General features: G+C 45.5%; 1 protein-coding gene across 2 annotated transcripts; it reads right to left on the bottom strand.

The window, feature by feature from the left end:
- Nucleotides 1–20,399: 20,399 nt before the first annotated feature.
- On the bottom strand, nucleotides 20,400–69,121 carry USP46 (ubiquitin specific peptidase 46). Of its 2 annotated transcripts, none has more exons than XM_069458577.1 (9): nucleotides 68,939–69,121; nucleotides 46,509–46,589; nucleotides 42,901–43,114; nucleotides 41,245–41,474; nucleotides 33,504–33,580; nucleotides 29,012–29,095; nucleotides 26,760–26,957; nucleotides 23,387–23,465; nucleotides 20,400–22,188 (listed from the first exon to the last, which is right to left on the bottom strand). In XM_069458577.1, the coding sequence occupies exons 1-9, from the start codon at nucleotides 68,972–68,974 to the stop codon at nucleotides 22,087–22,089; spliced, it is 1,101 nt and encodes a 366-aa protein (XP_069314678.1). In that variant the 5' UTR covers nucleotides 68,975–69,121; the 3' UTR covers nucleotides 20,400–22,086. The 2 variants fall into 2 exon arrangements, with proteins under 2 accessions (XP_069314678.1, XP_069314679.1); XM_069458578.1 differs by lacking the exon at nucleotides 20,400–22,188 and adding an exon at nucleotides 22,521–22,546.
- Nucleotides 69,122–72,089: the final 2,968 nt, after the last annotated feature.

The following is a 72,089-nucleotide window of genomic DNA, read 5'->3' as shown; positions in this document are numbered from 1 at the left end:
TCACTGGCGCGTGGCTTAATCGGTATGGGCCGGGTGTGCACCATGGTCTAATCAGAGTGACGACAGAGGAAGGCAGCCGCGTGCCAGCTCATGGCTTGGGGCACACAGTGCTCGGAGGGAGTGCTGGACCTGGCAGCAAACTGCTCAGTGGTCCCCTGCTCCCAATCTCCCTGGCAAAGCCAGCCCTGGAAGCCAGGGCTTCTGACACTCAATACCACATGCACTAGAATATTTGCAACGAATATGCTAAAAATAGAGTTTCTCCATCCAGAAATAGACCACTGTAGTGAGAAAGGATAGCCTTTTCAATAAATAGTGTTGGAACAATTGGATATCATTATGGGAGGAAAAATAAACCTTGACCCCTACCTCATATCGCATTCAAAAGTTAATTTTGAGTTAATGTTTTTTTGTTTTTTTTTTTTTTGAGACAGAGTCTCACTCTGTTGCCCAGCTAGAGTGAGTGCCGTGGCATCAGCCTAGCTCACAACAACCTCAAACTCCTGAGCTCAAGCGATCCTTCTGTCTCAGCCTCCCGAGTAGCTGGGACTACAGGCATGCACCACCATGCCCAGCTAATTTTTTCTATATATATTTTTAGCTGTCCGTATAATTTCTTTCTATTTTTAGTAGAGATGAGGTCTCGCTCTTGCTCAGGCTGGTCTCGAACTCCTGAGCTCAAACGATCCGCCCACCTCAGCCTCCCAGAGTGCTAGGATTACAGGCGTGAGCCACCGCGCCCGGCCGAGTTAATGTTGAGTTAAAAAATACACACACACAAAAAAAAACACCAACTAGAATAGCAATTTTTTTTCTTTTTAGAGACAGGATCTTGCTCTCACACAGGCTAGAATGCAGTGCATGAACACAGCTCACTGCAGCCTTGAACTCCTGGGCTCAAGCAATCCTCCCACCTCAGCCTCCTGAGTAGCTAGGACTACAGGTGTGTGCCACCAAGCCCAGCTAATTTTTTTTATTTTTTGCAGAGATGGGGTCTCTCTATGTTGCCCAGGCTGGTCTCAAACTCCTGGCCTTAAGCAATCCTCCTGCCTCAGCCTCCCAAAACTTTTGCTGGGATTACAGATGTGAGCCACTGTGCAAAGCCAAAAAAAATTTTTTATAAATTGTGTCTCAATAAAATTAAGAACTTTTGTTCTTCACTATCAAGATAGTAAATAGACAAACCACAGAACGAGAGAAAATATTTGCCATACAGTGCAACAAAGGACTCATATCAAGAATATATTTAAGATCTAGTGTTTGATAAACCAGTAGAGTGACCATATTTACAATAATCCATTGTATATTTTGAAATAGCTAGAAGAGACTAATTCAATGTTTCTAAAGAAGAGACAAATATTTAAGGTGATGGATACCCCAATTACACTGATTTTGGTTTTTATAAATCACATATTATCACATGTACCCTAAAAATACGTACATCTATTATGTATCAGAAATAAATAATAAATGATTAATAAAAAGGGGAAAAGAAAAGAATATATAAAGGACTCCTACAAATCAATAAGAAAAAGACAATCCACCCAAAATAAAAATGGGCAACAGCAAGGCACTTCACATTACAAAGTATCCAACTGGCCTGTAAGTATGTGAAAAGTTGGCCAATTTCATTACTCACCAGGGAAATGCAAATTAAAACCACAAAAAGACACCCCCACACATCCACCAGGACAGCTAAAATTAAAAAGGCTGAGATAGGAAGCGTTGGTAAGGCTACGGAGCAACTGGAACTCTTATATGTACATTGTTCATGGGAGTTCAGCCATTCTAGAAAACTGACAATAACCACCAACGTTAAATATACACCTACACTATGACCAGCAATTGCACTCCTGGGCATACACCAAAGAGAGATGAGTGCTTGTGCCAACTAAAAGACAGATGCCAGTGTATTCTTAGCAGATTTATTTATAACAAGTCAATGCTCAAAACAATCCAGATGCCCAAAAACTGGAGAGTGGATAAATTCTGACATTTTCTTATCATGCTACATGCAAATTTATAAAGAAAAGTCTACTGATACAAGCAACATGAATGACTCCCAGACATGTGCAGCAAAAGAAGCTAGACACAAAAGTGAAACACTGTGGCATCCCATTGCTAGGAAGTCCATGGGAGGCAAAACTAAGAGATGATAATAGACATCAGAAGCGTGGTTGACTCTGGCAGGGCCAGGTGTGGACAGGGAAGGGCCATGGGAACCTTCTCAGGTGCTGTGGATGTTTACATCTCGATCTGGGCGGAGTGTATGCGTATGTAAAAATGTGTCGGGTATTACATTTATGATAGTACGTTGCACATACTTCAATGTGCACTTCAATTTTGTACCTCAATAGAAAAGTAAGTAAATTTAAAAATAAATAAATATATTAACAAATAAATTCTAAGTAAGAGATCAATGGAGGGAGGCAATGATCCTGCTCATTTTTTGTCTCACGTAGACTATATTTGAAGCCAGAAGGAAATAAAGGAGTAGAAAACAACAGCATTGACACAGCCATAAATAGTCTTTGAAACAGCCATGGCATCACACTATTTGGGTTTTTAAAAATCATTTTTCAAGAAATCCATTTGGAAATGAGAAAACACCATTCCACATTAAATGATCTGGCGGGGTGGGGGGGGGGGTGTCTTGATTTTTCTCACAATCTGCAGTTTCGCTTCAACAATGAAACACAGAGCGCAATCTCTGCTCTTAAGCCATGCTTGAAATCTCTGCTAGGCTAAGAAAAGTGAAGCAGGGAAACTGTTTTTATCTTCTCAGATCTGGAAGAGAAAGACTGAATGGATTTCTGTAAAGAAAATCTAGCACGGAATTGTTAATGCTGTTTAGCCGTGTTTCTTCTCTGGTGGGCGATGCAGATGCATCGTAATAAAATTCTTAGCACCCTTGGCCTCCTGTTTGTTAGGAAAACAAGAAGCAAGATGTTGACCTTGGGAAGACAAACCAAGAGCAGAACTCCGCTCCAGGCAAGAGGCAACGGGAGGCTGCAGTTCAGGACTAGAGGGCAGGAGGGTGTTGTATATATTGAGATAAAGTCAAGGAAGCTGCAAGTTTGGTCTGGAAGCCACTTGCAGAGAAGCAGGAAGTGCTTGAGTGGAGGGAAGCACTGGGACCGGAATGACAGCTTGCCTTCATCCCTTCTGCCCTCCTGCTGACCTCCTGCAAAATTAGCTTTGCACCCAAGGGGAAAAGCCTGCCTGCATTTCCTTACCCATAATTTACTTTTTTAAAAAATAGTGTTAGATTGTAAAATAATTAGACTTTAAAGAGAAAAAAAATGGCACAATGGAATAGAAAAAAGAACTATCCAAATATTTTTTTGAAGGCCTGGTTCTCCTGCGAATGGTTATGTGGCCTAGAGGGATCCCCCCCAGCTTTTCTGGGCCAAAGGTTCCTCATTTGCAAAATGGAGGGATGGAGTCAGATGATTTGCATCAGCCCTCCCTGCTCTAGCATTAAGTGGTGTCCCATATTCTCTATTTAAAGAGTTTGAAACACGTGTGATAAAGTTTTAAAAAGAGTTTTATCAAATATGCTTTACAAAGAAAAGCTGCGGCTCCCAGGGCTGAGCTCCCAGTAACGACATTTGACTCACCTGAGCCTCTCCTCCCAGCTGCTCTCGTTTGGGCACTTGCCTCTCTGTCTAGGGCTCTTCCAAATGCCAGTTCCTCCATTATCATCGGCCTCAACTCAGCATTCCAGCCACCCCCGTTCTATTTCCTTTTCCTGCACTGTCTCAGGAACTCCACATAGAACAGCACTGAAAGAATAACCGTTGTGTGTTCACAGAGACAGAGAGGAGTAAAGGCATTAATCACCACCCAGCTCCCTCCCTCGAGCCCTGGAACATGCGAATGTACCAGCTTCGTGGGGAGCCGAGCTCAGGCTCAGCAGCCTCGCCAGGACTTCTGGGGAGAATCATGTAGAGCCTCCCTGGCCTGAAAAACAGCTGAGGGTTCACTGTTCATTTCAACAGCAGCTAAAAACAAACAAACAAACAAACAAAAAGAGTCCCTTAGAACAGAAACTTAAATGATCATACCGTGGCCCTATGATACTGGGTATTTATAAGTGCACAAGTCTCACCTGGGGATCGTGTTAAACTGCAGATTCCTATTCAGAGGGTCTAGGGTGGGTGCCGACCTTCTGCAGCTCTGGCGAGCTCTCGGGCGCTGCTGTTCCCTGGACCACACTCTGGGTAGGAAGGGTGTAGATCCTTGGAGATTCGTTCCGGATTCTGCGTCTGTCTCATAACTGATGGGTCTGGTCTCTGGCGTGCTGGTCACCAGGACGTCCTCTGACCAACATCCCGCCTCTGTAATACCATGATGATTGACTTGAGACCACCCGTTCAGGTCCAGCAGTATTCTAACAACAGTGATTGGAGTTGGGGGTTGTCAGTTTGGCTTCGTGTCCCACCTTCACCACCACTTCCTGTGTATGACCCAGCGCAGAATACTGAGGGAGGGGTCAGGCAGCTGCGGCAGAGGAAGGACACTTGAGGGTCCCCGGGTAGTGGCCGGCAGCAGAAATATTTATGTGTTTTAGCAACTTTGGCAGACTCACCCATGTGACCTGCTAATGACCCAACCTGGTTATGGCCTCAGCCTGCCCCAGAGATACGTGGAGGCCCAGCAGGTGGTCTGGACACGGAGGGAGGGGATGGGGGTGTTCTGTACATGGGGACTCAGACTGGCAGCACGGCCAGGCCTGACAGCAAATCACAGCCCCCGCCCTAATCGCGTGTCAGCTGAGGGACCCTGGAAAGCCCACTCTGGGCCTTCTACCCAGGAGTAGTGTGACTCACTGGGCCAAAGCACTGAAGGACGTCCTGTTTCTTGAGGAGACTAGAACAGAGCCCAGGCTGTTCTGGCCATTTCCCTGCTGTCTCAGGATGTTACCTCCCCAGCACATTCTATGGTTATTTTTGAGAACTACAAGCAAGAAAGTGGGGAGAAACTCGGTCAGTGGTGGCTCATGCCTGTAATCCTAGCACTTTGGGAGGCCGAGGCGGATGGATTGAGCTCAGGAGTTCGAGAGCAGCCTGAGTAAAAGCGAGACCCCATCTCTACTAAAAATAGAAATTATCTGGACAGGTAAAAATATATATAGAAAAATTAGCCGGGCATGGTGGTGCATGCCTGTAGTCCCAGCTACGAGGGAGGCTGAGGCAGGAGGATTGCTTGAGCTCAGGAGTTTGAGGTTGCTGTGAGCTAAGCTGACACCATGGCACTCTAGCCCGGGCAACAGAACGAGACTCTGTCTCAAAAAAAATAAAAATAAAAAAAGAACTGGGTGAGTCCAAGGCCACCTGCAGAACTGCCCTATAGGAGTAATTGAGAAAGGAGGGTTGAGTGGAAAATTTTCTCTTAAAATGTAAAGTCACAGCCTAATGTCAGCGGAGCTTGACTTCCGGTGTCTCCAGTATTCTTTAGGTTCTCACTAACACTCTTCCCTAAGTCCTGCTGCCTACCATCCCATTCCCAAACCAGGCCCACATGTTTGGGTTTTTGTTACCTCTTGCAAGTACCTACATCTGGATTAATTATCAATCACTGAGTAAAGCATTTTCTCAGAGTTTAGCGCCTGAAAACAATTGTGGCATAACTGGAAATACATATTTGGTCTTTGCCCCCCAACGCCTGCCGTACCTTATTTCTGACACACAGCTCTTAAACTTGTAGACTCTCCAGAGTGACAAAAGTATTAATGAGATGACTGGTGGCCGGGGGCCCCTGGTCACCGGAAAGACCAAAAGACCGAGGCATAATTAAAGGGTTGGAACTGTCAGCAGACTCCCCAGCCTCCAGGGCCCATGGACAATGATTTAATTAATCATGCCTGTGTAATGAGACCTTCGGAAACACTCCTCAAGAGCAGGATTTGGAGAGATTTCAGGCTGGCGAACGTGTGGACGTGCTGGGAAGGTGGCCCAGCCGATGAGGCCGTGGAAGCTCTGTGCACCCCCCCTCCACGTCCTGTCCTCTGCCTCCCTTCCCCCCCACCCCCAGCTGGTAAAATAAACCAGCAGGTGTAGCAAAGTGAGCTCCTGAGCTCTCCGAGCTGTCCTAGCAAATTACCAAACCCGAGGAGGTAGCGATCTTCTAGCTGGGAGGTCAGAAGTATGGGAGGCCTGGACTTGCGGGTGACATCTGAAATAGAGGACAGTCTTGTGGGACTGAGACTTCACCTGTGGGGTCCGTACCAACTCTGGATACTTAGTGTCAGATTGGATGGAATCGAACTGAAGACCCAGCTGGTGACCAGAGAATCGATTGTGGACGTGGAAACCCCCCCCAACACATGTGGTGTCAGGAGTGCTGTCAGGACAGCTGGACGCGAAACGTTTATGACCTCAAAGTTTCTGTGAATAAGGAGTTTGGGAGCAGCTTACTTGGATGGTTCTGGATTTGAGTCTTCCCGAAAGGACGCAGTCAAGATGTCAGCCCGGGTTGCAGTCATCTGAAGGCTTGAGTGGGGCTGGAAGGGTCACCTCCGAGTGGCTCACGCAAGTGGCTGCCCAGCGGGTTCAGGGTGCTGGCAGGAGGCCTCAGTCCACCACTTGGGCCTCTCCAGGGAGCTGCTCGGGACATGAGGGCTGGCTTCCCCCCCAGCAAGAGCCCTAAGAGAGCAAAGTGAAAGCTGTCCCGTGTTCTACGTCCTAGCCTCCTAAGTCACAGCCTGTCATTTCGACAACGTCCTGTTGGTTACCTAAGTCTGCCTGACCGATTACAGGAGGGAATTACACTAGAGCGTGAGCACCAGGAAGTGAGGCCCTTTGGGGGCCCTCTTGAAGGCCGCCAGCCCCCAGTGCGCAAATATATTTTGCAACTAAGTGAATGAATTATTTAATCAACTCCGAGCTCTCTGTACTCAGTCCATTTGGATCTGACTCAAGAGCTTAGGCGTCTGGCGGTGCACAACTTTTTACCGGCTTTCGTGTTTTCACTCCGGAGCACCTCGGACAAATGATTTAGTCTACAAGCAGGAGTTGTAAAATCACCGTGAAATTAAATAATTTTAGAGCCACGGAGAATGTTCATTATTGAAACTCTCCCACAGGGCTGGCCCCAGGCAAAATGGTGAAGCTAGGGAAGCTTGCCTTTTCTAACCCACCTCTGCCGACCCCCGCACCCCTCCCTGCAGGCCCCCACTCACCTATGTGCTGTTCAGTTTAGTGCACACAGACGCGTATTTTGCAGGATTTGCTTTTATGCACCTTGAGAAAGTCCCAGTTGGAGATGATAATCGTGTATGTGTGCGTGTTTCAGTAAATTCAATAAGGCCAGTTTTTCCTCCGGCTTTAAAACGCATCACTAAACCTCTGCTGAACATCTGATGAAATTATTGGCTTACTACGAGGAGCTGAGATGTGGAAAAGTCCTGAACGCCGGAGACATTCGCTGTGGAGAGAGATTCAAGTACGGAGAGCTCGCGGAGGGGCGGCGGATTCCCGCAGCGCATTCCGAGCTCACCTGCGGAACACGTGTCCTGGAGCATGGACAGAGCTCGCTTGTCTGTTCATTTAACATGCGTTTCCCAGCGCCTCTTCTGTGCCAAGCACTCTTCCGGGTGTTAACCTGCCCTCACTTCAGTCCTTTGCTCACATGTCATCATTTCAAGGAAGCCCGGCCTGGCCATCGCGTTGAAAAGTGAGGTTTGAATCGCACCTTTCCCACATCCCTTGCTCTGCTGTACGTTGCCTTATTCCATAGCACGTGTTACCTGCACTGTACTGTACCTGTACTACAATGTACTTCTCCACTGCCTTCTGTTGCTCTCCACCCCACACCCTCCCCGTGCCAGAATTCAGCTCCAGGATGGCAGGAATCTTAATCTGTTTTGTTCCCTGATACGGTATCTGGCTCATAAAAGGAATTGGGCAGTTGGTGAATGAACTGATGAATACTGGCGGTACGAGAGTGAATAAAACAGACCAAATTCTCTATCTTCTACAATCTCCATCTCTGTCTCTCGGTCTCTTTCTGTCTCTGTTGCTCTGTCTCTCTCTCCATCCACACACATGCATTTGCCATTCACTGGGTTAAATCCAGCTATGACGCTAATACGCTGTCCTGACCTACAAATGTCATTTCCTGCAAATGCCCCAGGCAATCGGTGGCTTCTTTCCAGAGCAGCCCAAGTGGCCTTGCTGCAAAGCCTAGATTCCCCAGGGCCCTCCAGATCCCGATTTCCCACTTGTTTTTATGAAAATAAAGTTTGTCTTTCAAATGTAAATGCTTCGGAGCCCCAGTCAGGCTTCCTGAACTCTGCACAGCGGTACCTCTGGGCTTAGGGACGAAAACATATTTGTTTTTACTCTCCAATTGGTCAAACAGGGTTACAAAGCTATTACACACTTTTGTCAATAAAGTTAAGATTACCACCACCTCCCTTTCCAAACTCTGAAAAACACAAAGCTCATTACTCTCCAAAGCCACATAAAAGCAAAAACATTCCACTGACACTTTAATAAAAAACAGGACATGCCAAACAGGAAGCACACAGAGAATGACAACTGGAATTAAACAAGAGGGCTGGAGAGGACAGATTAAAGATTCTCAATGAACACAATCAACAAGAAGAATGTTTAAAGGAGGGTTTAATTAAAGTGCATGAAAATGGCAACTGGCTTCAGCAATATCTACAACCTTTCGACACAGATAATTGCATTAGTGTATGAGATACAGATTGGACAAAAGAAACCGTTTTTTCCAGCTAGAACACAAAATGGGAGCAGAAAACATTATATGTCAAGACCAACTGTGCAAAAAACCAGACAAATGAAAAGAGAATGCGAGTAGAAGGGGAAAGTTGCTGAAACCAGCAATTAAAAGCTGTCTCAGGAATTTAAAGGAATGTTTTGGTGGGAGGCCTGGAGCCCGGAGGGACACACACACAAAAACCTTTGTGGCTTTGTTTCTTTTGCCGAAGAAAGGAAGGCCAGTCGTAGTTGTTCTTGCAAAGTGGAACAGAATTGCCAAACCCAATCCTCAATGGCCTGTCTAATAAAGTAGCTACTAGTCTATTGAAAATTACGTGCTATTGAAAATTAAACTGAAATGAATTGAAATAAAGTGTAAAATTCAGCTTCCCAGTCACACCTGCCACATTCAAGTGCTCAGTGACCACACGTGACAACATTGGACGGTGCAGCCGGGAACATCTCCATCATCACAGAAAGTTCTCTGGGACAGCCCCGCCGGGGACCATGGCAGCTTCACCTGTGGTTCTCGTACCCCACAAAAGGCAGACTCAGAACGTTAGTCACAAGGACGTCGGCATCCAAGGCCCAAATTCTTACCACTCCTGATGCTTCAGCCCAAGACACACACAGAGGAGGCCCATAGAGGCCCCAGCCACAGTGATTGGTCCGAGGTACCAGCACCTGCTCTAGTGATACGCAATGAGAGCTGAAAGGTGGAGAGAGAGGAGAGGAAAGAGGGAAGAGAGATTGGATCCTGTTGACACTATTGGAGCCCTGGATGAAACTGTGCTTGGAGCTGGAGATAGAGCCCTGCACTTTTCACCTCGGTGAATCAATAATCTCCCATTTTCACTTAGGCCAGTTTGCATAACGTTTACCGTCACTTGCAAAGAAGAAGCCTGGTTGATAAACTAGCGTGTCCACCAGCACAGCGGAAGGGGGAAGGGACACGTGACTGACGTGACTTGAAGGAAAACAGGCCCAGGACCAGCAGACTGGATGGGACAGAATTGCAGGTGACAGATCCTCTTGGTCTTCCTCCAGGGACCAGGACTGCTGAGAGCCCGGGAAGAGGACTGCACTGCTTGCGTCAGGTAATACTGTGCCCGGTGTTTATAAATTTGGGGAGCACGTGTGATTTGAGTGATCACAATTAGGACAACAACAAACTGTCCACCAGGGTAGATTTCCTAGGTCTCTCAGACTCCAGAGAGGAATGTGATCCTCATAGGGGTTGACCATTTAGGTTCATCAAAGAATTCTGGGGCAAAGGAGGGAGCCCAGTTCCTGCTTTCTAAACCCCAGAAACTCTTTTTAACTGAAGTCTGACGGGCCCAAAGTAAACCCCTACAACGCTGCAGAGATTCAGAGGGCTCCTGACATACAATATTACCGCTGTTTTCGTGTCGTGCTATTATAAACCCCTTCTGGTCTTTCAGAGGCTGCCGTGGCAGTTTTGATAGCTGAGACTCCTGACCCTAAGATTCGGCCCACCTCCCAAACCAGGGTGCCCCTGTTTTCACGGAATGGGCAGGTTTCCTTTTGTGTTTTTCTTCAATTCCAAGTTTGAGCCTGGTGCCTAAAATGGACATGCTGCCCTTTGCCACTGATCACGGTGACCTTCTGAAGGGCTTAGCCAGAGAGTAATCCCTGTTCATAGGAAAGACTCCCGCTGTGAAAGCTTAACTTCAACCACATTCCACAGATCACACCTCCCCAGGAAGAACCTCCATCCTAACTAGATGATTGCACTTTTTGCTTTTCAAACAGAGCCCTAAGCCCCTGTCAATTTTATCAGGGATTCTCCATGGGATAATGAGATTTGGGAAGAGGATTGATAACCAGAGTATATGTCCCCAAAGTTTCAAAGAATTATTATTCTTTAAATCCTGTTTTTCATTTTGTTAGAAAATGAAGTTAAAGGGACAGCAAATTATTTGTTGGCTTGCTTGTTAATCAAAACAATACGGAGCAAGAATTCTGTCTCTGGTCAGCTTTTTTTTTTTTTTTTTTTTAAAGATGCTCACCACCACTAATCAGGGAAATGCAAATCAAAACCACCGTGAAAAAGCACCTCACCTGTCAGGATGGCAATTTTCAAAAAGTCAAAAGATAAGTGTTGGCCGGGATGTGGAGAAAAGGGAACCTGCTATGGTTTGAATGTGTCCCCCCAAAAGCACGTGTGAATCCCCAATGCAACAGCGTTGGGAGGTGGGGAGATTAGTTTTCTTACAGACAAAAAAGGGTAACCATGTGCTAATTAATTAGCTTGATTGTGATAATAATTTCACATGCACACGTCAAATCATCACGTTGTACACTTTAAATATAATTTTTATTTGCTGATCGTGCCTCAATAAATTTGGAAAAAAATACCATATATACACTGTAAGTTTCTACACAAGATTTTATTTTTCAAAAAGGGTGTGCTACTGAGAGATTGAAAACCTCAGCCCTGGATCATTGGGACAATGGGTGGGGAAGATGAGATTCTATACATAAGACCCTCTGGCTCCGGCTCTACCTCCTGACTGCGAAGCCCAGCTCCTTCTCTTTCCTTGCACAGGTCCTTACGGCTCAGGCCCCCACACGCTTCTCTGACGTCCTGTCTGCAGGCCCCGGAGAGATGGAGATTCAGAGAGTAAAATGGGGCTTGTACCCCTTGCTCACAGAATAGTGGCCACCACCCAGAACGGTGACACCGCTTCAGTGCTGGGGCAACCGCCACCGGTCCCTCTGTCCTTGCTGTGTCGGTAATACCAACTTGGAAAGCGATGCAAGTCTGATATCCAGTTCCTGTTTCCTCATCTCGACTTTGGAAAGTTTGGACTGTTATCCGGGAACTCCCTTTCCGCTCTGGCATTCTTTGATTTAATCCATCGATCAGTGAAATCTGCTAATGACATGTCATTAGGGAAAACACCAACAGGAAAGAATAGAGACAAATGGAATCATTGAGCCTGGCCCTATCCCTTTTGGAAAATTCTAGAAAAGGTACAGATAGAAAGGTGAAAACCTAAAAGAGAAGGCATGTGAGACAGCCGTGAGCCACAGAAGTTTTCACTTTTGCATAAATACACATAAGACCATATTCTCTGACCTACATTAGTTCTAAAGTGCCGTTGTTTTCATTATAATGTTCAGAATAAATGCAGTCACCCCCTTCTACTGCAGCTTCGGTTTCATTATACAAGTTAAGGCCATTTCAATAATAAATCTCTGCAACACAAAAATGTTTCTGCATTTACGCTGGTGGCTAGCCTATTTCAAGTTAGAGGAACAACAAAATAAGTGGAGAGTCCCTTAGAGCCGGTTGTCAATCTAAACCATATTAGCACCTCATTCATTTGTAGGATTTATAGATCTTGAATAGTGGAAGGCTCGTTAGTGTGGTGACTCTCCAATACTACCTGAAAATTCTACCCGTCAGAAACAAGGCTGGCCACAGTCAACGCTGAAGCTTAGCGGTGGGTTCGTGGAGGTTCAGTGTTCTATTCTCTCTACTTTTGTACGTGTTTAAAATTCCCTGTAATAAAAAGTTTTTCAAAATAAAATATACCTGCCTTCCCTGAAATCTATTTTAAAATAAATCCTATCAGGCAGCTTCATCTAAATCTTAATGTGACAGAAGTCACTTGCCCGCCAGCCATGCCTAAGAATGAAGCATCATTTCCCTTCAGCTCTGCTTTGCAGTTTTTCTTTAAAGAATATTCTTCTCACACGTACATCTCTCCGTCCCAGCTCCTGTTCTCAGAACGTCACTACAGACTTTCCGTCCAACACTTCGCTCTTCCATGTATGCAAATGAAGAGAAAAATCCCGTGCCTGATGTAATTCAAGTTCTATTGTGTAGCCTACAGTTTGGGGTCAGCAGACATGATTACAAACAAATGCCTCCAGCAAAAATAACGCAGGAAGGCTTCACAAGGCAAAAGTTTTCCCCAAAATTCTAAAGCAGTGAATGAGTCCCAATCCCACTGTCCCGCATCACTTTTGAGGGGCCTTGGTCTTTCCCACCCCCCAAAATTAATAGCTTGCAAGGAATTGTAACCAAAATTTGAATAGCAGAAATAAAACGGGGTATTTGTCCTTGGGTAGGGCCACGAGGTTTACAACTATGCTTTGTCACCTTGGCTGGCTCGCCGTGGGGCACTTTCCCTGTAGCTCCCCAAATAAGAAAGTGGCTCTCGGCTCTTTGATTTAAACCCTTACATCAATTTCTCAGAGATGGCATTTTGTTTCCTTCCTTTTCTTCTGTGAAAAGAAAATAAAACTACAGGACCTTCCAAATTTACTATGCCAAGGGGAAAGGTTAAGCCCTGGAAACTGAGTCACGTAATACAGCTGTTTTTCTCGTCCAGTGCGGGCCTGCTGTTTCCTGAGCTTTGTGTTGAGGTGCTGGACGTTAACCAGACGCCCCGTTCTTTATTCAAACCTAGACTAAAGGGTGCTGGAGACAGAGACCCTTGTGACTGCTACCTCTTTACAACAGCATGTCGAGCAACCCACTTAGAACAGAATCAGTAGTCTCCAATCACATCTTGCCACCTTAGCCTTTGCATGGAAAATGCTGCAATTCTGTTCAGCACCTGTTTTTATCTATATATAAATGATCTACACTTTTCCCCACGCCGAGAGCACTGACCACCAATCTTTGGTGTCCCTTTTTGAATAAACTCTTAATTGGGGCCTGAGCCTTTTGATCATTTTAGGGTCACACTTCCCTCCCAGCTTTGTAACCTTAACAAGCTAGTTAGGAATAGGAATCGCCTTGCTTCTCTTCTCTCTCGGGTTTCTCCACTCTCACACACACCCCCCAACACACACACACACCCCATGTCACGCTTTTGTTTTCATTCAACAACCCTTCCGAGGCCCGGAGCTTCAGAGATGGACAGGACAGGACAGGACGGCGTCTGCACGGAGCTCCTCTGGCCTTGGACGATCTCTTGCTCCGCCGCCCCGCTTTGCAGAAAGGTGAGGGCCTGTTTGTTTCAGCCTTGGTTTGGATTCAAGGTCACTGTTGTCAGGTTTAGGGGTTCTGTTTTATTTTTGTAACAAAACCCACTATGTATAGTAAATTAAGAGCAAGACTTGCGCAGCAGATCTTCCAAGACAGACCCGGGCGTACCGGGGCGGTTTGGGGCCCTGGCCACTAGAGGGCACCAGACCCGCACCTGTGTTCTCAATTCCCCCTATTGCCACCTGCCCTCTCCACCTCTTGCGACCCCCCTACTCTCCAGCCCCGGGATTCTAGAAAAGCTCTTCAGCATACATAACAAGATCCAGGCAGCACGTGGACCCTCTCTGCTGGCGCAAACTGGAATTCCTGAAATGGACTAAGCCCCCCCAGGAGCGCAGGACCCACGTTAGCAGTTCCAGACCCTGCCTGGAACAGGGGCTCTGGCGCCGCAGACCAGGAAGGGCTCCGCAGACAGCCGCACCTGAGCCTGAGACTGCAAGGGCAGGTGTGGAGGTACCGGGAATCTATAAACAATGAACAAAGCTTGTCAGTTTCACCAGGCCATGTTCTGTGCTTTCCAGAAGTTTCTATACATTATAAACCTGCTCTCTCTCTCCTTGTTTTATAGGTCAGGAAAAACTCAAGTCCACAGTTATCCAGGGTGACTTGTAAGAAGCCCCCCCGGGGTGTCTGGCCCAATACCATCAACCCCCTGGGCAGGGGGAGTTGCTGTCCATCAACTAGACAGCTGGACACCAATACCCACTCACGTGTGGGGGGCTCCTTTTCCCCTTCCTGTGCGAGAACAGCCGACCCCAGGAAGAGACTTCTGTCTAGCACACTCCGCTGGCGGTGCCTCCGGCCAGATCACCAGGAACACGACTGCGGTTGAGCAAACTGCGTTTAGTGCTCACGCATGGAGACCACACTCCATGGGAAACTGGGGCGTCTCAGCGCCAGAAGGAACTTAAGAGAATGAGGGCTTCACTCAGGTAATTTGGGGGAGGCTTGGAGGAACAGGGTCTGCGCTGGAGTGGGCGCTGTCAGGAAGTGGGGAATTGGCTGGGACCTTAGTAAATCCCCCGTGGGCCAGGTGGGCGCAAAGCCGCGTGACGACAGGGAGAGCAGCCACCGAGGGTTAGGTGGGAGGCGGATGTCTGGGGTTTTGTGGTTCACACAGTGACCTGGTGAAATTACGACGTGGCCTTGTTTCTTGTCTCCCTTCATCATGGTCACAGCACGACCCTGAGACTGGGGTTCTGTGAGACTGTTCATGTCGAACGAGAAAACCCCACGGCCCAGCAATGAGCACCAGGCCAGCCCCGACTTCATGCAGGGCTCGGCGGCCGCAGGCCAGCTCCTCATCCTCCCTCTCCTCCGGTTAGCTTTGTCTCTCATGCCGGGCAGGCGTTGTGGGGAGTAGACACAACAGTACAGCACTGTACCCCAGAACTTGCTTAAGCAATCAGCTATCGCTTGCTTTCCACTGTTCTAGTGACTGTGTTTTCATCCCCCGTGAGGACCTGCGGCGAGGGCTCCCTCACCCAGCACTGCTCATGAGCATCCCACCCCCACGTGATGACCAACATCTCACCTGGGCAGAAAACCTGCGACACCATCCACCCAGAAAGCAAGTCAGGGCCGAGGCCTCCGGGACCGTTGCTTTCTGCACATGCTGCGATGACGGCACCAGCTGGTGACCTGGTGACTGAAACCTGGACTTGTGCTGTAATTCCAGGTCCAGAACCTCTTCACACAACCGCTGGACTGACTGTAAAATGCTCCTGCCGGACAGCAAGGTCAGGGCGACAACAGAAAGGGCAAAGCACCTGTGGGTCGCTAGGGGCCCCTGTGGGGTTCACCCGGGTCCCATCAGACCCTGCAGGGCGCATGCAGCTTGGGGCAGGTGTTGCTGCGAGATGCAAGGCTAGAAGCTAAGCAGTACTTACGGTCTTAACCTTATCCCCCTCCTCTCACCCCCCTGAGATTCACAGACGCTCACTCATTCTTCTGTCTTCTGTACAAACTCCCATTTGGGGGCAGGTTCGATGGTGAGTTCATTCTTTACAGACCCTCAGAGATTCCTCGGCTGACGTATCACTTAAACGCCCAAGTCAGTCCATGAACAAGCAGGGGGGGTTTCCTCTCCATTCTGTAGCCGTCACCCCTGCTGCTGCCGACGCCCCGTCAGTCCGAGCTGGCACGTACAACATGCCTACGCTCTCGACTTGCTGTCTGTTCTCTGGGCTTTGGGGTAGCAAAACATAGAAAAACATGCAGAAGCAATTTCTTTTCAAAGAGCTTTCAAACGAAGTTTTCAAACAACTTATGCCACAGAGGTGATGGAGAAGAGTCTTCTTCATACAACTTTTATGTACAAAAAAAAAAAAAAAATCTAACTCCCTCTCGGTGGAAAACAGGCCACTCTCAGCGTGAAGAAGAGCTCTAGAGTGCCGAGACAGCGCTCGCTGCGGAAGACCTGAAAGCCACTCTTAAATTTCTGTGTTTGCCCTCGGTTGTCTCAGCACAGAATGTTCTCTCTGGCCAGGTGCATTCAGAGAGATTCTGAAGCACAAATACAGGTGAGCTGGACCATGGGAGGAGGACTTGACTAAATACATAGAAATGGTGGCGGTGGCTTCAACTATCGAATTATTTGCTTCCAGCCAAGTCAGATCCAAGTCTCTGTTTTCTTCTCGAGGCTTCCTACTGCGAGGAGGTAAGAACAAAATCGAATTGCAACCTATAGCACGAGCGCCCAGGCTTCCTTCCCAGGGAGAGCTTCTGCACAATTCCACGTTGCCTCACGCACAACCCGCATGATCACTCCTGGGCGAGGGAACAGGCAAAGATGCATCTGCATGACTTACAACTTGAGTATGATGCTCTTAGGTTGTTAATAAATACATACTTTATTCTGTGAGAAATAAGCACAAAATCAGGGGTCCTTTTCACAAAATCTAATGTCATTTCTGACTCTGGTGAAGCTATTTTTCCTTTGTTTGTAAACAACTAACTTGCTTTGCTCAGATCACTTTCACACACCAGGAGCCTAAAGCAGCAAACAAAGGTTGACAAGCTAATAAAACCGCTCGTCACACAGCCTAAAAATTCTCGTGCCCTGGCTTAGTTAAGTGTAGATAGGCTCTAAGTATTTGGTGATAGTGTAAACAGACTGTTTAGAAATGAGAGATATTTGATGCATAAAATCCACTCTTAGAATGTTCAATATACGGGCTCTTTGAACATGAGAATGAAAATGCAAAATGCACAAGTCCACTGCTGCAACTTAATGCATTTACACTCTCTTTCTAAAATTGCATCGTCCCTAGAAGGAGCTAGAAGGCAGGCTAAGCAACACTGAAGGCAGCCAGGGAAGAAGGTGGGGCTCCCAGGAACAAAGGGACGGGCCTGCTTTATCCAGCCGTCTATACAGCGAGACCCAGCCGAGCACCAAACCAACCGCTGGATTGCACAGAGCCCCCCAGACACGTGTTACCCCCACAACTTGAATTTTAAGTTTCTTTCTCACACAGGCTTTTTCTTCTGAGGCAAGAAATGGCAAGAGGAACCCTGACTGCTTCACCTCTCTTATGCCCCAACTCCTATCACCCTGCCTTGCACACAGCAGGCGGCAAATGTGTAATTAAAAATCCCTCCGCCCGCCCCGGCATCTTTAGGAAACTCGTCTAAGTGGGTTGTGTTTAGTGCCACCCACACAATGACAATTTTCCCTCAGGAAAACAAAATGACTTAGCAAATGTTTTTATCTTCATGCAAATACAAAGCGATGGGAATGGAAGGCTGCACTTCCTGTTCAAGGTATTTTTAAGTATCATGAAAGTTGAGGGAGGGAGATTTAGAGAAATGAGGAACCCCCCTCATTCTCCAGAAATTGTGTCACCTTGGCAGTGACAGCCCTACCCTCTAACCCTTATTTGACAGATGGAGAAAATGAGGCCTAGAGAGGGAACCACACTCTCAAGGGGGTCTTCCCCTCCCCTTGGTCCTCATGGCAAACACGGGCGGCTTTCCCAACAGCCTGTTAGGCTCAGTCAGGTTCAAGTGCATTGCCCCGGAGAAGACGCACAGGAGCCGGGAGACCCCACGCGCAGGCACATTTCCCACTCTTGGTCTGCAGGGTTTGTCCCCATAATCGGGCCCAGGCATGTATCCAGAAGACAATCTCCTGTCCATCCACAGACGCCCTGGGGTGACCGGTTGGGGAAAGCAGCCCTAACCGGGTAACCGTAGGCTCCTCGGGGACCACAGGGCCTGGACCCGCAGCTGCCCCCTTCTAGGGCAGGGAGCGGTGCGAACCCAGCCGGGGGTTCTCACGGCTGGGGGCCCCCACCGCTCAGAAACGGGCCCAGAAGCTGAAGTCCGGCTGGCAGGACACCAGGGCTGGACCACACTCCTGCTCCTTCCTAGAAACCAGATGCCGATGGGACCCCAGAGCTGAAGCTGCTTCGTCGTGGTAGGAATGGATCGTTCATTTCATAACTGGTAAAGGGGTTGGGGTAGTATTCGCAAAGTCCCAGACAAGGAATTCACTGTGATGCCTAGTTAATGACAGCTCACTTCTTGCTTTTCACTGATATTCTCAATGTGCTCTTCCCCAGATACCAGTTTCTGGATTAATTCTGTTGCTCTTTTTCACTCAAAAGACTGGTAAGTTATCTCCAGAACATTAATTTTATCAACCTGGAGAGTAACGCTGTCTTTATACATTACAGTGACCAGAAAGTTCTTTACATTTCCACTGCTACAAAATTAAGTTTGTAATGATTACCTGGACATGAGACTTGCCACTGACTCACACTTTACAGAAAGGATTTTAAGTTCAAATGTGTACCATTACCCAGATATAGTTCTCTAGGAAGAGAATTCCTATTTTTTTTAATTTATTTATTTTTTGCAAACAATTTTAGAGGCAGGGTGTTAAACTGATTGAAATTTCACAAGATTGACATTATTGCTTAAAGTGCTTGAATTGGTTACATTTTTTTTTTTTTTAAATTAAGGTACAGATTGTTTTAAATAAAAACTACAATGTTTTTTAAGCAAGAAAATAATAAGAATGCCACACAAATACAGTAACTATTTTGGTTACACAGAAATGGAAGCCAAAAATAAATTAATGTAATACTGGAAAACAGAAATTTAATTAGGCAGAAAAGTAGGAAATGATTTTCCCTGACCCCATGCCATTTACATGAGTTAATCACAACAGTGCTGATAAATGTCTTGACCATGGAATAGCAAATGAGGGCAAAACATTTAGTGCATGGTATTTTATACACATGAATATACAAAGTTGATCAAAATGCAATGCTTAAAGATAAAAATCCATCTGTAATAAAGCTACACTCCAATATCTAAAATAAGCCCTCGGCTCTAGTTAGAACACAGTTCATTATTAGGCATGCCCATGAAATTAAGGGTATCCATGAAAATAAATGCACAGGGACCACTTCTGTTGTTTTGTCTTTCCATTTCATCTTAAATGCAAAATATGCCAGGCCATAAAATCAAATCTGATTGGCTTCCTGGTCACACCAACGCCCTGCTTGTGTTGTCCCCTGCTCTCTCCAACCCAGCCCACTTCCTATCGCCTTGGAATGGAGAATGCATCAACGTAACAGGACTGGAGGTCAGCATCTTGGCAAAATTTGCTCTGATACAAATGACTTTTCAGCACACTGTACCATAATCTAGATGCTAAACTAGTAAGTAACCAATAAAGCAGATATTTCTCTCTCTTTTTTTTTTTTTAACATGTAAAACGCTGTAACATGTTTTAAAACACCCAGTGGTTAAAAGCAATATGGCAGCCTCCTTACTCCCGCCAGAAAACGCACACGGAACCCCTGGCTGCTGGAGGGAGCATCGCTGAGCCTTTGTGCTGCTGCTGACCTCAGAGCGTCCCCGTCTCCCGCACTGTTCCCTGCTTTACACCATAAATGACGGATGAAAAATTAAGAAGCCTTTGCGTGCTATCGTCTTTACATAAAGAGAAATGATTGGGGGGGGGGGAATGTAGCTGCCTAGTGTTTGTTTCATTTGTTGAGGAAGAGGGGAAAAAAATGACCAGATAGCTCTAAATTTTGCAAAAACTGATGGAGTGTCCCTGGAGAAGTCTGTTTTGGTCTTTTTCCTGCACCACACAATCATTTTAATGTCTCTGCAATATTTTCCATACTTATCTTTTTTTATTCCAAAAATCTACCCATGAAGGCTGAATTTTAGCTAACTATGAAAAGGAATGACTTAAGTCACTGGGAAAAACTTTTTACACACCCAAACAGAAGAGAAATGTACTAAACTTATGACTTAGCATTTCAATATGACTTCAACAGGCTTCCAATTGAAACTTTTTAAGAATAAATTAGTTTCAACAGTCGTTTCAAAGGTAATTTTAATAGTTTTCTTATGAATCAGTTCCAAATATATTAGAGATCAACCATCATTTTCTTAAACTTTGTAACTTGCAGTCAAATATATGGGTTATATATAATACAAACATTTCCCTCTTATCAATTACCTTCCATTGGAAAGTGCCTCTCCTTAAAATAAAGAATAAAGACTCACCTTCCAGGTACTGCATATGTTTCATGGAAGAAAAAAAGACAAAATATTTATAAATATGAATTTGCCTCGAAACAAGGCAAGGTACATTTTCATCACTTGTATAAAACAGTAACATGAAGATCACCCTGTTTGTCTTCTCCAGTGAAAAGTAAAATGTTTCACTTCAAGCATGAACAAATGAAATGTTGGCATGCTTATTTAAATTCTGAGCGATAAACAGTTGAAGATATTTCAAAGACAAGAAATCCAGTTTTCATCTAGATAAAGTGCTATCCTCTTCACTGTTGCGAAATGGCCACTAACATTTTCAATTTCAGTTCACATTATGCCAAACGTTTGCATGTTCGTTAGCAGATGCTTTCGGTAACAAAGTATCATGTTCACAGTATAACATAGTGTATGGAAGTCAAGTGATTTCCCAAAGGAAGCCAAGATCTATATGACTTGTAGTTATTTGTAGGAAAACAAAAAGCAGCCCAAGGGCAAAACAGCAAATCGACCCTTTTAATAAAAGGTACCGACACTCAAATGCTCTAATAAATACATATATAACACAAGTGAAAAAAAAGGTAAAACTATAGTGAGATGAGGTTCTTCCAAAACACTGTCTTGTCAAGCATTCTAGGAGTCTGAGCCAGAGAAACCGCTGCCATCCTGTCCACCCTCCACTCGCCCACTGACACTTCCTCCGCCCCAGTGACACCCAGCTACCTCCAGCACTCCCTCCAGGGAGCGTCTGTATTTGCCCTGGGACCGGCCAGTGCCTCGGTAAACAGAGCATGTTTAGCAATTAAGTTGTATGACGTGCGGACGGCTGTCGAGGTGCAGTACCTCTGTTGTTCCTGATGGAGACGATGTCCCTGCTGACTGGCCAGGGGGAGTTTCGCCAGCCCTGCAGCCACGGCTGCGGCTGCGGGACATCAGCAGGATTGGAAAGATACCTTGAGAAGCTCAGCAGTGCCAGAGACGGGATAAACACAACTCACAGGACCTTACAGAAGAAAAGAGTCACTAAAAGTCAACAGCACAGAGTTATTTTCCTGAAACTTGGTTTTGGTAGAAAGATAAGAAAAGTAATTTTCACTGTCCACAAAAACTTCCTCCTCTTGGCTTTGCCTGCCCTGAGCACCATAACCTTCTCAGCCCCTGGAATTCTACCGGCTAGGTTGGCACAGCGCGGTGCAGACGCCGGCCACCCACGGCCACCACGAACAGCTCCTCTTCACCCTGTTCCACGTGGAGAATGCTTTTTAGTCTTGAGGTCACTCACTTTTCAGCATTTTTGCCTGCACAAACTTAAAGCTATAGTTGCAGCCCTAAAAGGGGAACAGCTACCCAATTCTCTGTGCTTGTGACGGAAAAGAGGAAGAGAAGCTGAAAATGGGCAGCAACGCTTCCAGGGGACAAGTTAAAGGAATGCATTGTAAGGAGACCCCTGAAAGCCATTTAGAAGTTCAGCAAACACCCCAAACAGACTGTAGACATTCATAGCCAATGTCATTCTAACTCAGCCAGACGTTAACTAGTGGCACAGCCTTCACCCAATCCTAAAATCAGCAACTGTTATTCATATAAATCTTCCTACTATCTGATTGCAGTTAACTCTACCTCAGACGGAAATAAAATCAAGAGTAGCGCTGCGTGTAAAAACAACAAAGGGAGACAGTTTAACACGGCCAGACCATTGGGACTTGGAGTGATACCGTAGTGGGCCGCTGGGGAAGAGGAAGTCTGCAGAGAAACCGGGTAATAGTGCTTTGAACATTTTCCCCGCTCGAATTAGTCCCACGGTTCTTTAAGTTATTCTCTTGACTGATAGAATAAAATATATCCAGATTCTGAATTTTTTGATATATCTGATGTCAGACCATAGAATTCTTCAATAGCTTGAGCATCTATTTTCTGCAACAGAGGAGAAATAAAATAATACAATTATTTAACACGATTCCTGGGGAGAGGGAAGAAAAACTAATGGAACATACAACAAAATGCAAGGAACACTATTTATTATAAAATCAAGATTAGGAACATTTAACAGCAAGTGGATAATTCCACAGACTTGACAGAGGGACATCATTTCATAAATTGGAAATCACTGAGGACGAAGGCCACCCTTTCAGCAACTGTATGTGGGCACTCTTTGAAGAAGCCAAGACTTCTTTCTCTCTTTCAAATGGTAAGCTGGAGGGTCTTGGGAATAACCTTAATTTTTTCAAGCCACCAGAGTTCATTTCCCGTAGTGTTATTCCAATAAAACAGCCTAGTGAGTTAACAGATCATGTCTTTGAGTGTAGAAGTCACCCCGGTTAGTATTCCTTTACGGCAAAAGTCAATATATGGAATGCTTTGGCATAATGTAAAGATTTCCAGGCCGGGCGCGGTGGCTCACGCCTGTAATCCTAGCACTCTGGGAGGCCGAGGTGGGCGGATTGTTTGAGCTCAGGGGTTCGAGACCAGCCTGAGCAAGAGCGAGACCCCATCTCTACTAAAAATAGAAAGAAATGATCTGGACAGCTAAATATATATATAGAAAAAATTAGCCGGGCATGGTGGCGCATGTCTGTAGTCCCAGCTACTCGGGAGGCTGAGGCAGGAGGATCGCTTGAGCCCAGGAGTTTGAGGTTGCTGTGAGCCAGGCTGACGCCACGGCACTCACTCTAGCCTGGGCAACAGAGTGAGACTCTGTCTCGGGAAAAAAAAAAAAAAAAAAAAAGATTTCCAGATCCAACAGACTGAAAAAAAGTACTTTAAACAATAATCAATGTAAGAAAAAACTGTTATGATAATTTTATTAGAACTCCGAAGTCTTATTATTTGCCGTGTACCAGACAGGGCTTTGGGCACGGCAGGAAACAGGACTTACATGTAAACATGACTGATGGTGGCACAGAGACACAGGGACCCCTTGTCCGTGGCTGGTCAGTTAACAAGAACACAGTACTCATGAATCCATGATCACACCTCTCCCCCCTCTCTATGGAAGTTGTTTTCAAGTCAGATCATGGGGAAACAGATCTATTTTTTAAAATGTCCACACATACACATCCCCCCAAATACGACCCACGCCCCGTGCCAACTGAAGAGTCATCTGCATACCAACCTCTACAATGTCGTCATCAAACAAAAGCCAGAAGCCGTGACTTTTCACAATGGTGATGTAATGCCCGCGATTAGGACCACTGGAAAAGAACAAACAAGAGGAAGTTTCCAAGTGAACATTTACTTCTTTATAAAACTCCACCAAGCTCTTTATAAGCAGCGATTCACTAGGGAAAACACTATGTCATCAGCATAAATAAACTGGTATGATGCGTGTCTATGTGCACAGTTGCTGGCGGAGCGGCGGGTGCTGGCAGCGTGCTGGACACGGGGAGCACACGGGTGTGCGGAGAGACGTCTTCCACCGACTCGATCCAGCGGGGAAGTCGGACACTCCAACTCAGCAAATAGGAACGAATAATTCCTGTCTGCCCACTCTGTGCCAGGCCCTACCCTGGCTGCTAGGGGAAGAAGCAGTGAACAAAACAGAGTCCTCACCTGCTGGGGATTTGGGGTGCAGGGTGGGTAGGCAATAAACTAAACATGCAAATACGTAAGTGTCAAAGAGAAGCTGAGCTAGATAACGGGGGCAGTGAGGGAGGGAGGAGGCCTTATCTGACAGAGGGCAGTGAAGGGAGGCCTCTCTGATAATGTGAGGTTTGAGCAGAAGGAATCTCCCTGAAAGAAATGGGGGGGGGGGGAAGCCACGTGACCCTGGGATGGAAGTTTCAGGAACAGGGAACAGCAAGTGCAAAAGCCTGGGGAAGGCACAGTAAGGCGGCCAGAGCAGCCAGAGCTGGGGAGGCACAGAGGGGCAGACCACAGGGCCAGACCACAGGGCCAGACCACCTGGGCCGTGAGCGAGCCGGAAGGTGAGGGATTCTGAGGGGTGGTGTGATCTAAGTTTTAGAAAGACGTTAACAAAGCAAAATGCATAATAACAAGAGCTAACATAAAAAGGCATATACTATGCTATACAGAAAAAAGCAGAAAGAATAAATGGCTGTCACTATGTGGTTATATTTGAGTTGCACGATCGAGAGGATTTTAATCCTATATCTAGAGTTGTTTTTTAACACACTGTTACTGCTTAAAAGCTGAATTTCCCCCTTAGTTTACCTCCTGTAAACACAAGGTGATGCAAATGATCTCTTTCCCGGCCCCGCCCTGCGCTCCAGCCCTTCCCTCCTGTCCCCTGCACTTGCTGTGACTCTTCCAGAAATGATCCTCCCCCTCTCCAGCACCTGCGTCCTTGGCCCACTGCAACATGTGCTTAGGCCTCAGATCAAAGGGCACGTCCCCAGATAAACCTTCGCTGACCTCCTTACCTGAAGAGGATCTCCATTACTCTCTCCCATCTCCCTGTTTATTCCTCAGGGCACTAATCAAAATCTTAACTTATCTTGCAGCGGTTTGTTTTTGGCAGTGGCAGCCAGGGGCGTTCACTTGTTCATTTTCAATCCTTCCTGATAGATCCTAAGCTTCACGAGGGCAGGGCCCCTGTACTGTGTGTCTTTTCACCACTGTATCTTCAGATCCTGGCATGGGACCCAGGAAATAAGAGTTTAAAAATAACTTGCCACTTTGGCAGGCTGAGGCGGGAGGATGGCTTGAGGCCAGGAGCCTCGAGAGGAGCCTGAGCAAGAGCAGGCCCCGTCTCTACTAAAAATAGAAAAATCAGCCGAGTGTGGTGGCGCACACCTGTAGTCTCAGCTACTTGGGAGGCTGAGGCAGGGGGATCGCTTGAGCCCAGGAGCCCGAGGTTGTTGTGAGCTATGATGACGCCACTGCACTCTACTGGCCTGGGCAATAGAGTGAGACCCTGTCTCAAAATAAAACAAAAAAAACTTGCAGCAGAAGTGCAAGAAATGCACGACACTGTGTACCTGCTGCAACCGTGGCCCAGGAGTTCCAGGCATGGAAGGGAAGAAGGGCTCAGCTCCTCAACCTCAAAGCTGTTCGGTGCCACCTGGAAGCTGCCCAACCCCACACACAGGCCAGCCCTGCCCCACGCAGGGGAGCCCACCTCTAGGGGGAGGCGTCTGAAGAATGCTAGTCAGTGGTGCCTGTCTGTGACTTGGCACCAGCTCACCCTTGCTGCCAGGGCTCCTCTCGCTTTGTGCTCATATTACAGAAACTGACAATTTCAGCACCAGCCTCCCACTGGTCCCCCAGGTCCCCTACATGGGTCTCTGCCTGTGCTCCCGAGGATCAGAATCGGGCCCCCATAGAGACCCACGCTGAAAGTCCTTGCACCCTGCGCACAGCCTGTGCACCGAGCCCTTCCGTTTCCCCGTCACCAGCCTCCCGGCACACCCTGCGGTCACACCACGGCCACCACCACCCACCTCGGCAGGCACCAGGATCTGCCTGGCCCGAGACCTCCTCCAACCCTGCCCCAGCGTGTTCACGGCTTGGTTCCAGATCGCTGGAACCCTGTGTTCTTAGAGGGAATAACTGCTAGAACTCTTCTTCAGGGAGAACACAAAGCTGGCTTGCAAGTAGCCAACAAGCATGACTTACTGAGAATGGAAGAAAACATGCAGTGACTTAAAGTTAATGCACACAGGACTACCCGTGGGGTGGCTTCAGATGTGAAGTTACAGTTTCTGGTATCATCCACCCCAGTACGGAGTGAAAAATAAACCAACCCGCTCCTCTGCATGGCGATGGTATCCCTCCTTGTGGTGAATACATAATCCAATCCCAGCAGACGGAGAAGAAAAGATGCTAGCTCCACACAGGCCCCGACAAAAAACCTAGGAGGGCAGGGGCGAGCTACGCCTACTCCAGGAAAAAACATAAATCCACCCCAGTGAGCAAAGGATAACAAACAGGCCAATTTTCAATTTACTCTTCCATGCTTAGACCAAACTATGGAATAAAATACCATCTACTTAAAGGACTTTCAGCAAAACACTTTGCCTCTCCGTATCTAGAAGGCTTCTCTCCCTTATTCTCTCTTTTCTGGATATGTACCTGTTACAGAATGCTGGGGAAAGACCAAAAATAACAAAGAATATCCAAGAATATATTTTAATCACTCAAAATGCCATAAAATTATCAAGCGTGATCTATTGCGTCTAGTCTTTATTCACACATCTTAAAATGTTTTTTGAGATCCTACCATGTACGCAATTTTTATTTTAAAAAAATTAAAATCATAGTATAAGCATTTATCGCAAATTCCTCATAAGCATCATTTCTATCCAATGGATATTATCTCCCTCATGATAGAACATTTAGATTATCATTACTGGAATGCCATTTATTTTATGTATGTCTATGGGTATGTTTATATGCACTTTGAGATGATCAGTAAGCGTTTGGAAGAGATTCCCGCAAGTACTGAGTACCACGGCCCGGGCAGGGTGTGGCTGGGTCCATTTCGGCAAAGGGGCAACGCTCACACCCGCTCCCGGGCCTGCCTTTACCTGCCACAGTGGACGACCACAGCGACCAGGTCGTACATGCGGTCCAGGTTCACCGCGTCGCTGGAGGTGTTGAAGAGCCGGAGTTCCAGCGGGAAGACCACCCGGTAAGACAGCTTGGTGTACCTGTGCAGCTGCTCCATGTACTTGAACCGCTTGAGGTGCAGGGCCAAAATCATGGGCAGCTTTTTTACTCTCATCCTGAGAAACCACGAAACAGAACGTCAGCTATACCCCAGCACCTGTGAGGGGGACAGAATAAACGCACCGTCCCCTGCACGATGCAGAGCAGGACGGAACCGGACAAACTTCGAAGCAGCAAATAACCAAACGGCTTTGCAGGGGTAAATCACGCCTGCTTACGTCCAGCTGACGCACGTCACGGCCCCGGCTACCTGGAGCATGGCAGGGATAGGAAAGTGCCAGAGTGTTCTCTGGCCACAGGAGAAGTTCCAGAGTTTGTGCACCAATAAAAACAGGCTGTGCAACTGTTCTCTGTCACTGCCTTCTACCTCCCAGAGAGGAGCAATATTTAGACAATCTGCCCCAACACAATGGAGGAGGGTTGAGAGCTTTTGAGGACAGGAAGCTGGGAAGAGGACGAGGCGGGAGGGTGCAAACTGGACTTAGAGGCCCTGAGACCCGGCAAGAGGATGCTTTGGACGCACGTGCCCAGGCACCGGGATGCCACGCGTGCCGGGCTCACTCTCACCCCTGCTCTTGTGATCCTGGGCAAGTCACTCCCCTTCTCTGGCTCTCGGCCCCCTCATTTATAAAATGTAGGGGTTGGCTCAGGGCTACATCTCCCAAACTGGGCTCGTGAGAACACTGGGACGTTCACAGACGTGGGTATCTCTGTCCAAGTAAGTTTGGACAACGATGCTTTCTAGTTTGAAGATCCTCTATGTGCATTACCAGACTGGAGGTTTGAGAAATCCTGCAGCAAAGAAAACTGTTCTGTTTGATGCTGCATTTCCCAAACTTACATCAACACCAGCTGACCATTAATAACTCTCCTCAGGAAAAAGTTACAACGGTAATGGTTTTCGTAGAGAACGTGGCTGGAACGGAGGGTCTCCCGGTTACCTTCCAGCCCCCGTTCTATGAATGTACTGAGTTAGTGTAAATGCTGTTAAGTTTGTGAACACTTTTAATACATATTATTTGAGACAAACAAATTTTAAGAGAACATTAAGGAGTCTATTAAGGTAAAACCCCATTGATGAAAATAAGCAAAATAAAAAATTGGTAGGAAGAATTATGAGGAGTCCCCTATTTTACAAGGACAGATGACACTTTAATGCGTAAGACCTCCAGGACTGAAAAGAAAACATTTTAATGCCACACAGGAGCACCTGGGGCTGGCCACAGGCAGACTCGGGCTGTAAGGACGGGGAGCTGACGTTGAGTTCTCTTGCTACCTACTCGCCACCTTCACTCCTGCCTGCCACAGTGACTGACCTTGGCTGCAACAAGAAAAGTTCCTCCCATGTCTGGGCAGAGGAATTATTTCAGCCTCGGGTCTAGACCCCTGAGGATTCCAGCAGGCCGTACCGACCATATCCGCAAGCTATCTTGAACATGCCAGAACCACTGGCAAGATACATTTAACTCACGGTAAGGCCTCACAGGATTAAAATGTCAAGTTTCTTGGCTTCTGGGGACAGATAATAAGGAACAACTGGTTGTCCGAGATTGTCCAAGAGCCGTGACAAGTGATGTTGGTAAACAGATGGAGAACCCTGGGTCCTATATCAATTCTTGTCATCTATCCCAATCACTAGGTGTGATTGATTTCTTCATGACTCCCTATTACAGATTTTTTTAACCTTTGTCTCTAAATAAGACATCCCAATGTTTAATATAAACAACAATTACAAACAACAACACTGGGTGTCTACTATGTATCATGCACTGTGTGTGCTAAGTACTCTAGATAATATATCTTTAATCCTAAGAGGACAGTGATTGCATTTGATCACCACTTGTTTATCCACATTGTTTCTGGCCCACAACAGCACTCGGTAAATGTTTGCTGAATGAACAAACGAATAGCAAACAGCTGGTCAAATGGCCAACTCTCCAAGGTCAGCATTCTTCGCCCAGTTTTACCGGCGAGGCAGGTAACTGACTTGCCCAAGCTCCACGGTTACGAGCCCGTGAAGCTCAGGTTCAAGGCCAAAGCCGGTGGGCTCCACGGTCTGGAGCCTTCTCCCTACACAAGCCGCCTCCCACCGAGCTAAACCTTTACGTACCGTTTTTGGGCCTCCTGTTTGCTGCAGCACGTTTCACAATAATATTTTTGTTCACTACACAGTGTTTCTGTGTTGCTGAAGTCTCTGCAGAAAAAAGCATTTTCATCTTTAAAAATGTCCAGACGTACTTGGTTTACCGTGTTTTAAACCCGTTTACTATCTGCAGGGTAATTCTTAAGTCAAAGCAAAGAAAGAAAGAATCAGAAAAGATCCCTGAGGCCAGGCACCATCGTGACATTAGCGCATGTCTACTGGACACGCTCTTCTCAATGAATGTGAATTCACCGCGAGAGATTTTCGAACATAGCTTTATTTAATGGCACACAAACAGATAAAAATTAGGGTTTCCAACTGAGTCAGAAAAAAACCAGGACTTGACAGAGAATACCTGTAAGTTGGAAATTTAAAATTATAATAGAAAAATACTATCCATTGTAAAAGCCCACCACAACAATATAGGTCAGGTCCAAAACAGTCAATCACATAACATGTTAAGGTGACATTATAGCACAGTTAATGGAAAACAGTGCATCCCAGGTAGTCCATATTTTCAAAGAGCACAAATGTAAAGACAGTGAAATGTAAACCATACACAACTGCCCTTTTGTTGGACTAAGAAAAACCCAAATTATCGGCCCACCGCCTCCTCCCCAGCACTCCCCGCCTCCCAGAGGACAAAACTTGAGGCTGCCTCCTTCTGAGAACAGCAGCCATTGTGTTTGTTACAGGAGGATTTGCCTTGTCATGATGTTTTACTCTGCTACTTAGGGTTTTCATCTTTTAAATGCCATAGCTTTTCATTCCTTTCCGGTCATGAGATTCTGCTTAACATTTCTGTGGGACTGCTTCAAAGGCTCAGGAGGATACACAGAATGTATCACCCCACGGATCTGAAAACGTCTGACATTTCCTTATTCATAGAGTGTCCTAGTACCGGAGTGACCCGACTTCATTAAATAGAGACTGTTACTTGAACGGTGTTAATGATGCTACCACTTACCCAGATGACTCACTAAATCCCCCGGTGTTCACCGCAGCCCCCCGGGCGAGGTCCTGCAGATCCACAGACGGCACCTGCCCTCACCCGGCTCACAGTGTGACACGCCATGGACAACAGGAAATGTCCAGGGCCGCTTAAACACGGGGCGCTGCACGTGATTCCCTGCCTCCAACCGCCCCCCGCCCCCCGACTCCAAACGCTCACCAGGAAGGGGATGGGCAAATGACACCCTTCCCCATTCCCTCACGGCAACCCGACAGTGGCACAACCTCAGCTTCCTCCACATCCTGTGATCATGAAACCTTGGGGACATCAAAAATGGCTTCTTTTCACAGGCACGTTAGGAACCCAGGCCATCAACAGAACCATGCTGAAGAAAAAGAGTCTAGCCTAACCTAGAAGACAGTTCGCAAACAGAGATGGCACACTTGTCCTAGATCCTTGGACCTGCGGCATTTGGGGACAGGAGCTGAGACGGCAAACCAACAGGACACACTGAGGTAACGGGCGTGGAGGGGGTGGGAGACCCTCGGAGCCTGGTGAGCGGGAAGGCAGGCGGCCCCCGGCCCACACAACACATCACACCCCCGAGAGCCAAGCAGCTCTTCCACTCCGGTGTTGGGGACCTGCCCCGAAAGATGCTTTCTGACACCTCAGCAAGTGCCTTCATTCTTCTGAAAGGTTCCAAGCAGCCTGAACTCCCGAAAGAACCGTTCTGTCAACCTGGTGCTCACTGACAAAGATGCACGGTGCCTTGCTATGACCCTATAAAATATGTCTGAGCTGGGACACCCTGCACCCTGGGGAAGGCCCGCCCTGGCCACGCCTCCTACGCCGGCACCCCCACCGCCAGCCACTCTCCAGACCTGTTCTATTTCCTTTAAAGCCCTGACCATCGCCTGTGTGTTCCCACTGGAATGCAGCACCCAGAGAGCAGAGGCCTCGTCTGAGCTTCACCCCTCCATCCCCAGCATCTAGAATAAGCACCTACGACTTCTCAGGGAGAAGAAGAGAGGAAGAAGGGAACAGTGGGGGAAGAGGAGTCCTGTCTTCACGGCAACTCTGAACACACTTTCAATGCATCAGGCAATGCACGGTATCCATAGCAACCCTGGCCAAGTAGCGCTGTCACAGGCTGGGCTCCTTACCTTCGCTCAACCCTAACGAGGAGGCATTTTTTTTTCCATGAATGAGCTCCATAGCATGCTAAAAAGATGGAGGAAAAGGTAATTCCCTCATGGGTTTTCAGCCCAAAATGCGTAAGTTTTAAAATAAAATAGATTATCTTAGAAAAAGAAAGACCAATGGTAGGGCATCTGTAGCATTTACTAACTTAATTTTGTGAGTGTATATGAGACAGAGAGAGAGAGAGAGAGAGAGAGAGACAGACACTGCCATGTGAACGCCAAAGCATCCGTCTGTATTAAAGATTAAAATTTATTTTTAAACGTAATGACTAATGACTTCCACTTCATCCTCTCTCTTCTCAGTGGGACTCTTCTCTAGACCACATATACTTATTTTTAATCTCTCTGGGGAAAGGAGAAATAGAAAATAATAGAATCATACTGATTTAAGAGAAAGGAAGCTAAATCAAAGACTCGGTATCACTCATGACAGCTACAAAGGAAATAAAATACCTGGGAATGTAAGTAACCAAGGAGGTGAAAGATCTCTACAAAGAGAACCACGAAACACTGAGGAAAGAAACCACAGAGGACACAAACAAATGGATAAACATATCATGCTCATGGATTGGCAGAATCAACACTGTTAAAATGTCCATACTATCCAAAGTGATTTATAGATTCAATGCAATTCCCTTCAAAATACCACCGTCATACTTCACAGATCTACAAAAATAATTCTACGCTTCGTTTAGAATCAGAAAAGAGCCCAAATAGCCAAAGCAATCTTAAGCAAAAAGAACAAATCTGGAGGCATCACATTACCAGACTTCAAACTATACTGCAAGGCTACAGTAACCAAAACAGCATGATATTGGTACAAAAATAGAGACATAGACCAATAGAACAAAAATAGGGAACCCAGATATAAAACCACCTACCTACAGCTAACTGATCTTCAATGTTCACTGGGGAAAAGAAGCCCTATTCAATAAATGGTGCTGAGATAACCAGACAGCCACATGCAGAAGAATGAAACAGGACCCCTATCTCTCACCACCCTCAAAAATTAATTCAACATGGATAAAAGACTTAAATGTAAGACATGAAACCATAAGAACTCTAGAAGAAAATGCTGGAAAAACTCTTTTAGATATCAGCCTAGGCAAAGAATTTATGAATAAGACCCCAATGGTAATCACAGTAACAACAAAGATAAATGAATGGGAGGGACTTGATTAAACTAAAAAGCTTCTGCACGGCTAAGGAAACAATCAACAGAGCAAATACACAACCTACAGAATGGGAGAAAGTATTTCCATGCTATATAGTCAATAAAGGGCTAATGACCAGAATCTACAAAGAACTCAAGCAAATCTGCAAGAAAAAAACAAACAAACCCAAACTAAAAAGTGGGCAAAAGACATGAACAGAAGCTTTTCAAAAGAAGGTAGACAAATGACCAAGAAACATATGAAAAAATGCTCAACGTCGCTAATCATCAGGGAAATGCAACTTAAAACCACAGTGAGATATCACCTTACCTCTGTTAGAATGGCTTTTATTAAAAAATCCAAAAAACAATAGATGCTGGCATGGATGCAGAGAGAAAGGAATGCTTATACACTGTTGGTGGGGCTGCAAACTAGTACAACCTCTATGGAAAACAGTATGGAGATTCCTCAAAGAACTAAAAAGTAGACCTACCATTCAGTCCAGCAATCCCACTGCTAGGTATCTACCCAAGGGAAAAGAAGTCTTTGTATCAAAAAGACACCTACACTCAAATGTTTACTGTGGCACAATTCATAATTGCAAAGATGTGGAATCAACCCAAGTGCCCATCAATTCATGAATGGATTAACAAAATGTGGTTTATGTATACCATGGAGTACTACTCAGCCATGAATAAAGATGACTTAATACCTTTTGCAACAATTTGGCTGGAATTGGAGACCATTCTCCTAAGTGAAATATCTCAAGAATGGAAAAACAAACACCACATTTACTCATTATTAAGTTGGAATTAACCAGTGAACACACATGTGCACAGAGGGAAGTAAAACTCAGTGGAAATCAAGCAGGGGGGAGGGGGAAGAAGGGGAAGGGCAAGTCTAATGGGTACAATGAACACTATCTGGGTGACGGGCACACCTATAGCCAGACTCAAGCATTACAAAAGTGATCCATGTAACCAAAAACATTTGTACCTGCTTAATATTTCAAAATAAATAAAGGACAATAAAAAAAAAAAAAAGAAAGAAAGAGAAAAGAAGCTTTTCTCCTAAAGAAATACAGGACTTTCCCCCCAATTATTTACTGGCCTGTTCAAAAGCTCAAATCACATCAGAGTTCATGAGGTTACCTTAGACAATGGGTAATAGATGTATTCTGTTCCACATCAACAGAAAGGTCAAGAAAATCTTCATCTTTGCTACTAACCTGAAGCAAAAAAATGGAAAAAATATATTAGGCACAAAATACACAGTAGACATAACAGATACAACTTTGAACATTTATAGGTAATCATAAACTGCAGCAAAAATCACAACCGCAGTTAACAGTCATGTGTGGCTATAAATACTCACTGGCGCCCAGAGTTACCTAGAGAACAAGCCAATCTAGAGAAAAATCCCAAATGCTCAATTCAACCTCATCCCTATCCCAGCTCTGATTCAGAACTTCCAGTAATGAAAACGCAACCAGATTTCTCTTCCTGTCCATGCATTTCCCGTTGTTTCAAAGTATCAAATATCCATACAGCTCCCCCAGACTGAAAGAATGATAAAAAAGGAAATGGAAAAAGGACTAGAGACAGAAAACATAACCCTGAGATGATCACCCCTTCACTGAGTTATTTTCACTTCTTGCCAGTCCCTCAGAAATCACTTGCTCCCTCCTGTGACCCGTCATCGCTGGAAAGCCACGCTGACCACACATAAAGCTGTCCTCTGCGAGCGCCATGATGTCTGTGGTGACAATCAGACCTGGAGCTGGCCTGGAGCCTGTGGCCTGCTCTCAGCCTTCCACAGCTCACCCCACACTGGTCCCGGGTCTCATACTTATCGAGGCTCAGCGAGCAAGCGCTTGCATCCCACTGATTCACCCACAGCCCTGGGGTCTCCCCGTCTTGCTCTTGGAGCAGGAGGGACAAGTTGGCCCAGCAACAACCTTGATGTGCTCTGTCAACTGGCAGCAAAATGAAAATAACATTCCTTTAAAACTGTGACAACTACCCTATGACCCAAAATTCCAGAAATTAAAGAAATATCCCGAGATGTGGGCACACTCTTTTACACTTTTTGAAGCACACACGAGAATGGTCGTTGTCCAGATCCACAGCCTGTATCTCTGCCACTTGCAAAGTGGATGACTTCAGGCCGGCTGCTAAGCCTCTCTGTCCCTCGGTTTCCTCATCTGTGACGTGGGGACAGCAAGAGGACCTTATAAGGTTGTAAGGATGAACTAGGGTAACACATGTAAAGTGCTTTAAAAAGTAAGTAGTAAGTACTCAATAAATTGAGGAGGGGTAAAAAATTTAAAATGGCCTAAAATAGTCAAAAAGTTGGGAATGATTTACTATATTATGGTTATTATATTAAATGAAAAAGTAGGCTACACAACTGTACATAAACTAATTCTAATTGGGTATAAAAAAACACATCTCTACATTTACACACACACATCCCCTCCCTTACGAATCTCTACCATTCTGCTTTAGTTCTTTTTATGGCATTTATTCCTGCTATGGTAGAATGCATTGGTGGCCCCAAATCTTCGCCATTGCCTGTGCATGTGACTCTACAGAACTGCTCCTCAGGAGGTGACTGTTTCCCAACCCCTGATTCCCAGTGCAGCCATGTGACTTAGCCAGTGGGATGCTAGAAGGCAGGTTACAAGCAGAGACTGGAACAAGCATTTGGGAAACAGCTGTCTTGCATCACTGCAGGAAGGAGAAGCCCAGGCTAGCCTGCTGTTCCCAGGAAGAAGAGGGGAGACCCATCCTAAATAAGGTGCCCCAGCCAAGGCCAGTCTAGAGCGAAACCCCCAGCCACCCTGCACACACACAAGTGAGCCAACTGAACTACACACACACAGCTCAGCCAAGCCCAGCCTGCAACAGTCAACCCTTAGCCAACTCACAGCTGCATGAGTTATAACAATAAATAATAGTCTAAAGTTCAGAGTTCTGGGGTGGTTTGTAGCACAGCAATAGGTAACTGATACAACTACTTCACATTATATACTTTTTATTTGTATTTGTTTGTCTCCTTACTAAACTGAAAGTTCAAAAGACTGGCTACTATATCTCTAGTACCTAAAATAATTCCCAGCTTTAATAGGTACTTAATAACTATTTACTAAATGAGCAATAATTAAAGACTGAACAAATAAGAAGATAATCTAAATGCCAACAGCAGCATCTGAGTGGCAGAATTATGAATGATTTATTTTCTTTTTCATACATTTCTGTTTCTGATTTTTTAAATAATCCACAGGGAATATATTTTTTAATTAGGAAAACTTTTTTACTTAACCTAAATGGCCCTTCTCTGAAAGAAAATAAGAGGAGTACAACCAAATGAAATCATAAATAAATTAGATAGCCAGGATCAGATTCCACCTAAGCTCTTATACGAAGGAGGGGAAAAAAACATTTCGTTCTCCTGAATGCAAATTTTTCTCTCCCTAATGATTTCAGGGAGAGGGAGAAAAATCTAATTTATTAACTGAAGAAAGTTACTGTACCTTTCTCGATTCCAAACGCAAACTGCTTCTAGAATTAGAGTATGAGAAAGCACTGCTCAGGTGAATCAGCCCTACAGGGGACATCCCAACATGGCACCAAACCTTTCCACTTGGATTTTTCTCTCTCCTTGCCCTAGACTGACACAGTCAAAAGCAATGAGTGACCACGCTTTTCATTTCTGCGGAGGAAGGGGTGGTTGGTTGGAGGTTCTTTTTTTTTTTTTTTTTTGCATCTCTCTCTTCCAAAAAAGCTGCCAGAAAAGAAAACCATTTTCTTCCCACACACAAGGATCTCATTCTGGTCTAAGTGAAAATACAGCTTGTCTCCAAGGAAACATCTATCACTAAGAGACTCCCATACTCTCAGCAAGCACAGGATACATCTTATTCTCCTTTCTTTGCCCTCGATTCTGGGTAATTTTGGGAACCCCCAAAAACTCTAGTTTAAAAAGGCTAGAAGAGGCCCTACCTGCTCTTCTTTTTAAAGCAATTAATTACAAATCAATTAATTGAACAAATTAATATATATGACATACAAATAAATCATGAGCCTTGCTAAATTCTTAAGTGATGAAAGTCATAAGCAAGCGTGTTTCCAAATCCCCAGATTCCTTTCCTGGGCTTAGAGAAGGTGATCAGGCGGCAGCTCTGGGCTGCTCAGCCATGAACTGACAGCGTGCTGGCTTCAGGTGGTACCAAATGGTGGGCTTGGTCAGAGTGGCAGCTACGGCCGATCTGAATCCCTGGGACTCCGCATCTCCACTGAGCGCGTGATCTCACCTTCCCACATCCCCCAGCCCCACTCCTGCCTGTGACGGCCTCAGGAGCTCTACTGGGTCAATGGGAAACTCTGCAAACAAAGCAATAAGGATCTGTAAAATTGGTATTTAATAAACCAGTTCTTAAAACAAACTTTTGGTTCTAGTAACAACTATAAAAGCGACTGAGAAGCACTGAAAAACCACAGATTTGCAGAGCAAAAAACTCAACCTAAATAGATGGGGAGAAAATTAAAATAAACAACAACAAAATTAAGCTCCAGCTGGCCTAACAAATCTTATGAACCAAACAAAGGAATAACCAAGGGAGCACTCAGGCCAGAGTGGAAAATCCCCAAGCCCCAGTTCTGAAGTGCCTTTATCAAGGCTATCTGGAAAAGTCAGCCATGAATTACCCCCAAAATAGTCTCTCCAAGCCCATTGCAGAATGAAACTGTTTCTCTCTATAAATCTCTCAGTTGACATTTGCACTACAATCACAAGTAACATTTACAAAGGGTGAGACCCAGAAAAGAAAATCGTTGTTTTCTGAAACCATGAAGGCTGGCACAAAGATTGTCCACAATTGGAGGAACTGGCAGCTGAGGCAGTGACAATGGCAAGATGCCCCCAGGGGCTAATTTGCTGCAGTTTAACCCCACCAGGAGACCTGGCAATTCTGACCCAGCACCACCTGAAGGCCGTCTGTCTGTCCTAGGCACAGGACTTTCCCAAAGGGCTCCCTGTTTCTCAGCCCCTGAAGGAAACCTTCCCTTAGGTCTTCCTGCACACCCTGAGGCCTCAACGGTTTACAGTAACAGAAAAAGCCTGCAGGCTATGTGTTTTCTTAGAAAGTAGAGAGCTTTCTAACAATTAGAGCTTTCTAAAAATGGAATGCATTGCCCTGGGAGATTGAGTTCCCCGCCCCTGGACAGGGTCCACCAGTTGCTGGTGACCAACTGGCCGGGACATCACAGAACAGACGCAGCACTGGTAGAAAAAAAGATTAGATGACTCCTAGGATCCTGCTCAGTTGAACGACCTAAGAAAATGAAGGTGATATCCACATAACTCCAGAGAAAGAACACTTTTGCCTCAATCATCTAATCATTTCAGGGGGAACAAATGTAGGTTTTTCCGATTGCCCCATGTGCCAGACAGACACACCCACACTCTCATCTACTTCCGCAAACCAAGTATAAACAGCTGGCATCCCTTTATAACAAATACCATGGCATCATCCAAAATTTTCAGAGGAATCTTTGGGCACTGGCTTCCTTTTTGATAAAAAAGTGTGTGTTTAGGCTATATGTGCATTTTAAAGAATAGTTTCAAAAATACTTGTATGCCCAACACCTAGATTAAAAAGTGGAATATTATCAATAACCCTGAAACCCTCTGTGTGCTTCTTTACAATTTAATTTTCCTCTCCATCTCACCTTTAGCTCAGAGGTAACCACTACCTTCAATTTTGTGGATCAATACTTGTTTGTCTTTGTAGTTTCACGCACGTATGCAAGTGTGTTTCTAGACATTTATTTAGCTCTGCATGTTTGTGGCTTTTATGTAGATGAGGGATGTACATGTATTCTTCTAAACTTGCTGTTGTCATTAAACATTATATTTTTGAGATGCAGCCATTTCTTTGTGTGTATCATGGTTCATTCATTTTTATCATTTTGTAATATACTGCATTGTATAGGAATATACTGCATTGTATAGGAATATACTACATTATAGCATGTATTATGGGAACATACTACAAGAAATAACTGCACTAGCTCAGTTGAGACTGCCAGCCGAGCGTTAGGGGTGGCCCGAGCCAGGGTTGGAGCCGTGGGGATATTGAAGAGGGAGATGGAGATATTAGCGAGAGACACAGCAGACAGAAGTCGGCAACAGAACAGACATAAGGTGAAAATGGTGCCAAGGAGTCCATCCTTATTAAAACAAAGAGACTGCTAATCTGTAAATTACAGTATTTGCAATATAGTCCTAATTTTGACATTTAAAAGTACATAAAGTTATTCTGAAAATAAATTGAGTATCAAAAAGAATAAACTGTAATGGATTACAATATATGAAATATGCTAAAATTCATGAGTTCATCAAAAAACAATAACATAAGAGACAGAGAAGGAGAGAAAGTGTATTAAAGGCTCTAACAGTGTTGGAGAAGTGGTAAAAAAATGAACTAAGTATACATGTTGTAATCTCTAGGGTAACTGCTAAAAGAATTTGGAACTAGCAACGTGATAGATGCCACACAAATTTTTTTAAAATATTTCATTGATCCAAAAGAAGGCAAGAGAGAAAAATAAATATAAAATAGGTGGGTTAAATAAGAACAAAGAGTACAGTGGTACAAACATACTGCCATTTTCCTGTACATGTTAAACTATAATACAAGGATGTTTCCAGAATGTGGGAAATTCTACAGGACAAAGAACCTGATTTCCTCAACCAATAAATTGCAAGGGAAAAGGGTGGGTAGGGAGGGTAAATGGTAGATTAGGAAACACTGATCAAATGCAATGTGTGGACCATGTTTGGATCCTGATTTGAATTAACCTACTGCTAAAAAAAAAAAATATGACCTAATCAGAGAAATTTGAACCCTGAGTGGATAACGATTTAAAGGAATTGTTTTTAGGTGTGATAATGGTATCATACTTATTATTATTATTTTTTTTAAAAAACGACTTCTTATACCTTTTAGAGAGAAATAACAATGTAATGAAGAGATTACAAATGACACGATTTGTTATCCGGGACGGGCTTAATAATAAATCCATCTGATGAGGGTGGAGGGGGCGTGGGAGAGAACAAGATGAGCCAAATTGTTAATAATCACTGATCCCCGGAAAATACACACATGGGATTTACCATACTATCCTCCCTACTTTTGTATGCATTTGAATTTTACTGGAATATAAAGCATAAAAGAACAGAGGGAGAAAGGGAGGGAAGGAGGGTCTCTAGATAGGTTAAGTATATGCAGAAAATGTCAGGATAGGTTTTAAAATGTTCAAGTGGGTTCTCTCTGGGCTAACGTGATCACAATTTTTAGAAAGTGTTACAAATTCATCATCTCTGGGTGAGAAGATTACTGGTAATTTTTAGCCTTTTTTTGCTCAGCTATGTTTTCTAATCGTTTCCGTAATGAGCAAATCAGAATGTTGATTCAAAAATTGTTTAAAAAGATAGAAGGAAAATTGCCAAAAACCAAAAAGCCTCCCCCGTTACATAGATGTTGACGTGTGAATCCACATTTCTTAACCATTTCTGGGTCAGAGCTTGCAAGGGACCGAATGTCTGTGTCCTCCCCAAATCCACAGGCTGAAACCCTGATCCCCAATGTGACGGTATTTGGAGGCTGGAGCCTCGTGATGGGATCAGTGCCCTCATAAAAACAGACATGAGAGTTTGCGTCCTCCAATTCCACCGAGGACACAGCAAGAGGGTGCCCATCTGCAAAAGAGAAGGCCTCACCCAAAACCACACCCTGCTCACACCCTGCTCACACGCCCAGCCTCCAGAACTGTGAGAAGTAAGTTTCTGTTGTGTGAGCCACTCATTATCATACTGTGTTATGACGAACACACAGGCCTTTTGTAGACTCTGATGAAAGCGACCCTTTCCAGAAAAATGCACAATTTTTCATAAAATGTCAAGAAACTGAGACCCCTAATGAACCTATAGGCTTTCTATGTTGTTAGTAGTTATAATAAATAACAGTAATAGCTGACATGCATTGCATATTTGCTATGTGCCAACCACGGTTCTAAGTGTTTTACAAGTGTTAATTCATTTAATCCTCCCAGCATCCCTATGAGATGGACACTCTCATCATCCTCATTTTACAGAGGAGGAGAGTGAGGACAGAGAAGGTGAGTACTTTGCACCGGGTCCCAGTTACTGAATGGAAGAGCCGCTTACAAACTCAGGCAGGCTGGCTCCAGAGCTGGGCTCTTAACCAGCAAAATATGAGGCCACCCATAGAGTTTAAATATAACAAGCAAATAGGACGTCCTGAACCATGCTCTGGAGAATGTCTTCAAATTCAATTAACATTAATCACCTACCCTATGCCAGAACCATGCGAATACACAAGCTCACCAAAGCCTCAAATAGCACTGTGACTCGTCCCAAATACCCAGCTAACTGTTGTAGTATAAAAATACGAGTCAAACCTGTCTTCTGACTTCAAGTTCAACATACTACAGCTGACTCCCTCTACGTTGGCGTGATGGTCTGTTCTAAGCCACACATGACCTCCTCATGACCAAAATCTTTTCAAGATAACTTGTCAGGGTCTAATTCAATAGTTTTATTTGTGAAGCTTGAAGTTTGATCACAGTGCAAAGCAACTCAGCATTTAAGGAGATTTTCCTTCATTACTCTGCTTTAGCCCACTGAGACATCCTGGATGGATACGAGCTTGCAAAAGTTTGCCCTTGAGTTTCATACGCATAAAGACGACTGTCCACATATACAGAAGGCAACTGCTAAGTGCTACAATACCACACTACACGCACATGCAACACAGTCCGTATAAATGTGCACACGCAAGTTACACGAGAGCCCCCCAATACTCACGGTTTCACAGTTCAAGCATCGAGTCTCATTGGTGAGCGTTCCCTGAAAAATCTCATGAACCCAGGTGAGTTCTGGTTTATTATTCTCCGCAGGTTCGTTCATGTTGCCATTTTTTAATTTTCCGTTTTGTTTTTCCTGTTTCTTCTCTTCCTGCAGGATGTCCGCAATAGTGTTGAGCAAATAATTTAAAAATTCATGAGCATCCTGCTGCATGTAGTTATCAAAGAGATCTGGAAAGGAGGAGGGTGTCACTTCAGTCTCCGGTTCTCGAAAAGCAAATGAACATGCTTAGCTTTACGTGCCACGCCTCAGTTTTTATACTGAATGGATGGACAGGTATGGAATTCAAAAATATTCATTTCTACTGTGTGGCTTCAATAAGTAAGTTCCAAAAGAATTTTTGTTCATTTCCATTCTGTGCCACCCACCAAGAACTAAATTTCCCCATCTCCCTAAAGTCATCATGGTTATAAAAAGCTACCAAAATCTGTATTTGTTCTACAAAAGGACAGAAATTACCTAATAAACTCCCTGATAAAATGTCAATTTTTAATGTGATGTAACCACCCATGATCAATTATTCATTGGTAATTTATCTAGAGCAACTGGGGTCTCTTCTCAAAGACCATATTAAACCCTGGACCAGCCTGCAAGCAGCTTAAAGGAAACACATAAGGGAGGTGGGGAATATGTGTGAGCGTGTGTCTATCGGATACTGTTCTGACACCAAATACGAATGATTCCAGAAGCCGATGGCTGTTCCCTGCCGTAAGGACCAACAATCGAGAGAAGGATGCAGCTGTGAGACTTCATCATCAATCACGTCCACAACTAGACCGAGGGTGCTCTGCTTCCTTCGCTACTCAAATTATTTTTATTCTGCTATGTTCAACTATAACAGCTTCAAAAGACAGCAATCAAATTAAACAAGACTTTATAAAACAAACATCTGATTAACTGTGCAAGCCTGCAGGAGTACCGGTGGATCTAGGATAAACACTAGTTGCCGAAATCAAATATTTTTATGGTCATAAAAATTAACAACACAAAACTTCTGCAACACACACCTTTGTTTCTACCGCCACGCCCCCAGAAGAAGACAGAGAAGCCAGAAAAATTAGGACTTTTTTTAATCATACAAAGCTATCAATTTGATATCCTTCAATTATCTTAGGTAAATAAAAATCAGTGGTATTATTTTTAAAACAGCAGAGGTGCTGATTAGATAATACGCACTTACTTTAATCACTTATGACAAGTTTATAAAACAGGACTATTCTGTCCAATTATTGCACCAACCTATGTACTCCAATGACTGTCTCACTCAGAAGTCTGCCTTGGACCAGTTTTTTCTCTTACAATGATCCTATCCAGAATGCAGCAAATAAAAAGATCGTTCTAAAATGGGATGCCAGATCTGCACTGTAAAGCATATTTATTAACATAATCCAGTTCTGTTGTATGTGTACTGGGTAGGGGAGAAATAATGTGTTTTTAAAAATGATACTTGAGTAGTTGACCACACTTATATCCCTTTTCAAAAAAAAAAAAAAAAAGAAAGAAAAACCAGCTCTTCATTTTGAGGATACACAGAACCCATCAGTTTTCCTTATTTCAGAGCAGAGCCTGAGACAGGTCACGGTGCGCACCACTCACCGTTCTCTTTCCTCAGCCTTGAAATGAACTTCTTTGGCGGGATGACGCCGACCTTCTTCTTCTGCGTGGCGATGCTGTGGAAGAGGTCCGCCAGGCACGTCAGCAGGTTTTCCTTCTTTTTCTGCTGGGCCTTGTATGCCAGCACATTCTCCCGGAACGGCCGGCAGAAGTACAACGCCTGGAGCACGGAGTTGCAGTAGCAAGTGTTTCCAAACTGCCAAAGGACAACAGGGACGGCTCACGTCACCTTCCGGGGACGAGCCACCTCTGGAACAGGTGCAGAGGGGAGAAGGGCCACCCTCTACGACCTGGCCCAGATTTCCCCGCATCGGGAGTCCAGCTTGCATTAGGAAACTGGTTAATGAGAGACCAGGGACAATCTGATCAACAGGGAAACGAATAAAAATGTTGTGATTCTCGTGCTTCTCTAGCCCATAGAAGTCTCTAAAAGGACAATAAACACTCTGCCTCAATAAAGAGTCTAATGAGACCTTCTGGTGCTTATAAAAAGAGAGAAGAAATAGCGACATAACATGAAGACCCAGGAAAGCAGCTGGCTAAAAAAAGATGCCACATTTGCAACACATCAAAACTCCCGTGACAGGGAAAATAAAAATCCAGGTCAAAGAGAGATCCGGCAACTAGGAACCACTGGCTCGGCTGAAACAGCCTGAACTGATCGGGGGCTGGTTTCCGTTTTTCCCTTTCGAGCTTCCAAGCGACGCTGCCCACGGGCTCAGGCCACGGTTCCTCACCTGCCCCAGGGCAACAGAGGCAAGAAGGGGCCCCCTCATGGCCCCCTCCCAGCTTCCCACCCTCTCAACTTCCAAATTGCCCTGGATCTTACTTCTGCCAAGGTGACAACTGTCCTAGTCCAATACCACCCCAATTCCTCGTCTCCTGCAGTCGGACTGGGGCCCACCCAATAACATCTGACACCCCTCACCAAGCGTGGACACTGAGATTATGACAACAGAGGGAAAAGATGTCACTGGTTTTCAGCTGGAAGACCAGCTCTGTGGGAGAACACAGCAGAGACTACCACTTTAGGATTTCTCATACACAGCAAAATGAAAAGGAAAAGAGGCTAAGGAAATAACAGATTACAAAATGCTATGCTAGATTAAAACAGAGAACATGCACACCTTCTCAAAAAAAACTGGTGGCTGGCTTGTGTGTCGTTTACCCAAGAGCAAAACAGATGCTCACCATGCTCGACATGACATTTCTACACATGCTAAGACAGAAGCCTTCCTATTTTTATATTTTAATCTACTTTGACACCATTATGTAACAGGAGACAAACCTCTTTTTTACAGAGAAGCTGGAACTTCGATAAATCACCAATCTAAGGGAACGCAAACGAAGCTATTAATAAATACAGATCTAGCAATTCTTCCACAAACTAGGAAACGGCCTTAACGCTTTCTTTCTCCACAACCTGCACAGAATTCCCACTGAACGACTATCTTCACGGGGCTGAGCAGAGGCCTGAGCATAATGGCTGAAGAAATTGTATTAAAAATTGGGTCAGTATTGCACCACCAAGATGCCCTATATTCCAGAACTTTTAGCTTTCTTCCTTCTACTCTTTCTCTTCTGCTCGGTATCTCACCTCTACCCAGGCTCCCTCCAGTAATGCTTGGCCCTGACCCAGCAGACAACTCCCAGGAAAGAAAAGCAACTAACATTTACCAAGTGTCCACAGTGTGCCTCAGCCTCATGTCAGGGTCTTAAACAGGGGCTCTCATTTATCCTTCATTATAACTCCAAGGGTAAGAAACCATTATGATCCCCATTTCACAGATGGGGAAATGGAGACTCAGAGAGGGCAAGTAGCTTGCCCAAGATCACACAGCCAGTGAGCAGCATAGACAGAATTCAAACCTACATCTGTATTACACTGAAGCCAACGTTCTTTCCATTATATCACAGGCAGCATTTGCTTGCAGAGACTATTTCTAGCTTCCCCAGTGGAAATTACTACTTATCACACCTAGACACTGGCAGACTATGCTCAGATCAATTGTCCAGAAAACGAGGTGTTTATGAGTTAATACACTCCAGGGGAAAAGATCAGATAAGGAAGCAAGCCCATGAGGGTGGGTACACTGCCTTCCTACTTGGTTATCACCAAGTTATCAAGGAAGTAGAGCCTGCTAAGTCTAGCCTCACACAAGGGCGCTGTTGCCTAGAACAAGTAAAATGAGGCCAAGTAATGCTTTTTAAAAAAAATTTTTTTTGAGATAGGTTCTTACTCTGTCACTTGAGCTAGCGTGGTGTCATCATAGCTCACAGCAACCTCAAATTCCTGGGCTCATATGATCCTCCTGCCTCAGCCTCCCAAGTAGCTGGGACTACAGATGTGTGCCGCCACGCCCCACTAATTTTTTTAAAATTATTTTTGTAAAGATGGGGTCTCGCTATGTTTCTCAGGATGGTCTTGAACTCCTGGGCTCAAGTGATCCTCCTACTGCAGCCTCCCAAAGTGCTGGCAATACATGTATGAGCTCCAGCACCAGGAGGCCAAGCAATTCTGAGATAAACTGGTCCCCGTTTTTCCCACACAGCCTGTCCTGCTTTAGGTACCACCACAAAGTTACACGTTAAACAGTTACTGGTGATGAGCTGGGAACTCCTCAGGCTCCAGGAGTACTGACGCACACTCAGCAAAGACTGCCTGGAGAGTTCAGCAGATGACAAAGGGAGAACATGTAAAAGAAGATCTGGCTGAAAAGCCTAATAAAATCACGTTAAAGTTACGTGTGCAAAGGAAATTCCTTAAAGCAAAGGAGAGAAAAATGTGAATGTGGCCCCAAACTGCAGTAATTAACACACTGACTACCTGTGAGTTATATTTAACTCAGGCTGTTTTTGAGCCCAGGGCCAGGTGAGGCAAAACCCTGCAGTTGGTTCCTGAAAATCTTACTTGCTGATGTTCTTATTGTCACAACTGACGATTTAATTCTAAAAACGTGGATTGCGTTGCATATCACTCACACACAGAAAACAATAAAAAATAACAAATTAGGATCATTTTCTTTAACAAAGCACCGTGGCCCCAGGGAAAACATTTTTGTCTCTAGTGTGGCAGTGTGTTAAATCCTTTTTTCTGGGACAGCTCACACTTTCAAAAATAGATTAAATTGCCCCCTCCTCAACATTTGCCACTTCTACTAACTGAACAGCATGGCCAATTATTTAAAAATTGGTAGTAGAGTTGCTTCAAATATTCTAAAACTGCGGTCTCCAACTCCCCCACCCCCTGCCAGTCAGTGGCCTGTTAGGAACCTGGCTGCACCGTCACCACCTGAGCTCCGCCTCCCCCTCCCTGCAAGCAGCACCCCCGCCCCCCAAGGCCCCGCCAGTGGAAAAACTGTCTTCCATGAAACTTGGGCACCAGGCTGCACAGCAGGAAGCCAGCACAGCTTCATCAGCATTTACAGCCACTCCCCATCGCCCGCATCACAGCCTAAGTTCCGCCTACCACGCCGCCCCCTCCACCATCCCTGGAGAAACTATCTTCCGTGAAACCTGTCCCTGGTGCCAAAAAGCCTGGGGACTGCTTCCTGCTCTAAAACATTTGACAATACATTTTAAATACTTACATTGACCAATCCAAAGTAGTGTTCATTGATCGGAAACTGCTCTGGACCAATGTCTTTTTCCAGAGCAGAGGCATTGGTGCCCTAAAAGAGAAAAACAGCAGAAGTTCAGTCAAATGTAAGAGAAACAAGAAAGTAAAACGATACTTAAGAGAGTCCACTGCTGAAACAAGCATCCCCCCTGGTCGACAAGGTGTTTGGTGATGTTCATGCTGATAGAAGAGGTGTCAGAAGTAAACCAGAAGACCAGTTAATACTGTCAGCCCTATTGCTCTCCTCAGCCAATGTAGTTATCAGCCCAAACCTGTTCTACTTGCCTTCAATTATCTTCTGTTAGGAAAGGAGGCCTAAGAGAGGCAAACAAGCAAAGGAAACTTCTGAATAAAACATTGCCATTTCAGACAGCTACAGCAGCTTTTGTACTACTTGGTGGCGTAAAGAATCACATTACCACTTTCGAAGTCAATTTCTTCACTCTGATAAAGATTTGCCGCATACCCACTAAGCCACACACTATTCCCTAGGTCTAGGCCCAGATAACAGAACAGGCACGGACGCCTGCTCTTGCAGAGTTCACATTTTAGTAGATGAAGACGGCCTGAAATAAAATCATGTTGGACAGTGCATTAGAAAACGACAGTGCAATGGAGAAAAGGTAGGAAATAGGGCAGGAGAGGACAGGGAGCAGGGGTATAGGACAGGCTTGCAGGTGGCAGAGGGTGGATAACTGCAGCTGTGCATAAAGTGGTTGGGGAAAGCCTTCTTGGAAAGGCAAAATGCCCAAAGAATATTGTGAATAATGAAGAAATAAGATATAAAATCTAACAGTTCCCAAATGCATCACATAGGTAAGCCACATGAGACTCCACCATGATCATAACGACAGCTACTGGGTACTCTTACTATGTGCTATTTGTTCTTACAACAATCCTGTGAGCTAAGTACTATCATTTTCCCCATATAACAGATGAGGAACTTAAGACTCAGAAGGGTTGAAGAATCTGCCCAAGGTCCACAGTAAGTGGTAGAGTTGGGATCTGAACCCAGGAGTCAGACCTGGGAGCCCACGATCTTCACCAAATGCCATGCACGGCAATCCCATTGGCTACACCATTTACCGAGCCCCACTAATGGCCAGTTACTGGCATTTGATTATTGTGACTCCCCAAGGCCTGGCTGAGTCTGTTGCGATGAGAAAAAGTGACCAAAGTTCAGTCCAATAAGGCAAATAGTTTAAGGAGTAGGTGGCATCAAGCTCTATCATCATTTTAGCGACATCTCTGTTTACTGTCACACCTTCTCCGGCTGTCATGGAACACTCACAGGTCACAGAAACTAAAGGATTCAGGAGACAGGTGTTTTAAAAAGAATAAGATACTTACATTTTATTTAAAAAAAAAAAATCTGCTGCTACTACTTATTCTTGACTTTCATAATTAGCATCTCATCTCAGGAGGGTGAGAACTTGTCAAAATGTTCACTTGTCACCAAGCAAACGTTAAGTGCAAAATGACCCAACTCTAAGCAAACAGAGCTATAATAAAAACTTGGCACGTTGCATCGCCTTATCATAACATCCTTTGCTCCCACTTGTTTTCCAGTTCCTTTACACTGTTCCACCAAAGCAATAAATTCCTTTCCCGACATCTGAGACTCTGGGGTTGGTGATCGTTTGTGTGCAGGATGGTTTCAGTACCTTGTCTGTCGTGTGTGTGGGAGGGCGGGGTGCAGCTGGCTGACTCCCCGATAATGTGAGTCCCCATACAAGGCTGGATTTTTGAAATACATCAAATGACTGCAGGCTTTTATGATATAGACAAAAATCACTAAAAAATTCCAATAAAGTTGTATCTCAGTCATAAATCAATGTAAACAACGCATATTAAATACACCTATGGCCATTTTTCAAGCTAAAGTAGAAAATATGGCTTAGAGCCCAGGAGGAATGTCGGAGATGAAAGTATAGCACATGGAGATAGAGCTCATTAAATCTCTCTTTACAAGGTAGCAACATATTCAAGTCAGTCCATGATTTTTGCCATCTGGAAATTCCTAGGTGGAGTCTACTTTTCACTGTCTCACTATTTCCCATTGGACTCATACTAAGGACAGAGACCCAGGGGCCAGTGTCCATGAGCAATGCCCTGGGGACCAGAGGCAGCGGCCACCCGGGCAGTGCACCGGGGGCGGCACAGCACAGCGAAGGAAGAAGGTGAGCTGTGTCTCCAGTGAAACGTGGCTCTTCCCAGGCCAACACTTCCTCGCCACCCTGCAGGTCACGCTTGCTCATCCTCTGGGTCTGGAGGGGTCAGGAGGAGAAGCTGGCTGGGCCCTGATCCTTGCTCCTGCTTCCAGCCCATTACACAGTCACCCTCTTGTCAAAACACCCACCTTTCCCAGGCCCCTGCCTCCCAGCACTGTCCAGACGCCTTCCTCCCCCCTCGTCTCGGCCGCCCCCTTCATGGAAGACCTGCCTTTATACCCCAGCTCCTGCCCTCCTCCTGGGTGGCTTCGACATCCCCGGGATGAGCTGTCCCACATTTGCCCTCACAGCAGCTCAATGTCCTATTTTCCAGCTGTCTTTTATTCCACTCCACTTCAGCTGCCCGCTCCCACAGACACCCTGGAGCTGGGCACCACCCGACGTCCTCGCCTGCAGCTGCCACGGGTCACCCGGCTCCGCTCTGCCTGCCGCCTTCCTCACGTTGCCCCCACACCCCACAGGCCGTGTCCCACCGGCTTCTTGAAGCCGCCATCACCTCCACACCTGCACCTCACCAGAACGCCCGCCACCACCTTCCCACTCAGCGGAGGGTCTACGGATTGGGGTCTCAACTGCTTTTCCAAATACCCACTGCCCTTTGGCAAAAGCCCGGCCAGTATGAACCAAACATCCACCTCTCTGAGCACACACCCAGACAAACGTGCGATGCTAGAGGGAAAAGTCAAACCACCAAGCTGGCCAGATCCCTGGAATTCACCGAATTCAAGGAGCCCTCAACACGCCCCACACGCCAACGTTCCCCTAGTGCGTTCACTCTCCACTCCACAGTGACTACTTCCAACTGGCCCCAAGCTGCTGACATCTTGCCATCCTCTTCACCCCTCTCCCTGGTGTCCCACTCGACAGAAAAAGAAGTTTTCTGAACCACCAGACAGGGACTCCACTCCCTACGTGCCTCTCTCTCGTTAGTGATGGAGACGTCTCTCTCGTCCAAGGCCAATCTCTCCTCCTCCGGATCCTTCCCATCAGAATTCAAACACGCATCCGCATCTCCCACATGGAAAATACACACACTTCCCCCCCACCCCGTGCCACCACCTTGTCACCTCCCCGTTCAGAGCTACACTGTTTAAAACAACTGTCTGTTCTGAACATTCACGGACGAATCGGATGATCTCTCAGATGATTTCAAACAATCCGGTGGGGAGGTGGGGAGGAGGGGGCAGACGGGGGAAGGGTGCTGAAGCTGAGTGGGGGTGGGGGTGGGGGGCTCCTCGTGCTGCTCTGTTTACACTTCCACGCACACGGGAGCGGGACGCAGGAGGGTCAGAGCCAGCGAGGAGACGTGACGATGGAAACAGAGGTGAGATGGAGACTGCAGATGCCACGCTGACGACCTTGAAGACGGAGGAAGGGGCCACGAGCCGGGGAGCACAGGCAGCCTCCAGAAACCGGAAAAGGCAGGGAAACGGTTTCTGCCCTGGAGCCTCCGAAGGGTGTGCAGTCTGGCCACACCATGTGACCTTCAGAACTGTGAAATAACACATTTGCCTCTTTTTAAGCCACTAAATTTGTGGTCATTTTTTTATGACAGTAATGAGAAACTAACATACTCCCTTCCCAAGCCCTGTTCCCCACTCACAGCATCCTGCATGTCTCCCTTATCCATCCCAAGTGTTATTTACACAATTATGAACATCTGTCCAAGGCCCTAGACTGGACACCTCATGGGAGCAAAAGCCGAGTCTGACCTGCCCAATACTGCGTCCCGCTGGCTGACACACGGCAGTCCCAGGTAGCTTCCACGTGTGCTGATGTGGACACACACGCGTGTGCTCTCCCCACGAACTGCTCAGGGAGGCTCGAGTGCTACCTCCACCACTTCCCCATTCTCCCTTCCCTTGTACAGACACGCTTTCCGAGCACTGGTTTCCATGGATACAGAATGTCACTGCTACTGACATCTGGAACCAAACTCTTGCTTCATATGCTAGCATTTTTTCATTGGTAACGCGAATCTTTGTGCATCTTTAACAGATTTAGGGATTAAATATGTTAAACGTAAATGTGTTTTCATGCTAAAAGAACACAGACATGACGGGAAATGTTTCCTGAGATGAAAATGATGACAACTGCTTAAAGATTAGTTAGGTAACATCATGAAAAAGTTTAAGGGACCACATCCTTCAACCCTGCAATTCTACTTTATCCTACATATATACTCACACAGGTGGAAAAGGAGATGAAGACAACAACACAGACCCAAATAGTGAAAGTGTGGCTTAAGCAAGACAGAAATTTAATTTTCTCTTTCATGAACATGTTCAGGAGGATGCAGTGCAGGCCCGATATGACGGCTCCTGTCATCTCGCTGCGCTGTCATTCGCAAGAGTCAGCTCTATCTCCAGAGCCTGGACGGCTACTCTAGCTCCTGCCTTCGGACAACCTCTGCCGGGGGAAGCAGGAAAAAAGGGACAGGACTGCTCCTCTCCTCTCAAGGATGCTCCTGGAAGCTGCACACGTTACCTCTGCCAGCCAAGACCTAATCTAGACACACGGCCACACCTCGCTGCAAGGGAGCTTGGCAAAGGTGGTCTTGACTTGAGCATCCTACAGCCAGTCAACATTTTCCTGGAAATGAAAAAGATATTGAGAGGACCACCAGCAGTCTGTCTCAGATGGTCCTTGCAGCAAGGTTTGTACCAGAAAAATACTAGAAATAACTTGAACTGGCTAAATAATCCTAGGACTCCATATGATGGAATACCATGTACCTATCTTAAAAAGTAAGGCTGCCCTATAGGCACTGCTAAGAAAATCGGTCTGAGACACAGAGATAAGTAAAAACATGTTAGAAAGAGTTACGAGGTGTGTGTAGGATAATACTATAAATGTCATTCCCTCGATCAGCAGACACCGAGGCCTGCTGTGTGCCTGGCACTACTGAAATAACGCAGACCAGGCCACTGCATCCGACGCCTACACCCTAATGTGAATTCCTGGAAGAATACTTGGGGAAATTACTAACAGTGGACTGCTGGAAGATGAGGAGGCCATGAAGGGGCTTTCTTTTTACCTTCTCAACACTTTGAATTTTTTACTATAAACATAAATTATTCTGTTATTAAAATTTTAATAAATTTAATAAAAATGTAATAGAAGTTTAATAAACTAACGTCCTGTGGCCCAGTCACCCAAAGCCCACAGCACACACCTCAGAGGTGTACTTGGCCACCTTTTCCTCCCCAGCATGAACTGCTTTGATCACAGCCGCTTCGCCCCTCCCTGGTACCCAGCCAGCCTCTTCCTCAGCACGGCAATAGTGAAGGAAGCAAAACTGGGAATGTTATCAGCACTATGTGAATTATAAAGTGTATTACAAGCCCAAGAGACTACACTTCCATGGCTAGCACCCCGCATGACACAAAAGGCAATGAGTGGGGGGAAATGAAAAATAACTGTTTTATGACCAGATGCGGAACAGAGACGGTACCTGTGGGGGTAAATCACAGGGTCTGGGAGCGTAAGAAACAGTTCTTATTTCCACCAGTAAAAAATGCGGTAACCTTTGGGAAACAATGCAGCCAACTTTATTAAAAATAGCAACTGAACTGGGACAAGTTCCAACATGAAGACTATAATGTTAGCTTTTCAAAGCACCTCTGAAAGCAATTCTATGGCTGCCAAGGGGTGCCACCAAAACACGAAACAAACAACAATAACAACATCCCAGGAAGGATGAATCATAAACGCATAAGATGGGTATAGAAAAAAAAAATCTGTTTAAAAATGAATTTATAAGGAAAACAAGTTAGAATTTCTTCCTTGCGGAGGGGAAAAAAGGATAAAGACAGATCCTTGCTCACGAGGAGGAAATAACTGAAACAATGGCATAACAGGGTCTATAAAAACCAACGAGAATACTGCCATACTATGGGGGAGCCTAAACCAAAAACACAGGGACCGGGAAGGGTCCTTGGAGAACAGCTGGACCACACTGCAGATAAAATTCTTTTTTGAAAAGTCTCAGAGAAGTAAACTGACTTGCCTAAAATCTCCCCAAAGTGGCCATTTACCTGTGTCCTAGGGCACAGAGCCTTGCATTCAAGTTTGTGCAAAGTAGAGAAGGGACTCAAGAAAAGCCAAAGATGACATGTAAGGACGTCTAAGTAAACTGAGAATAAGTCATTAATTATAGACTAGGAATTAAAATAGGTGACAGGAGAGGTGACTGTTGCTACCACATTTTTAGGTCCATGTTCAAAAGGCTACTTTACTTATTAAGTATGTTTTCAAGGTACAAAAAGGAACATAACAGGACTGGTTTCCAAAAGGACTAATGTTCCCAGACCCCTGATGATGAGGATCATTCCTACAGTCTTAGGGAGAAAGAGAAGCAAAAATGAAGGGATGCAGCCCAAAAGCTCAGGATGAGTCAGGAGTCACCTGCCATGATTCGAGGGTGGTTAAGGAGGAATTAATAACAGACAACTCATAAATAGCATTTACTATGTGCAGTCACTGTTTCAAGGACAGTGACTTTATGTGTATTTTACTCATTTTAATCTTCATAATAACCCTAATGAGGTAGATGTCATTATTGCCCTTATTTTAAAGGTAAGAAAAGTGAGCGGGTAAGGAACTATGCAAGTTCACACAGCTAATGAACAGTGGGACCAGGCCAGGTGTGGTGACTCACATTTGTAATCCCAGCACTTTGGAAGACTGAGGTAGGAGCATTGCTTGAGGCCAGGAGTTCAAGACCAGCCTGGGCAACACAGCAAGACCCCATGGCTACAAAAGATTTTAAAAATTAGCCAGGTGTGATGGCGTGCACCTGTAGTCCCCGCTACTCAGGAGACTGAGGCAGTAGGATCACTTGAGCCCAGGAGTTCAAGGAACCATGAGCCACGACTGAGACACTGCACTCCAGCTTGGGTGACAGAGCAAGACCCTGTCTCAAAAAAAAAAAAAAAAAAAAAAAATTAGTAATTAAAAAATAAACAGTGGAACTGATAAACAGTACTGACCCGCCAACTGTTTTTGTACATGAAGTTTCCCTGGATACATTCCTGATCACTCATCCACTTTCACAATACGGGGTCTCAACTCACACCACCTGGCTCCAGAGTGTGCCCCCAACCACTAGGGAACACTGACTCTCGGGGAGGTCTCGTCTCCTTGGAACCACAGAAGTGTAAGAATTGAAGAACTAAAGGGGTCACAAAGTTGTACAGGAGAACTGCCCCCCCCCCACTTCGAAGGCACCCCTTGAAATATTCTGGAATGAGACCACACAAGTAAAATCTCCACAGAGCACTGCAACGCCTTTAAAGGAAATGCAAAATTGAGGTTGGGAGTCAGGGGAGATGTGAGATGTAATCAAAAGGAAAACAGATTTTTTTTCAAAACTGTTCTAAAAGCTGTGAATCTTTATCCAGACAAGTAAGAAAAGAAAATAATGTCCAGTTTTAAAAGGCAAAAAGAGAAAACAGTATCAAAAAGCAAATTTGAATTCTAAGTAGTAAACCATTTTACACCTAATCATGAAGGAATCTGCAATCTTCCCTAGCTTCTCAATTCTTGGATAGATACTGACAATAATATAACAAACACAATGGAAGAGAGAGAGAAAGTAGCAAAAGTGTGCGGAACAAAATGTGTTAATATATTAATATAGTTTATTTCTTGGTATGGGGATTACTGAGGGGGAGGGGGAGATTGGCATGCATTATATAGAGGAAAGAAATTGTTTTTTTGATCCAAAGAAAGCTGCAGAGTATCTGTTATGCCTTTAAAAGACGCAAATGCAGGTTGTGATTCTGAGTCAGTACGGACAGTTTCTCCTGCCCTTCGGAGCCGCCCCTCTGCCAGGTCCGCTCTTCCTCCCCCTCCCCCTCTGGCCACCTCCTCCTCACCATATGGTTTCAGTGTCACTTCTTCAAAGCCACCTGCCCTGACCCTTCCCTCTCACAGAATCCTGTAGGTTCCTCCATAGCACCTACCACAGTTTGTAACAGGATAATTATTTGTGATTATTTAACATCTGTCTTCTCACTAGACCACAGGTCTGCAAATTACAGCCCATGGGCCGAATCTGACCTGCCAACTTGTAGATAAAGCCTTCGTGGAGCACAGCCAGGATCACACAGTCACTCAGTGCAACTCCTTTCACAATACAATAGCAGAGTTGCGTGGTTGTGACAAAGATATGATGGTCCACAAAGCCTAAAATGTTTACTATGTAGCCCTTTAAAGAAACACTTGCCAACGCTAGACCGTAAGCTCTACAAAAGCAGCGATCATGTCTGATTCACGAGCCCAACACCGGGTGCAGTGTCTGGTGTTTAGGTGGCACTTGATAAACCTGCTGATGGAATAAACTTGGGAATCCTGGGAAAGGCAAGCAGTGTGTCCCACTCATTCAGAGAACGTCACATCTACACGTTCACTTAATCTCGCCCACTAACCCAAGGCAGATTACTCTTAATATTTCCATTCTACAGAACGGACGGAGCCTACCCATGCTCACTCAGCCAGCAAGGGCACCGCTGGGATTCAAACCTACATCATTCGGTTCCAGAGTCTGAGCTCTGGACCACAAGTCAGGGGAGAGGATCTTCTCATTCACATTTTCAGTAATTCACCAGCTGCAGACGTAGGGACTGGGCAGAGAGCCAGGACTATCTCTGAGCGTGTCCACTCCGGCTGCTGGCTGTCAAGCGTGACCTAACCCAGGCACACGCCCAGACAGGTCTCCACGGAGCCCCTGCCGCACTGAGCAACACTGGGCATAAGTGTCCCTGCCAGATAAATCACTGATGGGGACTCACTAGTCCCATTTCACAGGTGAGGCAAATGAGGTCAACCAACTTGCCAAGGTCAAGTGTCAGCATGAGGCAAGTGGTGACCCTATGATCTTAATACCATTATTCTGCAACCCCAACTCCTGTTCAACAGCCCATTCCTCTCCAGGCTCTAACACGGACGCAGTCATGCACAAGAAGGCAGCCAGGGGCATTCTCTTTCTGCACCGTGATGACATGTCATCTCCATGTTTTCTATGACACAGAATAGAAAAAAATAAATGGGAAAAAGGCCTCAACAGGACTTCATTTAATAATCGTAAACAGAAGCCAAAACATCTGCTACTGAAGAAAGCCGACCCTGGGGCACCTGAATGCTGATGATGCCAAGTCATTACAAGAAGGAACATTAAAGAATAGCTAGAAAGAAGCTTGTGCTGGCAAAACAACCTTCCTCGTATTTAGAGAGAACACAGTGAAGTCTTCGCATTATTAGCAAAGGTAGAACTTCAATTCAAAAGCAGAACAAAGAATACTGGGCCTGTGTCTGTTTCCTAAGTCTACAGTCCCCGACTCCCAGGCCGTGGACCAGTACCGGTCAGTGCCCTGTTAGGGACCAGAGCTCTGCAGCCCCGTCCCGCATCCCGTCATCCCTGGAAAAATTTTCTTCCATGAAAACAGTCCCTGGTGCCAAAAAGGTTGGGGACCGCTGTTCTAAGTCCCTCATAGTCACTGAACTCAAGTGATTCTAGAAGCAAGAACCTCAATCCTAATTCAATGTTCTACAAAGTCACCAAGACGCCTCCTGATCACGCCATCCCTTAGGCTCCTACTTTACCTGAGGGGACAGTTCCACTTGGCATCAATTCCTGGAAAGGCAGCGGGGGGGCCTGGAATCCTGGCGGAGCCCCCAGGTCAAAGTGGCCTACTCTGCAAATCTCACTGATAGGGTGACTTCATCCTCCCGGCCTCCCATACAAGCTCAAGGTCTTCGTCAGTGAAAACCACGACACCAGCACGCCCCACCTGTGCACCCCCCACCTGCCCTTGGAAACCAGGCCCTTCGGAATCAGCATTGCACCACCAGAGATACTTCAATGTAATGAAAGCATCCTGCAATGTGCTGACTGTGAAATATAAAATATAAAGTTCTGTGCTCCCTCCTCCCACTCCCAAATAGGGCAGCAATGGGAGGAAAGAGATGAGCAAGGAGTCCTTTACAGCAACGATACTCACAATGTCGACGCTCTGCTGTGAGCTAAGTCCAGAAACTGGAAACAGGACGATATAATGAGCAGATAGGGTAATTCTGTATCTGTCAAGTTTAGTAACAAAAAAATTGGGGTCTGTGATTTATTTATCTTTTATCTGGGTTTATTTATATCTATCTGGGTTTTTTATTCCATTTTGCTAGTGATTCTTTTTTATTGTATTTTACAAAAATATTGGTCTGAGACAGACTGAAAACAACAATAAAACTGGTCTTTCCCTACAGACTCTGAAAATAATTGCCAACAGCAAAACAGTTAAATGAAATTGAGCTTGTTTTCCTAAACGTGTGAATAGCTGTTGAAGCTCACTTCTACTAAGAGAAATGCAAACTAAAAATAGACTGAGACACCATCTTTCCCCAGAATGGCAAAGATCACAAGGTTTCTGGATAGCACACTGGCTTCGGCAAGGCTGCAGGCAACAAGAGTCAACCATATTGCTGGTGGAGGGCAATGTGGCAAAATCCATCAAAGTTACAAATGCAAATTAATTTCTAGGAAGTCAGTAGACAGATACACTCCCACATGTGGACAAAGTTACTCCTTGCAGCCTTGTTTGTAAAACCCGAAGACTGGAAAACTACTTACCTGTCCTTTGAGTCAGTGCAGACCTGGTTAAGTGAATTCAACACATTCAAGCAACTGAATACTCTGCCACCATAAAAAAAGAATGAGGGTGCTCCTCACACAGACCCTCCTCTAAGACACAAAAAGCATGGGGCAGATTAAGACAGTTCAGTATACACTATACATACTACCTGTGCTCTACAAAACTAGGGGAAAAATATAAACAAAATTGCTTGTATATGCATAAGATACATCTAAATGGATGCATAAGAAACTGTAAATATTGACAGATGCCAGAGATAAGAATTGGATAGTGGGTCTACTTTCAACATATATCCTTTTGCACATTTTGAAATTGTACCACGTGAACTTGTATCACCTATTCAGAAACTTTGTTTGAAAATATAAAACAGAAAGAAACTGAGCTTAGCTACTGCAAATATTCCTCAGGAAGGCCTGTGTGCACCAAATAACACACAAGGTTATGGCATAAGCTCATTCCTCGACAAATATCTTCTACTACTCCACGTGCCCTCATTCTCAGGAGGAGGAAAAACATTATATCTTGACTGGTGATGACAAAAGCTTGACCGCACACCATCAGCACTGTGACACCCAAGGAAATTGCAGTCGGAAATCACAGCTCCTTCCTCCTTTTGTCCTCCAGCCGGCCCCTCCCCAGGTCCTCCCTGACGAGAGGCCACAGCTACTTGACAATGCGCTTCCCTTCTTGCCACCGTTCACCAGCAGGAACGGTTCTGATTGTACACATCCCGGGAGGCATAAGTGACCTGCCCGAAGTCACTAAAGCTAGAAAGCTACTGGAGCCTGAAATTTTGGATTCCTAGCTCAGGGCTCTGTCCACTACATGGTTTGGACTCTTTTGCTAATGCAAAAAAGGAGGGCACTAGAAAAAAACAGTAATAAAATGGTCAGGTACCAGGCTAAGCACTGGACATCGATGATTCCAGTTAAGCCCCACAGTGACCTAGGGAGGTAAGCTCTCTTATGAATGAGAAGGGCGTCCGAGTGAGAGTAGAGAACATCGAGCTCTCACACCCAGTCAACAGCGGTTCCGAAAGTCCAGCCCGATCCCAGCCACGTGCCAACCTGCCTCCCGAGGAAGCTCACTGACCAGATCCATCAGCTGCTTTGCAGATCACGAGCCAGTTACTGGAACCACAACAAAGCCACTGTCACCCAAACTACGGGCCACGAATCCCGGAAGGAAGGGACATGATCTTACATGGCACAAGTAGGAATATCTTTAACGTTAGCCACGATGCTTTTGATATGTATTAGAAAAGCATAAAACTAGCTCATCAAACCCACTATTATACAGAGATTTTAGCACAGAACGAAGTCGACTTAAAACAAGGTGAACAGATTTAAGGAAAACTACCGAGTAAGTAAGTTCAGACGGTACACAGATGTAGTGAAAACCACGAAGGACCACGAACCGATATTTGAGACTGGCTGACCCGAGGAATTGGCTCCATCCCACGGTTTTTCTCTAGAGGAAAAGCAGCTTGGGAATAACAGGTACCTGCCCCGCCCCTGGCACACAATACACACTAGTCCTAAATGCTGCTTTATTTTCTTATTCATTTTCATTTGGCCTCTTCTATGCCAGGCTCCATCTCTCAGACTGACGCGGCAGGGCCCCCAGTTACCAAAGCATCCTGAAGCCTTGCATCTATATGGCAGTGTCCTGGGGAGCTTGGCCTTGCGGTGACCCGGCTCTAGTTTGTCCTGCATAGCTCAGATGACACCTACAGATCAATCGATATCTTAACAATTATTTTGAGAATCACCTTTTCACTTTAGGAAGTGTCTGATTTGGGGAACAGTCTCCCCGCTACCCCGGCACCTGCTGCAGTGCCGAGGTGATCAGGTGGGTGCCGACTCCATAGACACAGCAAGGAGGGGCCCCCTCACATCCACAGCACCGACTGTCACCACCGTGCAGCAAATGCGGCCTCTGCCTCTGCCGACCTCCTTTCCCAATGCCACTCCTCCCAAAATGCCCCACCAAATGTAGACATGGATCAAAGTAGAATCTCATTGGATCCTGCAATACAAATAGTGTTAGCCTGTAAGAAAACAGAAGGAAAATAATAATTCACTAAAAGAGAATAATTATGAAAAATAAGTGCATCATAGCTCATCGAGTGCTTCGGCCGGCAGGGGCTCCTTCGATGCTCCCAAACAAGCTATGGGGAAGGTGTTTCATTCACTGTCTGTATTTGTTTGTTGTAAAGGCAAAGGTATGAAGAAATAGGCTCTGAGATTTCCCAAACAGGATTCTGAATTACAAACTCCTCTACTTTACAACTACATGGAAGAAACTGTTTTGTTTTTTCCTAGGACCTTGCTGCTCTAAAAGTGCTCCTCAAACCAGCATCATCTACATCGCCAGGGAGGTTGTTAGAAACACAAAATCTCCCCCCACCCGACCCCAGACCTACTGAATCAGAATCTGCACTTTAACGAGATCCCCAGGTAATTCCTGTGCACAGTAAAAACTGGAGGAGCACCGCTTTCCTGCAAGGCAATTCTTCCATTCTACCGAGTGACATCTCTTCATTCAGTTATCGGTAATTATTTATGGAGCATCTACCGCCTATGTGCTAGGTGCCGTGCTCACAGCTGGGAAATCAACAGTCAGTAACACAGACATGGCTCCTGTCCTCGTGGAGTTGACATTCTAACACGGTGGTTTCTCACCCTTGGATGCTCACCAGAATCAACTGGGCACTTGAAAGTGCACCCACACCCCTGCAGGTGCCTAAAATCTACCCCAGACTATTATATCTATGAACTATCAGAAACGCTGAGATTGAGGCCCTAGAAGCTGCATATCAAAAAAGCTCCAGTGGGTGGAACCACTTTGGAGAGCAATTTGACATACCTAGTAAAGCTCAGATGGGCATATCATAACGGTAGCACCTCCACTTCCAGGATTATGTCGTAAAGAAATGAAGTGCGTGTGCAAAGAAGACAGAAACAAGGACATTCACTGCAGCGCTGTTTCCAGAGAGAATATTTTGGAAACTATCAAACTGTCCTCAAATAAGGAAATGAATACCGAAACCATGGTTAAGACAAAGAATACTGTCACAGGGCAGTGGCGTGAACAAACTAGATCTCTATGTGTGGACACATTCTCAAATATAAGTGCTGAGTGAGGAAAGATGGTTGCAAAAGGCTACACAGTTTTACGCACAGACACGCACCTTGATACACTGCTTATGGATTGATAAATATGAAATATAAGACATGTTTGGCAAACGCCATACCAGTTTCACAAAAATGGTTTGTTCTGTGAGAAGAAAGAGATGGGGGTCGTTAGTGGTATTTTCTAAGGTATTATGTCAAAAAAACTTAACCAAATACGGCTAAATTTGAAGATCTATTAATCTCTGAAGGGTGGGTAAATATACATCAAATACATTATATTAAATTCTTTTTTTTCCTCATACTTTTTTGGATGGTAATGTTTTGTGATTTAATTATTTCTTTAAATTTCTTTTAAAAGCTTCATAGGTAATGTGAAACACAGCTAGGGCTGGAAATCTCTGATCTAGGAGCATAAACTCATATTAATAAAAACCTGGCTATTTAATATTTAACATCAAGAAATACGTCTATAGAATGGCAACAATCTATGGATCTTGAAGTTAAGTTACTACCTTAAATACTTTGACACTGATTTAAAAAAAACTTTCACATGGCAGGTAATTTCCATAAGCAATATTTTTTTAAGAGGCCAAGGTCAGGCCTGGCATGGTGGCTCATGCCTGTAATCCCAACACTTTGGGAGGCCAAGGCAGGAGGATTGCCTGAGCCCAGGAGTTTGAGGATGCAGTGAGCTGTGATGATGCCACCTCACTCTAGCAGGAGCAACAGAGTGAGACCTTGTCTCAAGCAAAAAAAAAAAAAAAAAAAGAAGCTGAGGTTATTACCCAAGGAAAGCAACAGTTCTCCAAGTGTAGTCCTCAGCTCACCTGTAACAGAATGTGGAGTAGGAAGGAGGAGGGAATATTAATCTAAAATGCAGATTCCAAAGCCCTACCTTAGAGCTACTTAATGAAAATCTGTGGGTGTAGAACCTGAGTCTGAATTTTTTATAAGAGAATGCACATGTGGGTACCATTGTTTGGTACATTGAAGAATCACTAAAGTATAACGTATTTTTTAAAACTGTTGCTAACTGTACTTTTAAACCATGCATTTCTGTGTTGAATAAGGTGAGATTTGTCATACTCTGAAAATTAAAATGTAGGAAATGTTTTCCAATATTTAAGATAGTAATTCCACCAGCACATTCAAGCAGATCCTAATAAAAACTGATTTCCTGCACTGTGTATCTAACCTGGAGGACAAAGAAATGGATTTTAGGAAGAAGACCAGAATTTCACATTGCCTCTTTCTAAAAGAGCTTCGAAAAACAACTGGGTAACAGGAAAGCTGCACAAGCCCAGCCTTGCTGCTGCTCTCACCAGAAGGAGAGGCCCCAGACACGATTTTCACCAAAGCCCATTTCAATTTAACAAAGCTCAGATAGTGAGGTTTGAACAAGGCCTGGCCAGCACAAGAGGGGATCCGGAATTTGCTCGCAACATTCGAGCTTTCTTCTCAACTCCAGTCTATAATCCTCTGACTACCAGTTTTCACCTCTCCACAGTGATCTCTTTGTCACCATTCCTTTGACCTGCTTCCTCCAACCCGTCCCTACATTTCCTGACTTTTATTTTATCATCCCTTTCTCTGTTTTCAGACAAAACCAACACTGTAATCCTGACTTTCAAGCCCTAGAAAACTGCTCCAGAGCTCAAGCTAAAAGCCCAGCACAGTAACACATGAAAAGGTGTTCAATCTCACTAGCAAACAGGAAAGTGCAAATTTTAAATCACAAAGATACAATTTCACACCCATCAGATTGGCAGAATACCAAATCTAACGACATCAAGTGTCTGAAAGCGTGTGGAGCAACTGGAACCCCCAAAGTCTGCTGGCTGGAAGGCAAATCGGCACAACTTCTCTGGAGAGCGATCTGGCAATTTATTAAAGTGAAGGTGCCGAGTTCCTTTGACCCAGCAATTCCTCTCCAGGTTTATACCACTGAGAAACTGTAAACATGTGCTGGACACAAGGGACAAGTTCACAACGCTTCATTGCACTAAAACAGCACACACACAAAACTGTAAACCTCTGTGCTCACAGCAATAAAATGAATATATTGTAGCATAGTCACAAAAAGGAATATTATACAGCAGTTAAACTAAAATTAGGTGTATCTTAGCAGATAAACTGCAAAATCATAATTTAAATAATAAAGGCAAACTGAGAAGTTGTATAGTATTACAAAGCATGTTTAAGACACGAGGAAATAGGGCTGTGGCTTGTGTCTTTAATCCCAGCTACAGGAGCCTGAGGCAGGAAGATCACTTTGAGGCCAGGAGTTCGAGGCCAGCCTGACAACACAGTGAGACCCTGTCTGTCTCTTATAAATAAAACAAAACTAGCAATACTATTAATATATCTGGTTCATGCATGTACACAGTCTACTAAAAAGTATAAAAACACGTGATAAACACCAGATGCAGAACCAGTGATCACTCTGGGGTGGGCGGCAAGGAGGTGGGGAAGGGCTCACAGGAGGTTTTAATCATATTTGTAAGATTCGATTTCTTCACTGGGTGGCGAGCACATGAGTGTTCACTCTATTCTTTCCTGTGTGCCCAAAATTAACTACCACTCAGAAAAAGGAACCTAAGTCTGAGCTACCGTAAAGCATTTCAAAGTTCTGAAAGTGGCATCAGAATTTGATGAGCAGGAGGAAGACTGGACCTATGAGAAAGCTTTGGGAACCAACAGGGTTTTTCCCTCCCAGGATCTTAAAACTATTCATAGCAAACAATCCTTCTCAGAATTGTCATAAAATTCCACGTAGAGGACTTTATGACATACCCAAAATTCTAAGCTGTAATCTCAGAACGGCAACGTCCCAAAAAGCCTTTAGTGTCGGGGTGGGTTACTGATACAGAGTTTGTCTCAAGGAGTTTTCGCTGGTTCATTTTTGGGTGGCCTTTTCTCTTAAAAAACCAGCAAGGCTTTCTAAATCCTAGGCTAGCATTTGGTTTTTCCACAACCGAAGGTTTATTATAAGAAGCTGCATTAAAATAATTAGACCAGAAAAGTTAACTAGACTAACAGATACCCTCTTTCACAACTCTTCCAGTCAGTTTGCTTTGGGGTGGCTTCATGGGTAGGCTAGAGAGAAAACCACCAAGGGACACCTTCCTCATGATACCACAGAATTTAATACTGTCCTAAAACCTCAACCAATTCAAACCAACTAGAAAGACCAGGCAGGCTGGGAGAAAAAAAGGCATCAGAACTAGAGAAATTTCTTCTTCTGATTGCTCAGAGAATCAAAATTGATAATGACTTATAATTACAACTCAGACATACCAAAATTCCACATCTGTAACATAAATAAATAGGTTTTATGGTACGAGTGAACGGGAACACAAAGTTGACATCCAGAAAAGGTGTTATCATCTTTCACTGTAACAAAATATTGGCATTCAACTTTGTTTTCTCTTAGGATTCCAAGAAAAACAGAGAAAAATCTGCAGACCTAACTGTCAGGTCCTGACCTAACATAAACTCCCGCATATTAGACCTGTGGGTCCAGAAGAACAGAACTTTTTTCTTTAAACATTAACCCACCTCACCTCAGGCTGTATTCTCTAAAATCCAACTACTATCGGAGCAGACCCTTATATACAACTTGACTCCTGGCTGATACATTAAACTAAACTCACAGTTGTCAATTATAGTTGAGAATGTAAAGCATAAGTAACAGTAATAGAAGAAAAGGCAAGATAGCTCTTCCTCCAAATTATATGAGACTGAAATATTTTTTAATAATTAAAAAAAGTGTTTTCAACCATTCTCAAAATACTTGCCTCAAGTAGTTGACTTATTAGGATAAAACTATCTTCATAAAAATCCTCTGGTTTGGTTTCAAAATTTACTAGGTTTGCCTTCATTTCAAGGTAACTCCATTTATTTAAAAGATCTCAAATACAGCACTCAAACTGGTGCCAAATATTATTCTGGGGTTGCTGCACAGATGCCAAAATGCTAATATCTGGTAAGCTCCACACTGTTTTAAACAAGGTAGTTAGGAAATCAAGTGGTTGCTGACCAATTAAGAGATGTCAAACTTCATAAAGGTTTTATCTAAAAACTACTACTAAGAAGCTGTACATGCTCCCTTCAAAAAAAATCAGTCTTACAAGATGAGAAAAACTAAGGTCCCCAGAAATACAACAATTTGCCCAAAGACACACCATCAGACTCATGTTTAACTGGACAGACACATAATGTACAGATTCTAGTTTTAATTCACATTGACTATAATGTACTCATATAAAATAAAAGCCATAGGTAGAAGGTGTATCCAATTCTGGCCAAACAAAATATGTTAAAGAAATGTCCCATTGTATTAATCAGTCTTTCCACTGTACTGCTTCTGAGATTTTGTTCCACTTTTATCTGTGCTGATATCATCACAAAGTATTGAAATTGTTTCATCTTTACCAATGTTATGCCCACAAGATAAGGACCGGCTCAGCTCCTTAGGGAGAGGGACCCCCTCGTTCATTTATTAAGCACCTATATATAATATATGCCAGTACTAACATAGCAGGCCCTCAACAGGTGACCGGTTATCAAAACAAACTTGTCATCTATTTGATACACGGTATTTTCTCAGAGGTACATCTTATAGCACTATTAACAAACGAAATGAAGATCATATGATTTACACCAATTTGCATAGGTACAAGTCACACTTGGTTTCTCCTAACAAATGCTTCCTCTTTAGAAAATTCCTCAAATTCTTGAAACAAAAAACTTAAAAAAAAAAAAATTCCATTTGGAAGGCCATAAAAATACATAGGAAGTTAAATCCATTGGTCTGGACAAAAATCAGAGGATTATCAACAGGGGACATTTCCTCATGCTTGGTAGCAGCGAGTGCATTTTGAAAATTACAACATACCAGCCAAACAAGCTTTACTATCTCTGAACCAGACACTGCTGTGTGGCCGAGCTGACTTGCCCTAAGCAAGTTGATCAAGAATTACTATGGCAGGCATTCACATAGAAGAAAAATTAAAACAAATGGGAACTAGTATTAAATTTCCTTTGGGTGACAGGCACACCTATAGCCAGGACTCAAGCATTACAAAAATGATCCATGTAACCTAAAACATATGTCCTCCTTTAATATTTTGAAATTTAAAAAAAAATTTCTAATGGACAATAAAACTTCAGCAGGGTGGGGGACAAGTGGAAGAATGAGGATATTTTCCAGGTCCTCCATATCTAAAACTGGCACAAGAACTATGGGGAGGCCAGGTGTGGTAGCTCACGCCTGTAATTCTAGCACTTTGGGAGGCCGAGGCAGGAGGATGGCTTGAGGTCAGAAGTTCAAGACCAGCCTGGGCAACAGCGAGACATCCTCTCTACAAAACAAAAAAGTAGCTGGGCATGGTGTTCCATGCCTATAGTCCCAATTACTTGGGAGGCTGAAGCAGGAGGATAACTTGAGTCCAGGAGTTTGAGGTTGCAGTGAGCTGTCATGACATCCCTGTACTCTAGCCCTGGCAACAGAGTGAGACTCTAATCTCAAAAAAAAAGTATAAGGGAAAGAGGTAGTGTTTAGTTCTCAATCACACAAAGAATTGGCTACAAATTTTGTTTCTGCCCTGCTGGGTCCTTTCTTGTCTGGTAGAGGGAACAAATCTACTCTTCAATGCTAGGTCTTGGTTTGTTCCTCTTACCCAGAAAGATGGTGTCTTCTAACACCCTTTCTGGACACACATCAGCCTATTTTAAAATATGCCAAATGACCTGCTTAAAAAAAAAAAAAATCCCCACTTGCTCTTACTACAACTACTCAAAGCAGCTGGGCCCAAATGGAGTTAGGCGTGGTAAGAATCAGGCCCAGAGAGGAGAGGAGAGATCCATAAAAGACCTACCTGGAAACAATTCATCACTGAGTGAAGAATCTAAAGAGGAGTCCAACGAATAGTTCTGTCTGATCAGGTGAAAAGACAGCAGTTTCCTCATCACCAAGCCTTCTCCTCTTGGAAGTGAGACTCCAAGGGGCGGGGGTGACCTGAGCAGTCTTTTATAAGGGGCGTGGTTAAGGATTCCCAGCCTTTGTATCCTGCCATTCAGCTTAGTTTGCATAAATGAACATGGGAGTTGTTTATACTAGTGGTTGCTTCCACCAGGGCTGAAAAAGCATAATCTCCACTGTCCCTTAAACTCCTAGAAGGTGACATAACAATGAAAGATGATGTTGACAATAGCAGCTCACACTCACTGCGCTCTACCCAGTAACTCACTTAATACAACAGTCCGATGAGATGGGAACCATGAGCATCTCCTTGTTACAGACAAGGAAAGTATGACAGAGAGCAACTTGTTTAGGGACACAAAGTTAGCATGTTCTAGAACCACAACCTGAACCCAGGAAATCTGACTTTAGAGCCTAGACTCTTCATCACTTGCTCAAGACACTGTTGGACTGCAACAGAAAACGCCCTACTTAGGAATTATTGGTTCCTCACTTCACCTGGGTGATGGCCCTAAATTTGGTACCTTTTTAGATCTCCACACCAGGTGTCAATTCTCCAGACAGTACCGGCCTGCTCCGCTTAGGTCCTCCCCACACCTTTTCTCCCTGGCTGGGTTTCACTGGAAACAGGTTGTGACATTCAGCCCAGGTGTTTCAAGAAGCCCCAGCAGTACTAAGGGCAAAAAAAAAAAAAAAAAAGAAAAAGAAAAAAAAAATTGGAGACTGGCTTCCCCTTGGGACATGCTAGCTCTCAAGCTGCCAGCCCACTTCAGTACGGAGAGGTGTCACCACACACAAGCAGGACAGGAAACCCCACCAAGGGCTGGGCCTGCGCCTCACTACCCTGCAGGCCTGAGGCCACCCCAGCAGGCATGAGTTACTCCAGCTGCTCTGGTTTCACGGTTTCCCTTAGGAGCTGGTTGTTGCAAAGAGAATCTGAGAAGAAAGGCATCACCTTTTCACCTCACCAAGCAACGTTAATGCCCTTTGACAGAAAGAAGCAGGGAACCTGTCTCCTCATAGAAGAGAGGAAAAACAAGGAAATGGAAAGGCTCCCGGAAGCGCCCCCCGACACCTAACTCGCCCTGCACCAATACCTGTGCAGTCATCACTCTAGGAAGCCCCAGCATTTGCTCTGCTGGCCTTGGCTGCCACGTCCCACTGTGCAGAAAGCTAAGGCCAGTGGGTCCAAGTCCACCCGTGAGCTAACACATGGCTCCTTAATGCTCCTTTGCCTCGTGTTGATCTTGCAACAGAATGTGGGACAGATTTTAAAAGCTATGCAATGGGGGAAGGGCAGCCAGAGCACCTTACCCTAAGGCTTCCCAATCAAGCCTCCTGAGATTCCCTTTAGGGGCCAGTATTGCCAGCTTCACAGGAGGTTTCCCCAAACTGGCACCAAAAGAGCACATGTTCCAGCTGGGTGCTGGGGGGAGGGGGAGAGGGTGGAGAATGAAGGCAAAGCACACACCCTCTCACCCTGCACAGGACAGCAATGCCTTACTCCTTGCTGAGCTCCCCAAGACTCTGATAAGTGGGGGTGCCAGCTGGGGACACCCTGGGGACACAAGGGCTGGAGGCTGTTCCTGCAGAAACTGAAAAGGAACGGAAAGCAATGGCAGGAGCCCAAATTAAAGTGACCATGAGGTCATGGACCCAGACCCCGTCAGAGCCCAGAGATGTCCCTTGCTGTGTCCCTATGGCCTCCAGCCTCACTGGGTGTACAGTGGATCAGGAAGGATAACCCCGGAGATCTCCTCCAAGCCCACGGCCAGCCCCACCCTTAGGGCCTGCAAATGTTACTGCCACAGAACCTTGTCCCTCTTTCACAGATGGGGAAACTGAGGCATGCAGAACAAATTACCGTGCTTACCCAAACCGGGTTGAAGTTCACTTCTCTAGCCACAATTCTGCACTTTTTTTTACAGCTTTATTACATTTCAAATTTCTCCAGATGCACCGATTGCTGTTGCAAAGTGAATTTTAAAGACAATCGAAGGACTGAACTCAAAATGGGATGAGGGCAGTCGGGGAGTCCAGCAAGGCTTTATTTACCGCAAGAAACGGATAAGTGCCCCCCACGTCCAGCTTACCCCCCAACCCCCTCCCCCGGGACGTCCGGGTTCGGTCGCCCCCCTCTCCCATAAACCGCTTCCACTGCAACCCGAGGGCCGGGGAGCAGCAGCGCGGCCCCGGGGTCGCCGAGCCGGCTGCGAGGTCCCGGGGCCGAGAGGGGCGGGGGGCTCCGGTCCCTCCCGCGGCCGCCCGCCCAGCCCGGGGCCGGGAACTTCGGGCTGCGCGGCCCCCGCCGGCCCCCACCGCGGGGCATGTGGGCAGCTCCGGCTTCCCTTTCTTTGCCTCGCCGCGCCGCGGGCGCGACCCCGGGCGGCGGCGGCACTCACCATATTACAGATGGAGGCGATGTTTCGGACAGTCATTAGTCTAAAGGTAGCAGCGACCCCGCACCGCCATCTTTACGAGGTGAAAACGGGGCTGTCCATGGCGAGCGCTCGCGGGGAGGCCGGCGGCGCGGCGCGGCGGCCCGGGGTCCGGCGTTCGGTTTGGCTGGAGAGGGCGGCCGGGAGGGAGGCGGCGGCGCGGGCGGGGAGGGGCGCGGGGGGCGGGGAGCGGCGGAGCGAGGGAGCCTGGGCCGCGGCCGGCGGCGCGGGAGGAGGGGCGGCCGGGGCGCGCCGCGTGAGTCCGCGCCGGCCGCTCGGAGCCGGGCCTGGCCGCGCCTCCGCCTCTGCCCGCCGCGCCCGGCCGTTGGCGTTTGCTTTCTGTTCCCCGCCTCGCGCCGCCGGGGCTGGAGTCCGGGCCCGGCCCTCGAGACCGCGCGGCTGCGGCGGCCGCGCCCCGCGGGTCCTCCCCGCGCACGGCCGCGGCCTCTCGGCCCCGCTGCGGGCGCGGGCGCGGGCGCGGCCGGCGTGGGCTGCGGAGGGGCGCGCGGGCCGGGGGCCGGCAGCGGCGGAGGGGCCGGCGGGGGCCGGGGCCGCTCTCCGTCCTCGCTGGCCCGGCTGCCGTACTCCCGCCCCGCCTCCCCGCAGCCTGGGTTTTTATCTTTCGGCAAGTGGAGAGGGCGAGGGGCAGGGGTGACTGCGTCCAACTTCTAGTTCCTCCCCAGGGTTCCAGCCAGATGGCACCGGCGGGGACCCAAGAAGCAAAACGGGGTCAGGACACGGGAGTGGTCAGAAACCCCGACCGGCAGCGGGCCGGCCGCCTCGCCAAGGGCGCCGGGAGGGGCGAAGAATCCGGGTCTGGGCGGAGGCCAGGAACCGCGCGTTCTGGCAGTTTGTGGCATTAGCAGGTACAAAGGAGAAGTCCCGGTCCGGGGCAAGGACTAGGGAATGTCCAAGGAGTGGAAAGAACAAGGACAAAACTTTTCTGCATCTTCAAGGAAAACGTACCTCTCTCAGGGGCACCCACCCTCTGGTTTTCGAGATGGGTGCTGCGTCGGCTTGTTTACGTTTCCTGCGTAAAAGGTCGTGGCTGCTGGCTCAAAGCGAGTCTCCACACCACTTAGCAGATATGTTCACGTGAATGGAAGGAGCCGGTTTCTGAATGCGTGAAACAATCCTACGCACAAGGTTGCAGTTCAGTGCTTTCAACGGAGAAGTTGTACGAGTGAAATGCGTGATAAATTCTTAGGCCAAAATAATGACCGATGGAAGAGGAATTAATATAATTGAAAATAGGTTTTATCTAACCAAGGATAAAGAATTGAGGGCTGTTGATTTCTAGTATCCCTAGGACCTGTGGTGGAGGTAGAAGACAACTGTCCACTGAAGGTGGCAGAGGTCGTGTTGGCACTGTATTTTTCAATGGACGTAAGGAATCATATTCCTGCTTAAGGCATTCTATGTAAATCTTATTTTTCAAATGCACACTGATGATGATGATGGCTAACTGACTTCTTACCATTGTCAGTCATTACAATCTACATTCACGATCTTTAACTGCCACCATAACTATCAGGTGGTAGATGCTATTATCTCCTTTTTGCAGACCAGTAACATGAGGCTTAGAGGATCAAATATCCCACCCAGATGGTGTTACCCAAATGTGACAGATGAAGCTGTTGTACTAACCCGGGCTGGGCACTTTGGGGGAGGAAAAGCAGCCAGCAAAACACCCAACTAGGACCAGTCTGGGCACCAAGGCCTAGAATAGTTGATAAAGATTTGTGGAATGTCACAAAGCAAGTGCAGGAACAACCTCAAGTTTAAAACTCAGGCCTCAGGACTCAATTTCACAGAAGTTCCACTATAAAGGCATTAATCCAGAGCTTTAAATGATATGGAAATTTTATACCATAATAGAGTTCAGTATTTCTGCCAACATTTGGCGCATGGATTGCAAAGTCCACAGGATTGAAAACACCATTGACATAATGAAAATGGAACAGCATTTGATTACTGAGTGTTATATCAGCAAGTTAAAAGAATCTTTTGCATGCCTTTTAATGGCCTATAGCCTAAAACTGAAGTGCTCAATACAGACAAACATCCAGATTGAAACTCGGGCAGTGAATTACATACACAACAAATCAATTGAACATGGCAGAGCTTGTCAGACTCATGAATGATTAAATACATTTTACACTTCCACAAGGTTGGTATTCACAAGTCTAAATTGGAAAATTCTTGAGTTGAGGAAGAATAACCATAACCTTAGGTTCTCTGAGTAAAGAAACATTATTCAGAGGTGATAAGAGGTAAAATCTTGAAAAGGGTGACAAGCTGAGAGAACTTTGTGGAAAAGTGTTCCCCATACAGAGACAAGCTGGTGTAAAGGTATAGAGAGTTAGGACTGGCAAAGCAGGCAAATGGAAGGATAGGATATAGGCTGGCACCAAATACCCTAAATGAATTTGAGGGAGGCAGTCACTCCAGGTAGCGTGCCTCTTGCAATACAAAGCGTGGCCCAGAGACCAGCAGCATTGGCATCACCTGGGAGGTTGTTAGAAGCACAGATTCTCAATTCCCATCTCAGACCTAAAAAATCAGACTACATAAAGTGGGGTGCACTGCTCCAACCAGTCTGTGGTAGAAGTCTCTGTTTTTGTCTGCCAAGCATCTATTCTCCTTCCAGTAACAGCTCCTGGATTCTACTTTGGGGAACCGTCCCTCTCCCATGCTGAGACCCTGGAGTTCAGGTATGGCTAACCCAGCTGGGTGGCTCCAGAGGAAGGCACATGATCCAGGTCTGGCCAATGAGAGCACCTCATGACCCAGCCAGTGATTGGTTCAGCAAAGAGGATGTAATACAGGCTGAACCAATGAGAATGAGCCCTGGGACTTTTGGGAAAGAAATGTTCCCCTTCCTGAGTTTGCTGAGCTGATAGGATATTAAGTCTAGAACTGCTATTTTTCCACTGCCTGAGAATGACACCAACACACGAAAATGGAGCTGAGGAATGGAAGAGAGATCCCCTTGCTGTCAGATCTAAATCCTAAATTTTTTAATAACTCAAGCCAGCAAAGTCTTTGTTTTCTTTGGCCAGTTCAAATTTGGTGTCTGCTACTCACAACTAAAAGAACCCTAATTCGCCAGTGT

The sequence above is a fragment of the Eulemur rufifrons genome, chromosome 24 (assembly GCF_041146395.1).
Source record: "Eulemur rufifrons isolate Redbay chromosome 24, OSU_ERuf_1, whole genome shotgun sequence".
NCBI classification, from domain to species: Eukaryota; Metazoa; Chordata; class Mammalia; order Primates; family Lemuridae; genus Eulemur; species Eulemur rufifrons.
The sequence above is the reverse complement of the archived record's forward strand: the minus strand, read 5'-3'. Positions and strand labels throughout refer to the sequence as shown.

Excerpts from the sequence above, each read along its gene's own strand:
- USP46 (XM_069458577.1), bottom strand. The coding sequence starts at position 68,974 with ATGACTGTCCGAAACATCGCCTCCATCTGTAATATG. Across the intron at positions 46,590-68,938 it reads TCGCCTCCATCTGTAATATG|GGCACCAATGCCTCTGCTCT; the intron begins GTGAGTGCCGCC and ends TTTCTCTTTTAG. Across the intron at positions 41,475-42,900 it reads AAGGCTGAGGAAAGAGAACG|ATCTCTTTGATAACTACATG; the intron begins GTGAGTGGTGCG and ends CCTCCTTTCCAG.